Source organism: Octopus sinensis, linkage group LG5 (genome assembly GCF_006345805.1).
Source record: "Octopus sinensis linkage group LG5, ASM634580v1, whole genome shotgun sequence".
NCBI lineage: Eukaryota > Metazoa > Mollusca > Cephalopoda > Octopoda > Octopodidae > Octopus > Octopus sinensis.
Window position 1 is genome coordinate 19,604,765 of NC_043001.1, and position 72,089 is coordinate 19,676,853.

Below are 72,089 nucleotides of genomic sequence, written 5' to 3' on the forward strand. Positions count from 1 at the left end.
CTAAACACAGAGGGAACAAACAAGGACAGACAAACGGATTAAGTCGATTATATCGACCCCAGTGCGTAACTGGTACTTAATTTATCGACCCCGAAAGGATGAAAGGCAAAATCGACCTCGGCGGAATTTGAACTCATAACGTAACGGCAGACGAACCCGGCGTGCTAACATTTCTGCGAGCTCGCCGCCTTTGAAAGCAATATTATAATAATATTTTCTGTTACAGGCACCAGGCCAGAAATATAAGCGAGGGGACAGTCGATTATATCGACCTCAGCTCTCGACTGGTACTTTATTTTTATCTTGTAAGGATGAAGGGCAAAGTTGACCATGGCGGAATTTGAACTCAACGTAAAGAGCCGGAAGAAATGCTGTTCAATATTTTGTTCGACACACTAACGATTCTTCCATCTCACCGCCTTTACTGATGTTATAATAATTCTTTCTCCAAGCACAAGCCTTGAAATTTTGGAGGTGTTAGGATCTGGAAAACAGGAAGGAGAGGAATGAATCGAGCGAGTTTGGTAGGAGATAATTAGGCAATTCAGATAAGAGCCAATATAATAATAATTTCAAATTTTAGCACAAGGCCAACAATTTTAGGGGAAAGGATTACATCGCCTCCAATGCTCAACTGGTACTTATTTTATCGACCCCGAAAGAAGGAAAGGTAAAGTCGGCCTCGGCAGAATTTTTACTCAAAACGTAAAGACAAACGAAATGCCGCTAAGCATTTTGCCCAGCGTGCTACGATTCTGCCAGTTCAACGCCTTATGGACCAATATGAAAATGGTAAAAGAAACAGCGTGGAGGCGCAATGGTCCAATGGTTAGGGCAGCAGACTTGCGGTCGGAGGATCGCGGTTTCGATTCCCAGACCGGGCGTTGTGTGTGTTTATTGAGCGAAAACACCTAAAAGCTCCATGAGGTTCCGGCAGGGGTTGGTGGTGACCCCTGTTGTACTCTTTCGTCACATCTTTCTCTCTCTCTCTCTTCCTGTTCCTTGGGTAACGCTGCGATGGGCTGGCGTCCCGTCCAGCTGAGGGGAGCACATACGCCACAGAAACCGGGAAACCGGGCCCATGAGCCTGGCTAGGCTTGAAAAGGGCAACGCTTATCGTTTATCGTAAAAGAAGCAGCATGTTTGTAAATCAGAAATGCTTGATACCGACAAGCATGTTTATGTGTGCAGCAAATCACTACTCTAACGCACTTGAGCTTTGTTGAAGATCCGTAACTGATAAAGCTTTTAAAATTTTACTGGTACTAAAGAAGCCTAATGCTTCTATCGTGGCTTTGACAATGTTTTATATGCATGGCCATAACTAGTATTTCAACCGTGGGATTCTCAATTTTTTAAATGGATCTGCCATAACAGTAGTGTAGATGATGGGGCGAACGAGGGTACAATTCACCCCGGACACTTTTAGGTTTACTGTATAAGTCTGTATAGACTTGGGGGCCCGGTGGGGGACGACTAAATCAAAAGCTGCCCCAGGCGTTACATGCTAGTTATGCTACTACACTATTAGCTATCTCATACGAGCTTGTACACACTTGTATGCGTATATTATACAGACGACCCTAGCTGGCTGGGGGCTCGTCTGAACCTGTCGATATCCACCTTTTAGCTACGTATGTTATGCCACGTTACCTTAAAATACAAAGTCTTCAAAGTTACTAGAAATGCTTGGTATAAAATTTAATCCCTGTTGTTCATGCACACAGAGTATATACAATACAAGCTGTATTATATGTACTCTTTGTGTTTTATTGACGTTCAAGAAGGCTACGAGGGACGGCTGAAAATTTCATAGGCTGTCCAAGATACTCTCGTGGAATGAGATCTATTTTTCAACATAGTCCCCTTTGTGGTCCACATACTTCTATCGGTGTTTCAATGCTTGGATCCCTTTATTGAAGAAGCTTTCGTCCTCTTGGTCAAAAAAAAAAAAAAAAAGAAGCCATCAACAGCAAATATGATGCCATAGGGCGGCGAGCTGGCAGAATCGTTAGCACGCTGGGCGAAATGCTTAGGTGGTATTAGGGCGAAATGCTTAGGTTACGTTCTGAGTTCAAATGCCACCGAGGTCGACTTTGCCTTTCATCCTTTCGGGGTCGATTAAATAAGTACCAGTTACGGACTGAAGTCGATGTAATCGACTTACCCTATGTTTAGCTCCCTGTGGGCAATAAAGAAATAAATATGATGCCATCATCACTGCGACACTACTTCCCAGCCATGCGCTTTTTCATGTTGGGGAACAGATGAGAGTTAGATGGGGCTAAATCCGAAGGCTGGTCAACCAGTTTAAAGCCACAGTCATGCACAGCAGCCATTGAAACGAGGACTTGTTGGACCATTGCCCTGATGAAACAAGACCCCTTTCGTCAGTTTGCTTGGGTATATAGTCATGGTAGCCTTCCGTAACTGTTTCAACAGGTTGGCATAGGCCACTCCATTGACGGCGTGGCCTTCTTGAAGATAATCAATAAACACAATGCATTTTGCATCCCAAAAAACTGAGGCAACCACCTACCCTGCGGAAGAAACGACCATGGCCTTCTTTGGAGCGTCATGCCAAGTTCATTGGGTAGAATATTCTCCACTCTCTCACAGGATATGCTTATAGCATTGGCTATTTAATTTATAATCAATCGCCTATCATCTGTCACCATGTGGTGTACACAATGTTTTCTTTGGTGATGGCAGTTACAGGACGTCCAGACGTTGGTTCATTTTCAAAACTCTTCCTTCCCCTCCTAAATTCAGCTGCCCACACTCAGGGGGGAGCCCTTGTAGCGGCACAAGCAGCCAGCGCCATATTGGATGAGATCTCGCGGCAGCCATTGCCATCTCCAAGACTGGAGCGAGACCTCACCTGCATCCATTTGCCATGCGCAAGATCACAGCGAAACTCACGATGGAAACTATATAAAGGGAAAACCCGATTCAACTCTCTTTTTGGCATCACTACACCAGCAGCGCTTGCTGAACACACCACTGGCTGGAGGCAATTTGCACCCGCACTATCGGAGCTTAAAATGGTTGCTGAGAACAGGATACTTCACCTTTCCTGTAAATAGCGTTTATACTTGAAGTCTCTTCTCTTCGCCTGCCGAAAGCCTGAACTACATAAAGAACAAGAAAAACTGATGGAAGGAGACGATATTCCTCCGATATTGTAAACCTTGCCTTCCATTATTAAAATATATATATGACAAGGTAGAAAATGCTAAAATAATTTTATCATGAACATTTTAGTACCGGTTTCAGCCTTTGCAACTTTTTCAATTTGGAATAAAGCATAAAAAACAGTTGAATTGTGGAAAAATTAAATGAAATATTTTTTTTAATATTTCCATAGTTTTCAAATACAAGGGACATTTTCCTTTCTCTCTCTCACCCTCTCTCTCTCTTTCTTTCTTTCTTTCTCTCTCTCTCTTTTACTCTTGTGAAAGCTTGGTAGTAGGTAGTAGCAGTTCTAAAAGATGTGTGTGTGTCTGTGTCTGTGTGTGTAACGACATAATTGGGATGAGACGTCGAAAGTATTGATGCAGCGGAGAAATGAATTAAGAACAATTAATTATGAAGATGGCCATTTATCTAGTTGATTATAATGTCGTTACAAATATAAAATAAACAACGTCATCGCGTCGTTTGTTTGTATATGGAACACATTACCAGTTTTTAGCAGTAAAATACTATCTGGTTCCAATGATTCTTTGCATGTGGGATCTAGCTTCATTGTCCGCTGCTAGAGAAGGAGAAAGGGTGAGATTTATATTGTCACAAGAGAGTATCTTTTCTGTTTGGTTGCTACTTGTCTGTTTCTTCAATTTTCTACTTGATTTCATATTTGGTGAGTTGTAGTTTTTTTGTACGGTAATCATTGACATGAAATTCGTTTTCGCCATAAATCAATAAATAAAGAGTTAATAGGCGTAGGAGTGGCTGTTTGTGGTAAGTAGCTTACTTACGAACCACATAGTTCCGGGTTCAGTCCCACTACGTGGCACCTTGGGCAAGTTTTTTCTACTATAGCCTCGAGCCGACCAAAGCCTTGTGAGTGGATTTGGTAGACGGAAACTGAAAGAAGCCCGTCGTATATATGTATATATGTATGTGTGTTTGTGTATATGTTTGTGTGTGTGTGTGTTTGTTTGTCTCCCCAACATCGCTTGTCAACCGATGGTGGTGTGTTTATGTCCCCGTCACCTAGCAGTTCAGCAAAAGAGACCGATAGAATAAGTACAAGGCTTTCAAAGAATGAGTCCTGGGGTCGATTTGCTCGACTAAAGGCGGTGCTCCAGCATGGTCACATTCAGATGCCTGAAGCAAGTAAAAGAGTAAAAAAAGCTTTTAAAGTTTGCAAATTGGGGATAATTTTAGCCAATCGAAAGTCACAGACATATCGGTGTCTATTTCCATAGTAACAAGCCAAGCTGTTATCAAGCTGCTGACGCACGTGGTCATGTTTCGCTTACTGAATGCTTAAAACACCTGCGGTATGAGGTGGTCATGAGATATGCTAAAAATAATAACTAAATAGGCCTTAACTCACGCACCTTTTTTGCTTCTTGCATAATTGTATGGATTCCTAAGTATAGAATACAAATTCGCAAAAATTTTCTGAGAATTCCCAAAAAATAAAAAGTTAGGAGGGTTATATGGCGTGCGGAAAGCATAATTCCGCCAACATTTCGTTTGTTTATAATTGGATACTTTGGGGTTATCTCACCCCCATTAAAATATTGGGTTATCTCCCCCACGTTTTATGAGAAACAGCGGTACTTTTGGTTATCTCCATCTACTAAAAAAATTGTTTAACCCTTAATAGAACATAATATAAAAAGTGAATCGATGAAACCTCGTATTGAATCTGATAATATTTTTATAACAAAGCATACATAACTGAAAAGATTAATAAACATGGAAACTGAAAAAATTAACAAACACGAAAACTGAAATAATTAAACATCTTAATGAATCTGAAAACATTTTTATAACAAATCATACAATGCTTATTGGGGAGGCCAAACGTCAACAATGTGTTGAAGTATTGAATCAAAAGGATCTAACCCTTTTAATCCAATCTCTTGTCGCCACATAAACTCAATTTTTTAGTGGGGAGATAACCCAGTTTTTTAATGGCAAATTTTTAATTGGGGTGAGTTAAACAAAAAGTACCTACAATTAACACGTGCAATCACGCACAAGATGACAGCTTCCAAATCCTGTTTCCAAACTGGGTAAAATTTATCAAACTTTTTTTCATTTTAATTTTCTGGAAAAAGTAAACTTGTCCCTGAGATTCAGCGTGGAAAATTACATCAGCCAACCAAATTTTTTCAATTTTCAGTAAACTTTGAAATGTCCACTGGTGTAGCTGAACAGAAAAGATCCGCAGTGTGTTGTCCGTCTCTTCTCCATTCGGTACCAGAAAGCTTATTGATCAAAGTTATTGACCCAAAAGACTGACCAAGCCCTCGCTGGATATTTATAAAGTTTGGCAACTAAAGTAGGTCAACCTAAAACAACGGATTGACTTTTCCATGACCTGAGAAGGTCCCAGGGGTCAACTCATCCTCATTAATCACCAAGTGCAAAGAGGAGAAAACAAAGGCCGGAAATTCATCTAACAATGAATTAAAATGTGAATTTGGTTTCGAACTAATATACAGACAAAAATCAGTGTCTATAAAGCGTGTGTATTGAGTACACTTCTTTACTCAAATGAGACGTGGACCACTTACAAACGTCATATAAAAATGCTGGAGAGATTTCGTCAAAGGTGCCTCAGATGTATTTTAGGAGTCAAGCGGGAATGTTTCGTACCAGATACAGAAGTTTTGTGCATGATACGTTGTAGCTCAATTGAACAACATGTTATCTTGGCTCAAATAATATGGACTGGACACGCTATTAGAATGAAAGACGACCGATTGCCAAAGCGTTTTTTTTTTTTTTACGGTGAGCTCAACTCTGGTAAGCGATCACAACATAAGCCGTGGAGAAGTACAAAGACTGTGTGAAGGAAACCCTGAAGAAACTAGATATGAACAAAGGTAATTGGGAAAATGATGTTATAGATCGGAACAAGTGGAGAGATGCTGTTAGGACTGCTTGCAATGCCTAGGAGGAAAAGATGATTCGGCACTTTGAGCTTAAAAGGGTCTGTCTCAAAGGAACGATTGGAATTGTAACCAACAGTGAACATTGGATATGTATCATATGTGATTGTGTTCTGTTGTCAAAATATTCTTCTTGACCACCTGAATGGGCGACTCGTAAATGGTGTCCTATGTGAATCTCAATGTGGCTTCCAATCTGGTAGAGGAACAATGGATATGATTTTCACAGCAAGACAGATACAGAAGTGCTATGAACAGAATATGGAACTTGTCCAAGGTATTCATTGATTTAACCAACATATTTGATACTGTGAATAGGGCCTTGCTATGGAAAGTACTTGGCAAACTTGGATGTCCGGATCACTTTGTATCTATAACTAAATCATTTCATGATGAGACGGAGGCTTGTGTCAATGTTGGTAGTGGCTCGGCGGGACCCATTCCTATAGAGAATAGTGTCAAGCAGGGTGACATTCTTGCCCCAACTCTCTTTCCATTTTACTTTGCTGCTGCTTTTACTCATGCTTTTGCTAAGGTTAGCTCTCTGGGAATATATGTCAGGTATCGATCTTCTGGCCGCTTCTTTTATTTGCGCTGATTTGCTGCCAATTCAAAAGTTTTCCAGTCTCTTATTCGTGACCTCATTTATGCAGATGACTGTGGCTTAGTCACTCATACAGTGGATGACACGCAACTACTTATAAATCGTATTTCTGCTTCTTGCAAAGCTTGTGGACTCAGCATTAACCTGTGCAAGACTGTCGTAATATTCCAGCCTGCACCAGGATATCCATATGTGGAACCAGCTGAAGGAACAATACTAAAAGTGGTAGACAAGTTTGTCTACCTAGGCAGCACACTCAGCCGTTCTTGCTCCCTGGATGATGAAATATCTTTCAGGTTGCAGAGAGCAACTGATTCCTTCCAATCTCTTCAGTCTTGTGTCTGGTCCCAGCATGGCATCACAAGGCAAACAAAAATATACCGTGCATGTGTACTGACATCGCTCCGTCACTCATGTGAGACATGGACCTTTTACAACTGTCATGTAACGCTTTCATCAGTGATGTCTGAGACACGTTTTGAATGTTGGCTGAACCTTAAAAAGACCAGACACACAGATCCTGAGGAAAGCTGATATCTTCAGTATTACAGCGATAGTGCACAAGCTCCGGTTACGATTGACTGGACACTTTATTAGATTAAAGGATAGCAGGATCCCTAAACAGATGCTATATAGAGAGAGCTTGTTAGTGGAAAGAGACTCCTGCAAAAACCAAGGCTGCGATTTAAGGGCTGTGTCAAGTCCTCATTAAAGGCCTGTGATATGCAGGAGACGGACTGGGAGAGCAATGCCTGTCATCGCCACAGATGGAGGAAACAGGTTACAAAGGTGGTCGACACTTTTGCGAGAGTACGTATTCTGCATAAAGACTTTAAGCGTGCTGCATGAAAGCGTACCGCTTGTGTAGTGAATGGGGAAAGCTTGGTTTGCAATGTTTGCAGTCGTGTATGCTTGTCAAGAGCAGGGCTCATTAACCACCAACGGAGCCGCAAATACAAAATATAAGTTAGTCTCTATGTAGTCATTGAATGAGCTCGAAATAGAAGCCAAATATCCCTCAACTCACACTCTACAGTCTTCATTATAACATGCACTGTAGATGAATAAGCAGCTGCCTTGTACAGCGAATTCTCTGTTTATGTCCACAAAGAAGTCTCTGTGTATTCGTTCTACATACTAAAAATAGAAGACAAATTTCCCTCGGTTCTCTCTTTACTGTCTTCATCCAGCGAAGGACATATTGGATAACGTAGTCCATTGCCTGAAAAAGATGGGATGGTCATGAGTGGAATGCTGTTGATTACATTTCAGCTCCATCAAGGTCGATGTGGGGTTAAACCACAACACGAGTTTATCTCTCGTTTCGTAATATACAGTAAATATTTACATTAAGCACTCAATTGAAGATGTATATTTATTTTATCCTTTTGCTAATTTCAGTCATTAGATTAGGACTATATTAGGACATTGATTTCAGCCTTTCAGTCAATTGAAATGAACCAAGAAGTTAATCATGTACTCATTGTCTAGATTTCAATTAACTAAGTACACAGAGTTACCTCCCGTCTAAAAGAGTTGCCTCCCATGACAAACTTCCTCCCTACCGAAAATTTATAACCACATTTAAGAACAAAGGATCTTTATCTAGCAACCTATTTTTTATAGGAGGCGGGAAAAAAAGGTCTAAGCATAAAAGGTTATATTTTAGAGAAAAAAAAAAGAATTACTTCAACAAGGAAGCAAAGTAAAAGAAAAGGTGAGAAGGTTGAGCAACAAAAGATAGAGAGGGTTAACAGGTTGTACATCCCAACCCAACCCAAATGGTGTATGCAGCCGCTAATCTCGGACATAATTGCAAAGGCGTTGCCGCGAAGAATGACCAACTCGCGAGGTTCATTTCTCAGACAAGCCGCTGTTATCCCGGGTTCGTGTGCGTTGACGTCAGGGTGGGTGAAGGCCGACGAAAAAGTCCGGACTTTTTCGTCGGCCTTCACCCACCCTGACGTCAACGCACATTGAGAGACAGTTTTGTGCCTTACCATGGGTTCCTAGGGAGCGTTTTGATCGAATAGCTTGCTGCGCATTTGTTTGGAGATTTAAATTCCTGGTTTTTCCTGAAGAGAAAGCTGCAAAACGGTCTCCTTATTCAATCCGAATTTGGAAATTTGCAGCCTTTGAAACATGTGTAGAAAATAATATAAAGGAATTTTGTAGAATCTTCGTTCAGCTCCATTTCTTCCCTTCACTAAATATATAAAACTTCAATTATCCGCGCTAAGGCACGGTTGCGACACCCCATGGTCGTAACCTCAACCGTGTTTTTTCTGTTGTGATTTTTGCTACCCAGGTATCGGTTAAATTTTGAATAATCCGTAACAAGATAATTCATTTATCCATTTCAATAAATATATATATATATATATATATATATATATATATATATATATATATATATATATATATATATATATATATATATATATATATATATATATATACATATATATATATACATATATATATACATATATATATACACATACATATATATATATGGCCTAGTGGTTAGGGCAGCGGACTCGCGGTTGCAGGATCGCGGTTTCGATTCCCAGACCGGGCGTTGTGAGTGTTTATTGAGCGAAAACACCTAAAGGTCCACGAGGTTCCGGCAGAGAGTGGTGTACTCTTTCACCACAACTTTCTCCCACTCTTTCTTCTGTTGGCCTGCTCGCTTAGCCAGCGGGGTGGCGTCATTCAAAGGCTAAAACAATGCGAACGCATTGTGACCAGCGATGTGTAACAACATCTGATGGTCTGGTCGGTCACGTGGTCACGTGATATATATATATATATATATATAAACATATATATATATATATGATAAATCTCAAGATGTATTCAGAAAATCTTCCTAGAAAAATATGACAAACCACTTCATCAAAATCTCAAGGGCTGGGACTTTGATACGTGCCATATAATTTTGTAACTTCTACATATATATATATAATATATATATATATATATATATATATATATATATATATATAATATATATATATATATATATATCTATATATATATATATACATATATATATATACATATATATATATACAATATATATATATATAAACATATATATATATATGATAAATCTCAAGATGTATTCAGAAAATCTTCCTAACAACTAAACAACTTTAGAAAAATATGACAAACCACTTCATCAAAATCTCAAGGGCTGGGACTTTGATACGTGCCATATATTTTTGTAACCTCTACTGATTAAAAATGAAAAATACACACACTCGTGTATTTAGAGCAGTTTATCTTGTTTGTTCAACCAAACTTGTGTGTTTCAGAGCTTTGGGTGTGTTTGCGTTTATGGATGTTTTTTCATATGTATTCAATTTATAATTTGTTTTTTAATGATTCAACGTACGTCCTTGTCGTTTAGCTTCTTGACTGTAACTGGAGAAATGTTAAAGCAAATAGAGCCGTGTCCTGGAAATAAACAGAGCTTATTGCTTTGTCAAAACGTAAACTGAGAAATTCGAGAAATACTTTGTATTGACATATATAAGTGACCTCTAAAATTGCAACAACAATTTTAAATTGCCCTGGTTTGATATAGCATAGCTTCGCTAATACTCATATATCAGCTCCCCGCACATCGATGACCTTTACAAATGCAAGTTAAACAATTATTGGTACACTTTTCAAATATTCTGAGATAGTGAAAGAGAGGGTGCAAGGAACAAATATCTTATTGAAGCATACAAATAATAAATCCAAAGATTTCGTTTACGTATTTAATTTGCAAGATTCGTGATGTAAACTTTTCTGTTATATTTTGTTATATTTCAGGAGGGTCATTTTGTCAATAATAGACACACGCACTCGTTGTTTTTCACCTCGTTCGTGTTAATTTAACCATTTAATTCATCTAATTTTTCGTCCACTCAATCCGCTGAGTTCATCAAAGTCCTTTAATCGCCATTAGTGATCTCTTCAATGATATGACCTTTCTACTCAAGGTTTGCAAAGCATGCCATTGACGAGGTCGCGATTGGCAACAAAAGGACTTTAATGAACCCAGCTGATTGACTGACTGAACGATTAATCAAATAATAGATAAGTTAATTGTGTAAATGCTTAACCAATTGATAACTAAAGATATGAAATAGAACCAGTGCGTATGTTTAATATTATGGCATAATGATGCTCTCGAGATACAACAACATTCCAAAGATAAAAAGAGGAAAACAGAAACTTTCTCGGCCAAAACTTCAAAATAGTTTATAGATCATAATATAAGTTGAACACGATTACAAATACTAAACGCTATGGAGAGATCGGTCTACCCATTGTAATTAGCAATCAAAATCTCCCTCAAATCACATCTTGACTTCTTAAGGAAGAAATGAAACATTACATAGTGAAGACCGAGATATATTATCTCTCTACATATATAAATGGCAAAATGTTTGCCTGTGTGTGTGTGTATCCTTTATACAAATCCAGTTAGAAGGCTTGCACTTTCTATGGTCATTCAAAACCATCCAAGGGTGGTTGTGCACATCTTTTACATTTCCCCAGTCACCCCGCAAAGCCATTAAAAAATCAATAGAAGTGACTTTTTTGTGAATTTTCTATCCCAAATCCAATCAAAATGCCCGAAAGTTGATACACCAATTGAATGCCAGCTAGCTGTATGTGATTGGTCGGAGATTTGGACAGTACTCGCGTGTATGTGCGCACGCACGCAGCTGTATATGCATGCACTAGCACTATGACCCGGCATCGCCGGGTCATAGTGCTAGTATATGATAAATCTCAAGATGTATTCAGGAAAGGACTGGTCGTGGCTGGAAAGTCTTTGGTCATAAGTGTGCTCGATCGTGATAAGTTGGGACTTGCGATATCAAAAGTTGGGCTTAGTTGTTAAAGTGAATATTGTTACTGATAACGCTCAAATTAAGTCACCGTGGATGTAATCTCGATTGAACAAATTCGCCTTCACTGAATCTCACAGTTTCAGTAGATATATATTAAATATATCACCTGGACCAGCCAGACTGCTTGGTGCCGATTCGCCTTCACTGAATCTCACAGTTTCAGTAGATATATATTAAATATATCACCTGGACCAGCCAGACTGCTTGGTGCCGATTCGCCTTCACTGAATCTCACAGTTTCAGTAGATATATATTAAATATATCACCTGGACCAGCCAGACTGCTTGGTGCCGAGTCGGCTCCAATGGTCACAGCATTTGCTCCATTCCCCTCGGGCTCCCGTCATTTTCCTACGAGTTATTCCGAACATCTTTCTTGAATCATTTTCCCACCAGATTGGAGGTCTTCCGAGTCTCTTCCGTTCGTGCGGGTACCACTCGACAACTTCATGGGTCAACTGATTGTCTGTGAACCTTGCGACATGACTGGCCCATACATACATACATGCATGCATGCATGCATACATACATACATACATACATACATACATACATACATACATACATACATACATACATTTCTTTATTGGCCACACAGGGCTGAACACACGGGGGACAAAATACAAAGTAGAGCTTTTCTTTCTGGAAAGAGAAGGAAAAGAAAAAAAGGAAAGGCGGGGGTAGAAATTCGATCAAAAAGGATCGTTAAAAAAAAAAGAAACTGATCAATAGGGATCGTGTATCACAGAAATGTCATAGTGTAAAAAGGGGAAATAGATTAGGTTTATCCGTGGAAAGAAATGCCTACGGAAAAGACCACGATAACCTCGGGCAATAATGCCATGCAAAAAAACGCATTACAGTAAATGACTCTCTTTTTTCCTTTTTTTTTTTTTTTGGTTCATAGGATTATGCTCAAGGTGGTTTCGTCAATCACACGCGCCATCCTTGCTACATTCACCCATCTGTTTTTTGAAACATTCACTAGAGAGGAAAGTGTTTGTCCCAAGACCTTTCAGACGCGTCCAGCATACACATTCTTTAGCCATTGCCACAAGTACGATGAAAATGGCTCTTCCTTCCCGTTTCAAGGAAGGAGGCACGACAATATTCACGATAGACTCGGTTGATAAACTGAATCGTCCCACACACGATAGCAGTCGTTCGACATAGGCCCACAGGTCGGAAATGGTTGGACACTGTACGAGTGCGTGCAGAACGGTTTCGTCGCTCTGACCGCATCTCGGGCAGATCGGCCCCGTGTTTCTCGAGCCATGCCTGTAGAGCTTATCCCGAACGGGTAGCGCTTCTCTACAACACTGCCAGGCCAGGGATCTCTAGAAGTTGTCCATAGGTCCCAGCCCGAAGTCGTCTTGAACAGGCGGGTCAGGTATTCCTCGTCGACGCCCAGGTTCGCCTCGAGATCGTCGTCGTATCTCCCCTCCACTAATCCCCTATAGAATGCTTTGGTTGTGTTGATAGATAGATAGATAGATAGATAGATAGATAGATAGATAGATAGATAGATAGATAGATAGATAGATAGATCCTATTTACGGAGATGTACTTGCATAGCAACTGACTTGATCTGAGATCGTGTGCTGAAACGAAAGCAATTGGCGCGTGGAAGATGTTTATAAGCCATTTAAGAACACACAAAAAACCCGTTAGATTCACTTCAACATTTAAATTTAATTTAAATATTGAAGTGAATCTAACGGGTTTTTTTTTTTTTTTTTTTTGTTCTTTATGTTTTTGTGCATTCTTAAATTGGTTATAAACACCTTCCACGCTGCAACCGTTTATATGTATATATATAAGTAAAACCTTCAGTCGTGGCTTTGGTTAAGAATTTGCTTAACAACCACATGGTTTTAAGTTCAATCTCAGTGCATGGCAAGTGTCATCTGCAATAACAGTCCTGACTAGTGCCCTGAAAGTGAATTTGGTTGACGAAAACTCTGCGGAAGTTCGTCAAATGAGTGTGGAGGCATCTTTGTGTTTATTTCTTACCGGATGACATCCGGTGTTGGTTTGCTTTCGCCCCTGTGAGTCTTGATCGACTAAACTCTTCGGTGTGATGCCCCAGCATGGCAACATTCCAGCGACTAAAACAACAAAGACAATAAAATCTGTAAATGTTGACCGAACAGAATGTAGTGTCTCAAGGTAAAACTAATTATTTATTCTCTTACCCGAGACGAAACAGGTAAATGGGTGAGGAGGAAAAAACGCGATGGCAGATAAATGTTCTCAATAGAATGACGCCAGTCAAAACTTTAATGACATACGTGTCGGGTCATATAGGGTTTTAACTACTGTTTGTTCATATGACCACTTACATTCAGAAATCTCAAATGCAGGTTAAAACTGCCTTTGAAATTACTTATCACCTTAAGTATACCTAATCACATGTAAATACTCGAAAAATATGCACAAATATTTACAATTCAATGACATATTTATTATATATGGTATTCACAATATTCAACATTCAAATATTTAATATTCATAAGGCGGCGAGCTGGCAGAAACGTTAGCACGCCAGGCGAAATGCTGAACAGTATTTCGTCTGCCGTTACGTTCTGAGTTCAAATTCCGCCGAGGTCGACTTAGCCTTTCATCTTTTCGGGGTCGATTAAATAAGTACCAGTTACGAACTGGGAGTCGATATAATCGACTAAATCCCTTTGTCTGTCCTTGTTTGTCCCCTCTATGTTTAGCCCCTTGTGGGCAATAAAGAAATAAGAAACGTTAGCACGCCGGGCGAAATGCTTAGCGGTATTTCGTCTGCCGCTACGTTCTAAGTTCAAATTCCGCCGAGGTCGACTTTGCCTTTCATCCTTTCGGGGTCGATAAATTAAGTACCAGTTACGCACTGGAGTCGACTTAATCCCTTTGCCTGTCCTTGTCTGTCCTCTACGTTTAGCCCCTTGTGGTCAATGGATGGAAGCACTCCGTTGGTTACGACGATGAGGGTTCCGGTTGATCCGAATCAACGGAACAGCCTGCTCGTGAAATAAACGTGTAAGTGGCTGAGCACTCCACAAACACGTGCACCTTTAACGTAGTTCTCGGGGATATTCAGCGTGACACAGAGAGTGACAAGGCCGGCCCCTTGAAATACAGGAAGTAAGAGTGAGAGAAAGTTGTGGTGAAAGAGTACAGCAGGGATCACCACCATCCCCTGCCGGAGCCTCGTGGAGCTTTTTAGGTGTTTTCGCTCAATAAACACTCACAACGCCCGGTCTGGGAATCGAAACCACGATCCTATGACCGCGAGTCCGCTGCCCTAACCACTGGGCCATTGCGCCTCCACCCTTGTGGGCAATAAAGAAATGATAAATATTAAATATTCATAGTATCAGATTATACCTTCCTAAACCACCAACATTTTCACATCTTTCTGAAATGTAAGGTCTTTATACACTGGTAGACCGAAAACACTTCCTAAAAATCCCTTCACTACAAGATTGATGTTACTGTTTCGTTTATTATTCCACATCATCATCATGAGTGTCAATCAATACTACAAGTAGGTGAAGGCTCAATGGCCCAGTGGTTAGGGCAGCGGACTCGCGGTCGTAGGATCGCGGCTTCGATTCCCAGACAGGGCGTTGTGAGTGTTTATTGAGCGGAAACACCTAAAAGCTCCACGAGGCTCCGGCAGGGGATGGTGGTGATCCCTGCTGTACTCTTTCACCACAACTTTCTCTCACTCTTTCTTCCTGTTTCTGTTGTACCTGTATTTTCAAAGGGCCGACCTTGTCACTCTCTGTGTCACGCTGAATATCCATGAGAACTACGTTAAGGGTACACGTGTCTGTGGAGTGCTCAGCCACTTAGACGTTAATTTCACGAGCAGGCTGTTCCGTTGATCGGATCAACCGAACCCTCGTCGTCGTAACCGACGGAGTGCTTCCATATATATACTACAAGTAGGTACCACTGCCAAAATTGAGTAGTCTTTACTCTCATCGTTATTCTTACTTGGTTCAAGTGAAACGTTTCAAATTTAAGCCTGATTTGGTCTGCATGAGCCAAAGTTCAAAACCCCTTCCTAGTAATGATGACAATATTGTTTCTAGCTAACATCAACAAGTTGCCACTTTTAGTGTTGAATTATTCCTGTTATACTACATCAGGTGATTTATGGCTTAGAACATTGTCAAGAATGTACGGACCTGGCACCTCATCCAGGCAGAAGTACTTTCGGATCTTTTCGGTTTGACCGGCAGTTTTTTCTAGCGGTGTCATATGAAATTGTCACCCATAATTATGACCCTAGTATCGATCTATTGCATTTCAATCTGTTTTAGGGTTAGGGTTAGTTAGGGTTAGGGTTAGTTAGGGTTAGGGGTGGGGGGAAGGGTATCTTTTTTCTTCGGAAATGTAAATAAACCCAATCTGTTTCTTAAACGATGGGACATATTCATACGGCACAGAATGTTTTCACCTCAATAGACGTCATTGATTGGTTGAAATTGCAGAAATTGAAGAAGAAAAAAAACAACAAATATCTTACAAACTATAGAATTTTCTCAATAAAGCTAAGAGAAAAAGATGTTTTATAAACACATTCTACCAGTATACGAAGTTGAAAAGTGTTTAGTTACATGGAAATTATTTTTAAAAAAACTGCCGGTCAAACCGAAAAGATCCGTACTTTCTAATCTATCCACAATGACAAATCGTAAAATAATTAAGCAACAGAAAGAAGTAAAAACAATCCAAACTTCTCTCTCTGAGGAAAGGATTCTTCAATTGCATTTTAATTACCTAAATCATTTCTCCTTCAATCTCATTTGATTTTACATGATATGGCAGTGTTTTGTACAGAATGCTGCCAATTTTCTATAACCACGAACACAGATATCCGTCAGGATATTCGGAAAAATTATCCAACGCTAAAACTTATGGTACATCATTACGAGAGAAAATTACTCACTCATAACAGGGTAGTTTGTTCTCTTCCCATCTGGAAAGGAATCCACAATGACAAGCATTAATCCGATACTATTAACACAAGCATAATCCATATCTTCAGGGATCTAATTCTATGAGACTTAAATGAAACCTCTTCTTTCGAACATTCTTTATTATTACTCATTCAAATTCCGCTGAGGTCGACTTTGCCTTTCATCCTTTCGAGGTTAATTAAATAAGTACCAGTTACGCACAGGGGTCGATATAATCGACTTAATCCGTTTGTCTGTCCTTGTTTGTCTTCTCTGTGTTTAGCCCCTTGTGGGTAGTTAAGAAATAGGTATTTCGTCCGCCGCTACGTTCTGAGTTCAAATTCCGCCGAGGTCTACTTTGCCTTTCATCCTTTCGGGGTCGATTAAATAAGTACCAGTTACGCACTGGAGTCGATATAATCGTCTTAATCCGTTTGTCTGTTCTTGTTTGTCCTCTCTGTGTTTAGCCCCTTGTGGGTAGTAAAGAAATAGGTATTTCGTCTGCCGTTACGCTCTGAGTTCAAATTCCGCTGAGTTCGACTCATAACAGGGTAGTTTGTTCTCTTCCCATCTGGAAAGGAATCCACAATGACAAGCATCAATCCGATACGATTAACACAAGCATAATCCATATCTTCAGGGATCTAATTCTATGAGACTTAAATGAAACCTCTTCATTCGAACATTCTTTATCATTTCTCATTCAGAATAAAGAGCCAGGTGGACATATTGGAATTTCTTTATCTCTGCATATTCATCTATGGTCTTCAACATCGCATGAAAAGCCAGGCCAACATCTTTCAAGCTTCAGGCAATTGCGCGTCGCATTGATTCCACAATATGTCATAATGAACACTTTTTTTTCTTTTTTGCTTCTTGCATAACCATAACATCGCCGTTTCAAAGGATGATGCTTTCACGCTTAACCTATATTTAACATCTTGCTAGAGTTTTTCGACGTTGGAGCAGGTATTCCAGACATACATTTTTATTCTGATATCCTCACTGTTTGAGAGACATATTAGGAATAATCTCGTTTGAGATTACAACCATCTTTGGCTAGTTTGACCCTGTTGTGTCCATTGCTCTGATTGGTTGGCATTTGGCGCAGCTTGTCTTTGGACTTATTTCGCGCCAGTGTGTAGGCCAACCAATCACAGCCTTTGGATAAGGTCTCGTGACACTGTTTTTCTGATCCTTCATTTGAGTCACCTAAACACTATAAAAAGCCCAGCATTCGTTATTCCAAGTCTTTGGCTCTAGACTTTCTATGGTCTAGTCACTGACCACAGTTCTACTCAGTCATGTTTCAGTTCCAACGACAGACGACCAGCCATGACGTCACTAACTTACACCAGCGACAAACAGGACGTTCTCCATCTCCGCCGCCGTCGTCTCCGTCGACTTCAACATCATGTACACATCAACATCGTCCAGGTCTAAACTCCACGCTGTTTGTGAATATTTCACCGAGGTAAAACAGTTACAGTCTACCTGAAAGAACTTTCTGTATCAAGAGACTCGGTACGACATTGAAGCCACAACCGCTGCACGACATGTGCCCAACCGGCCTCTGCCTCGTGACCTCCAACATCTTGTTCAGATCATATTATAGTCAACTTTGCTTTTTATCTTTTTATTTTTCTTGGTAGTAGTGGATCAATGAAAAAAGTACCAATCCAGGGTAATGGATTAGAAGAATTATTTAAGGGTCAAGCAAGATGCCTTGGGGTATCTGTTCTGGTTCTTTGTATTTTGATAACAATTCTTGCAATAACACTAATGCCAAGCTATGTTGGTCCAAATCAGCAACCTTCTTTTAGATAAATATTAATGGTACGTAAAGGGGAGATGCACATGCATGGGAATCTGCCAGTCTTCTTTAAAAAACTTTTGCCCAGGCCTGCACATACATCATTTGACTGATAGAATACTTATGTATATGAGTGTGTTAGGGACAGTGTGTGTGTGTATGTGTATTCATACGTATATATGTATGTGTATATTCATACGTGTATATGTATGTGTATATTTATACGTGTGTGTGTATATATATATATATATATATATAATCAGAACAACATGAAATGAAGTGCTTTGCTCAAGAACACAATGCAACACCTAGTCTGGGAATCGAACCCACGATCTCGCAATCCTGAGTGCAACACCCTGACCACTAAGCATTGTGCCTTCACACACACTGGCCGGTGGCACATAGCATCATCCGTTTGTGGCCGTTGCTAGCCTCACCTGGCCCCCGTGCCGGTGGCACATAAAAGCACCATCCGTTCGTGGCCGTTTGCCAGCTCCGTCTGGCACCTGTGTGGGTGGCACGTAAAAAGCACCCACTACACTCACGGAGTGGTTGGCGTTAGGAAGGGCATCCAGCCGTAGAAACACTGCCAGATCAGACTGGGCCTGATGCAGCCTTCTGGCTTCACAGACCCCAGTTGAACCGTCCAACCCATGCTAGCATGGAAAGCGGACGCTAAATGATGATGATGATATATATATATATATATACACACACACACACACACACACACACATACACACACAGGGTGGTTGGTATTAGGAAGGGTATCCAGCCATAAAAACCGTGCCAAAACAGACAGGCTTTTGCCTGGCCAGTTCCTGTCAAACCATCCAACCCATTGAAGGAGGACATTAAATGATGACAATGATCACACACACACACATAAACACATTTTTAATCATCATCATTTACTATCCATGTTCCATGCTGACATGGATTATATGATTCAACAGGATCTGATTACCTTGAGAGTTGTGTTGGTTTCCAGTGTCTGCTTTGACAAAATTTCTACAGCTGGATGCTTTTCCAAACAGCAACCACTTTAAAGAGCATGGTAGGTGCTTTTTTTCATGGCACCAGCACTAGTGGGGTTGCCAAGTAACTTGCAAGATGATATCCCTTCACAGGGTTGGGGTGTAGTACTTTTGTTGTTGTTGGTAAGCAACAAGATGGGTAAGGGTGATTAGGTGATGGTCTAGGGCTTAGGTGGGAAGACCCCAGACCTTGGAAAAAAAAAATTTTTGGTTGTCTTGTTGTAGTCGAGGGCTCTTTGTTGACGCCCGACACCACTGGGAGGTGGCCCTCGAAGTTGCTGGAAATGGAGATCTCCAGGTCCAAATTCTTGAACGGCAGGGTGTAGTAATGAGGAAGGTGGCTTTGTGTCAGAAGCAGAAAGGCTAAAGTATAAAAAAGGGACATAAAAAAGGGATGTCTTGCTGTAGAGGAAATACATGGGTATCCTAACAAGAAAGAGGGAAAGGCTGATAGACACACACACAGTCTAAAATTATTAGGATTTGGGCCAATAAAGTTAAGGGAAAACCATGGGTACTAAGTAGTGTAAAATTAAAAACAAAAGTATTAGCTTTTGCTAGAAACCAACGCTAAGACAATTACAGTTTAAAGTACTTTAATGAAACCATAACAATTACAAACTACAGTTGGAACTTCAAATGATAAACAAATTTAAAATCAATAGAAAAGATGTACACTTATGATTATTGTGCCAATTGGACTGATACACAAAGGCTTTATTTTCTGTTTTTTTTGTTCATGAGGCAGCACTTCAACATATTTAATTCATCATCATTCTCATCTTTATCACCATGATTGTTCTGTATTATGAAAACCTGTAGCTGCTTTTGGGTTTCTTTATAACATAGATAAAGAATGCTTACTTCTTCTGAGTAAGCACAAGGCCAATTTTTCCCGAACAGTTGAATCTCTGATTAAAATCACTACCTGCATATTATTCTTATATATTTTATCTAGCCCTGAGGAATAATAAACATATAAAGTGTATACAAGAGCACATAGGGACAAAAGCAAATACTAAAATGGATTTATTTTGGTGATCTATGATTTCTGACATCACTCTAGTTTTAATATACGTAATAATTGATGTGCATTGATGTTTTTTTTATTTTCTTTTTTTAAATTACCCAAATTACATGAAACATGGAGTTGATGCCAACTCATAAAATATGGATTTATTTAAAGTGGAATAGATAGTTTGGAAAATAAATAAATCATAATTTTCCAGCTTCCAAGAATAAAAGATATATAAATTTATATAAATATAGATAAAATTTAGATTTAATCAGCTTTGAAGCGGTTTCCTATTTGAGGACTAGTTTCAGAAGGCCTTGAATATCAGAACTGTTTCGTCAGATGTTGAAGATCCTTGTTTATTCTTGTAAACAAAGACTGGATGAAGAACAGTTTAACAGCAGCGTGTTGGATACAAAGAAAATATCAGTTATATACATGAGTTTCATAAAATCTCAGTGAAGAGTAAAGACCAGCCGCAGCAGCTTAGCACCAATTTTGATGTGGATCAGTAAACTGTAAGCTTACGTCAACAGTTGATTACAAACACCGTATTTAAGTACAATTCACATTTATAATGTTCCTGTAATTATGGCAATGAAAATTCATCTCTCATGTATGATACAGAGTTTTTCTTTAGCATCATTTCAGGCTATCAGATATGGAGGCTGTAACGGCAGGATGGCACAATGTATGTAAAAAAAGGTGTGTTTAATCAGCAATATTATAATTGCTGAATGAAATCCTATTTGTATCAATACCAACTAAAACTATTACAATGGAAAACTTCATCCTAAATGAAATGAAAAGCAAATTCAAAAGCGACTTACTAGTTTTGTCAGTGTAGACCATAAAAATGACTTTATTGTAAAATCAGCATTGAGGAAATCACACTATTGATTGATTGATTGATTCTAGTTTCAGCTCATGAGCTGTGGCCATGCTGGGGCACCGCCATTTGGTGTTGCTAGGTGCATGAGAGAGTTCGATGCAGCTGCCCTCTATGTCGGTTTTTCAGTTTTTATTTTTCTAGAAAATTCATTTGGTTTTCATAATTGTGGTGTACTTAACCACAGAGTTAAACCTTGCAGAAAATTTGCATCCCTAATCTTTAGATTTTTAAATGACTATTTCTTTATTATTTATTATTCACGCCAAAATGATCTGTTTATAAGATAAATGCGACTTTCAAAAATATCCATTTAAGCTATTCTTTCAGCTTCATCCTAAAGTTTAACAGGTACCAAGCAATATTAATTACAAGAACATATTTTATTGGGTTTTTTTTTTTTTACAAACAAAAAGTTACATTTTATACCCCACTCAGAATACCAGACACATAAAACTTTTGATAGAAGTAAAATGTAACATCTCCAAGTGAAAGCAAAAAATATAACTAAGTAAATAATATTTTTAATCAAGTCTGAAGAGGTTAGATTTCAAATGTTAAGTAGTCTAACTAAAAAAACGATTTTAAAAAGCAAATTACTATTCTACTTTTAGAATTCATCAAAATTAGAGTGAAATTTGTTTAAATAACACTATTTAAGATGAGAAACATCAGAATACAAAAAAAAAAAAATGCAAGAAAGAGAAATGAAAATGGTTTAAGAAATTAGTGTTGCATGAGTTGAGTTGTTAAGCTTAAGATTTTTAACCTAGAAGAAAACAGATTATTATTTAATCAAATGGAACAAGCGAAAAAAATTATGTAAATAACAAACTTTATAAAAAAAAAAAAGGGAGGGAGTCATTAGCAAGAAATTTATGTAAAAAATAGAGTTTGTAATGTGAATAATGCTAAAGATCATAGCTTAGGTACTGTCCAATGATGGCAATAAATACAAGGAAAACTGTACTGTACAGGCTTGATCCACTATTGCATTTATCTTTGTCTGTGCAGTAACAATAAAACATTTTTATATCATCAGTGCCAACTTTATAGTCGCATTTGCCGACTACACCATCTTCTGCACACTGTCTGATGTATCGTGTTTCCCATTCCTCCTTGACTTTGACTGAAAAATACAAAGAATAATTTGATAAGATTAATCTAAAGTTTCATGAACAAAATCCTCATCATCATTTAACATCCACTTTTCCATGCTCACATGGGTTGAACATACTTTGCTTCAGTAGATTCTCCTATAGCTAGATCCCCTTTGGCTATCTATCTGCAGCTTTATATAGCTATGGTGCGACCTCACCTGGAATTTGCATCACCAGTCTGGAACCCCTATCTTGCCCACGATATTAATCATCTGGAAGCCGTTCAGCGACGTGCAACCAAGAGAATACCCTCCATCAGGCATTTGCCATATTCTGAACGCCATACTTCCCTGGGCATGGATACTTTGAAACTCCAACTTCTGGCAGCTGACTTAGAAGACACCCATAAAATTATCAACCATCTTACAAACAATAACTCTGAGCACCTTTTCAAACTCCACCCATCTAACACCCGTGGACATGTTTACAAAGTCAGAAAACAGCACAGCTCCCTTGACTTTCGGAAACATTTTTTCACGCTAAGAGTTGATGAAGCATGGAACAAACTGCCGACATCAGTTTTTAGTTATCGGAGCACTGCATCCTTCAAAACTTCCATGCTTCCTGAGATTCGCCAACACCTGATTTTCCCCCCTCCATACACACACAAGCATGTATCTGACTCATACACTGTTCACTTTCCAGACATTTGTACATTACTGTATATGCTTTATACACACTTTTGACAAGTTGTGGTGCACCTGAGCACTGTATACAATAATTTCATTATTATTATATTATCACCAGCCCATGACCATTTCCCATATGACCAGACATGTTTTCATGGGAGATTGGAAATGAAGGACATATGATGCTGGACACTGGTTTTCAACTATCACATGGAACCAAGGCAAGAAGATACTAACAAACATGCACACACAATAGGCGCAGGAGTGGCTGTGTAGGAAGTAGCTTGCTTACCAAACAATTGGTTCCGGGTTCAGTCCCACTGCGGGGCACCTTGGGCAAGAGTCTTCTACTATAGCCTCAGGCCGACCAAAGCCTTGTGAGTGGATTTGGCAGACAGAAACTGAAAGAAGCCTGTCGTATATATATATGTATATATATATATATGTGTGTCTGTGTTTGTCCCCTCGCCTCAGCATCGCTTGACAACCGATGTTGGTGTGTTTAGGTCCCCGTAACTTAGCAGTTCAGCAAAAGTGACTGATAGAATAAGTACTAGGTTTATAAAGAATAAGTCCTGTGTGTGTGTGTATGCATTATAGCTTCCCATCCAGAGAGGGAGAGAGAGACACCAGAGAAACCAGATAACTGTCCTTATGCTCCTTATGGAGTAATGTGGATTAACCAATAATGGATTCTAATGAGGTATTTCTCTGTGATGGTCCACATTAAAATAAACACAAAATTTCTGATGTATCTCAGTAACAGAGTCACTACTTTTTTTTTTTAAATGCCTTGGTCACAAAAGCTCAATGTCCACTGCATCATAGCTACTGAAATAGCATTTTGTGCTGCTCAACACCACCAAGCATGTGAGCCTTCCTGTCAACAACTGTCAACTGGCGCTTTACAACACCAACAGATTTCCCTAGATGTTTTGTGTTTGAGTTCATGTTCAAATTTACGCTAGTCTACAAAGCCGGACTTGATTATATTGTATCTTTGTAGGTCCTATAATTTAACGGAACATATAATATAATTAGTGGAGGCGCAATGGCCCAGAGGTTAGGGCAGTGGACTCGTGGTCAGAGGATCGCAGTTTCGATTCCCAGACCGAGCATTGTGTGTGTTTATTGAGCAAAAATAACCTAAAGTTCCACGAGGCTCCAACAGGGGGTGATGGTGGCCCCTGTTGTACTCTTTCACTACAAATTTCTCTCACTCTCTCTTCCTGTTTCTTGAGTAACGCTGTGATGGACTGGCATCCCGTCCAGCTGGGGGGAACACATACGCCACAGAAACCAGGAAACCGGGCCCATGAGCCTGGCTAGGCTCAAAAAGGGTGCATAAATAAAAATATAATATAATATAATTAAAGGGTGAGTTAAAAGTTTTGGAGCATATAACATAATCTACTTTATTAGAATACATATTTTTAATGAGATGTAGAACAATTTTGTGGAACATATATTGTGACATGTAACATAATTTAACAGACATAACAATTTATAATCTAATGAAGTATATAACAATATAATAGGACATATAACAATTTAATGGGACATGTAACATAATTTAATGGGACATGTAACAATTTATAATCTAATGAAGTATATAACAATATAATAGGACATATAACAATTTAATGGGACATGTAACATAATTTAATGGTAATGTATAACAGTTTAATAGGACATATCATTTAATTTAATGGAACATACATAGTTATCACCAAAATAAATACTATACTGAAATTAGTTAGGGGATCAATATGAGCAACGAAATTCTTTAATGTGTTGCACCAACATGGCCAGAGTCAATGACAGAAATCAGTAAAAGAATAATAATAAATCATTGGATATTGGTTGGTAATTATAAAAATAAGATACTTACTTTTCTGCACAACTTTTCTACATCCCTTGTCCGTATCAGAGCAATTCGTCACAAATTCAGAAGAATTACTTAATGATAGCCCACAGCCTTCATTATAAAACGAGTTGCAGTTATGACATTGAAGTCCATATCCTTTAAAAATTACAAAAAAAAACAAAACATTTCTTAATTTATAACAAAACATTGATATGTAAGTTTGTCTGCATGTATGTATGTCATTGTTCACTTTTATTTCAAGATTTCTTGCCAATAGAGAAAGAGCTGGTTTCTAACCTAGATCCAAGGCACCTTCATTGGAATTTCAACATCAACAACAGGGTATGTTTGATTGTATGTATATATGCATGTATATTTAAGTAGTTGAATGAATTATCCTAGTATGGATAATTCGGTTAACCGATACTCGGGTGGCAAATTCACGTCAGAAAACACGGTTGAAGCTACATGCCAAGGGCAGAGATCACGTACTTTCGTGTGGAAATTTGTGTGTTTTTTTTAACTATAAATAAATGAAAGAATGGAGTCGAACGACGATTTAACAAAATTCCCTTATTCTCGACATATGTTTCGAAGACTGCATATTCCTAATTTCGAAGGAATAAGGGGTGCATTATGCCGCCTTCTCATCAGGAAAGACAAGGAACTTATGTCAGCATCATGACGAACAAAAACTTTTAGATGACTGCCCACACGGAGTCCATAGTGATAATGCATGTTATAGTATAGTATAGTATATATGCATGTATGTATATGTGCAGATTTGTATATTTTGCTTTATGTATGTATTCTCATGCATACAGTTGTATATCGAGACATGTTCATATATATATATATAAATGTTGTGTGTGTATGTATGTATGTATGTATGCTGTGTGAGCAACTGGTTGTTTTAACGGTGGAACAAATAGGGGATTTCCATTAGAAAAGTTTTAATCGATTTTCTCAGTAACTATGGGGTCTAGGGGAAAAATACAAACTGCATTCCAATCTATGCACCCGTTTCCACATGTGTGCCATTTTTCACGTGAATCCACCCAGCCGTTTGGCTGTGAACCTCAAGACAAGAAAGAATACAATGATCACCCATGTCCAATTCATATTATAGATATATATCATCAACGTCATCATCGTTTAACATGTTTTCCATGCTAGCATGAGTTGGACGGTTCCACCGGGGTCTGGGAAGCCAGGAAGCTGCACCAGGCTCCAATCTGATCTGAATGCTTCTACAGCTGGATGCCCTTCCTAACACCAACCACTCCGTGAGTGTACTGGGTGCTTTTTACGTGCCACCAGCACAGATATCACAACTACAATTTCCATTTGATTTTTATTTTGATGTTGATGTACTTGACTCACTAGATATCCTCAAGCACAGCAGGTCGCCCTACAATCCAAAATAAGCACAGCAGGCCATCCTGCGATCTAAGGTACTTTGGATGGGTTGGGGCTGCTATGTGAAGCTGGTGCAGGAAACAGCCATGAGGTGAAGGAATCATCATCATCATCGTTTAACATCCGTTTTCCATACTAGCATGGGTTGGACGGTTCTGGGAAGCCAGGAGGCTGCACCAGACTCCAGTCTGATCTGGCAGTGTTTCTACAGCTGGATGCCCTTCCTAACACCAACAACTTCCTGGGTGTAGCTATACACACATAATGTTTATATATATATATATATATATATATATTTATATATATATTTATATATATATATTTATATATAAATATATAAATATATATATTTATATATATATATATATTTATATTTATACAGTAATCCTTGCCATATCACAGTTCATCTATCACAAACTCAGTAGATCGCGGATTTTTTGGGCTAATATTTGTAAATTCATATCGTGGACTCCTCAGTATATCGTGGGTTTCTGTGGCCAATAAGTATTTCTACTTTTTTAGATTTTAATTGTTTGCCTGGACTTGTGCCTCACAGGAGAACTTTCAAGGTGCAGATCCATGATCATTGATGACCAAGGGAGGTCTTTATCCTTTTATAATTAGTCATACAAATGAAGCAAGCAAAAAGTAAATCATTCATTCATTGAAAGAAGAATTTTCTATTACAATCCTACTCAAAGGTTTGTGCTTCTTCAAATTGATTGGAGTGAATTCATTTATCAGGCTTTACGTTGGTCTCAGTGAACATATTTAAAAACATAGAAATTTAAAAAAACACCTAAAATCATACACAGAAATGGAAAATCAAATTACATACAAGTGGAAACATGTACAAACCATTTATGAGCTAATAAATTTTTTAAATGCTTTTTCATGTTACGTTGCAATGTCTTGAAACCAATTACGAACATTAAGTTTAACTCTTTAGCATTTAAATCGACCAATATGCAGGAGTGGCTGTGTGGTAAGTAGCTTGTTTACCAACCACATGGTTCCGGGTTCAGTCCCACTGTGTGGCACCTTGGGCAAGTGTCTTCTACTATAGCCTCGGGCCGACCAAAGCCTCGTGAGTGCATTTGGTAGATGGAAACTGAAAGAAGCCCGTCGTATATATGTATATATAAATATATGCGTGTGTGTGTTTGTGTGTCTGTGTTTGTCCCCCAGCATTGCTTGACAACCGATACTGGTGTGTTTATGTCCCCGTTACTTAGCGGTTCGGCAAAAAGAGACCGATAGAGTAAGTACTGAGCTTACAAAAGAATAAGTCCCGGGGTCGAGTTGCTCGACTAAAGGCGGTGCTCCAGCATGGCCGCAGTCAAATGACTGAAACAAGTAAAAGGGTAAAGAGTATATCCAACCCAAATATTCTACGTGTTTTATGTTCAAACAGGCCAGGTCTGGCATCTCATACCTACTCTTCAATGTCATTCTAAAAATATTGAAGGACATCTTTGAAATTTCAGCAGTATGAGGTAAGGCATGATTAATTCAAAACAATGTGGATAAAATATGGATTATATTTGACAGAATAATTTGAATGCTTAAAGGGTTAAGTATAACTGTATTAGATCTACAAAGTTTCATTCACCTGTTGTATGTACTCTCTGTTGGCCAGTATCTGATCTAATGTAAAATTTGGTAGAAATTACTGTTATAGCTTATGTTACTAACAGTGTCTTTTACAGCAGCAGCCAGTTATCATAGCACAGTGATACACATAGGATAGAATATCAGTTACAAGTTCGTGTGTGTGTGTGTAGTATGGCAGTGATTGCTGCTATAGTTAGATGTTTGCCAAGGAAAGCTTTGGTAGCTACTGAACAAATTGGTTGCACTTATATAAGAAAACACACATACACACACGCAAATATATACCGTATGTTTTGCTTGTATGCACCTGTATATACTTACACCACACACACACACACACACACACACATATATATTCTGAGATCCCCTTCAGTCTAGACACAAACCATGGGATTGCACCTAGAAAGTCACCCTCCTAGGCACAAGCCTGGGCAAGGTTGTTTATTGAAGACCAGCAGTCACCCATGCATACCGGCCTCCCCTCTCTACACCACCAGTGTTATCCAAGGGAAAGGCAAAGGGGCCGATACAGCTTGGCACCTGTGATGTCGCAACTCATTTCTACAGCTGAGTGAACTGGAGCAATGTGAAGTAAAGTGTCTTGCTCAAGAACACAACACGCAGCCCTGTCTGGGATTCAAGCTCACAACCTCACAATCGTAAGCTCGATGCTCTAACCACTGAGCCATATATAATTATATATATAATTATATATATATATATGTCCCCCTAGCATTGCTTGACAACCGATGCTGGTGTGTTTGTGTCCCCAATACTTAGCGGTTCGGCAAAAGAGACCGATAGAATAAGTACTGGGCTTACAAAAAGAATAAGTCCCGGGGTCAAGTTGCTCGATTAAAGGCGGTGCTCCAGCATGGCCGCAGTCAAATGACTGAAACAAGTAAAAGAGTAAAAGAGTATATATATATATATATATATATATATATATATATATATATATATATATATATATATATATAAATTTATAAATGAGGGTGAAAAATCGATATTAATTTAATAATACCATTAATTAACACCGAGTGGCTTAGCACAAAACACTACGGAGAAAATACAAATTTATACATAAATTATTAGAGAGTTAACCACTATGTGGATAACTCTAGTGCTAAAAATAGCTCCGAAGTAACCACAGAAGATTTGTTTCCAACTAGAATCAACATACATTTAACGGAAGGAAAGTGAAATACAACGAATAAATGTATGTTAATTCTAGTTGGAAACAAATCTTCTGTGGTTGCTTCGGAGCTATTTTTAGCACTAGAGTTATCCACATAGTGGTTAACTCTCTAATAATTTATATATATACATATATATATATACATATATATATAAATATACATACACATATATTCACACACACATACACATATACAGATACATACAGCAGGATGCTCTTCCTAACACCAACCACTTTACAGAGTGTACTGGGTACTTTTACACAGCACTGGCATGGGTCCTTATATGTGGAACTAGCACAGATGCTTTTTACATGGCCCCAGCACCCACAAGCCTGTAAGATTAGGATCACTCAGCTGAAGGGGGATGCAAGGGACAGGCCAGTATGCAAGGACAACCACATGTTTTTAGGCAATCATTGTTGGTGGGTGTTTTCCAAGGTCAGAGTGCAAATCTTGCCTCAACTCCTTTTAGCTGCCTTTTTAAAACATGCAGAATAAACTTTGGGTCTATTCTTTGAAATGCCAGCCCCTACACAAAGACATCATCACAAATGAAATCAAAACAAAATTCATAATGCTGTTAATGTTACTTTTTTGTCTTTTTTTCTTTTTGGAAAGCCAATTAAATGAAATAAACTTGTTATGTAAAATAACTTTTATGACATGAACAAGTAAGGCGCAGGAGTGGCTGTGTGTAAGTAGCTTGTTTACCAACCACATAGTTCCGGGTTCAGTCCACTGCGTGGCACCTTGGGCAAGTGTCTTCTACTATAGCCTCGGGCCGACCAAAGCCTTGTGAGTGGATTTGGTGGACGGAAACTGAAAGAAGCCCGTCGTATATATGCATATATATATATATATATATATTATATATATATATATATATATATATGCGTTTTTGCGTGTTGTGTGTCTGTGTTTGTCCCCCTAGCATTGCTTGACAACCGATGCTTGTGGTGTTTATGTCCCCGTTACTTAGCGGTTCGGCAAAAGAGACTGATAGAATAACTACTGGGCTTACAAAAAAAGAATAAGTCCCGGGCTCGAGTTGCTCGATTAAAGGCGGTGCTCCAGCATGGCGCAGTCAAATGACTGAAACAAGTAAAAGAGTAAAGTAAATTAACATCAGAAAAATTAATTTCGGAAAAAAGTTCCTTGGAAAAGGTAGTAACCCAATGTTAACAGCAAGAGTCAAAACTAAACATCTGCACTTGCTGACAACACAAAATAATCATATAAACACACACACATTTATGAACAACTGTATGTATAATGTATATAGTGGTTGTGACTTCAGCGACAGCTGACAGGTGTTTTTCAGTGCATGTTTTAGATTTAATTTTTAAAAAAGACTAACTAAATTCAGATATGTGTGTATGTTGTGTGTCATCATCATCATCGTTTAACGTCCGCTTTCCTTGCTAGCATGGGTTGGATGATTTGACTGAGGGCTGGCGAACCAGATGGCTGCACCAGACTCCAATCTGATCTGGCAGAGTTTCTACAGCTGGATGCCCTTCCTAACGCCAACCACTCCGAGAGTGTAGTGGGTGCATTTACGTGCCATCTGCATGAGGGCCAGTCAAGCAGTACTGGCAACGGCCACACTCAAATGGTGCTTTTTATGTGCCACCTGCACAGGAGCCAGTCTAGCAGAACTGGCAACGACCTCGCTTGAATGTGTGTGTGGTGTGTGTGTATATATATAGGTGTGTATATATATATACATGCGCAAACACACATTAAAAAATAGGCGAAACACAGATGTGCGACTGAGTTGGAGGCAGATTTACTTCTGCCTTTATAACATGTCAAGAAAACGTTGCTGAAATGTATGCAGCACGTGTACTGTAACAGTACTATGCATAGTTTGGATCTTTTCATTTTGACCGGCAGTTTTTTCTAGCGGTGTCTTATGAAATTGTCAGCCATAATTATGACCCTACTATCGATCTATTGCATTTCAATCTGTTTTAGGGTTAGGGTTAGTTACGGTCAGGGGTGGGGGAAAGGTATCTTTTTTTTTCTTCAAAAATATAAATAAACCCAATCTGTCTCTTAAACGATGGGACATATTCATACGGCACAGAATGTTTTCACCTCAATAGACGTCATTGATTGGTTGAAATTGCAGAAATTGAAGAACAACAAATATCTTACAAACTATAGAATTTTCTCAATAAAGCCAAGAGAAAAAGATGTTTTATAAACATATTCTACCAGTATACGAAGTTTAAAAGTGTTTAGTTACGTGGAAATTATTTTTAAAATCTGCCGTTCAAACTGAAAAGATCCCATAGTATTAATACTTAGATTGAAAAGCAGGGCTGAATTATGTCTATCTAAACAACAAAAAAGTAAAATATTTTGCCTTTTATGCATACACTGTTCACTTTCCTGACTTTTGTACATAATTCCATGTACTGTACATGCACCTTGATGAGTTGTAGTGCACCTGAGCACTATACACAACAGGTTTATTATTATTATCCTCACTTTAACTACAGGCTTGCATGGTACCCTTATGCACACACATTGTGACAAGCATATAATAACACCCCTGCTCTTCCCAATATCTCCTACTTACATCACTTCTATTTCACCTAACAGGTCTGTCCAGTATGATGCACAAAAGTCTCATACAGACACAGCATAAAGTAAACATGCATACATATACACATGCACTAACTCATGCAGTATACAGGCACACTAACTTCATGCACCAACATACACGCGCACACACACGTAGGCCAGCCTCATGGTTGTCTCCCTTACTACGCATGCCCAAAACAATTCCTATTTCTTTACTGCCCACAAGGGGCTAAACACAGAGGGGACAAACAAGGACAGACAAACGGACTAAGTTGATTATATCGACCCCAGTGCGTAACTGGTACTTAATTTATCGACCCCGAAAGGATCAAAGGTAAAGTCGACCTCAGCGGAATTTGAACTCAGAACGCAGCGCCAGACGAAATACCGCTAAGCATATCGCCCGCATGCTAACGTTTCTGCCAGCTTGCTACCTTAAACAATTCCTTCAGGGAAATAAGGGTGCGTTGAAGTGTGTTGCTTTGTTATTTATAAAGGAGAGTTGACTGAATGAAGCTGGCTTATATTCAAAGCCTTTTATATAAAGAAACAGGTTTATATAATGATTAAACTAGGTTATGCATTGTCTGTGTGAGATTACATTTCGACAAATCTTTTATATTTAATACTGTTTTATAGAAGTGCACCTGTATAACGAGAGACTGAGGTGAAAATAGGGAAGTTGTTCATCTACTCCTTTATCACTTCTTGTCATTTATACATGGCTACTCTTTCTTTCAGAAGAACAGTGTACACCTAAAACATAAATGACTTTCCCTTCTATTTTTCCCTGTTTCTTTAACCCTTTCGTTACTGTATATTTTGAGATGCTCTGTGTTTCTTTCAATTACTTTAAACATGACAAAGAATTTAGTAGAACAACTTAGTTATCATTAAGATAGTGTTAGGAACATAAATTGTGACTAAGGTTTGGTGGCAGATTTTATTTCAGAACTTATGAAAACAAGACATTTGTACTACAGAGCCAGAGGTGGTTTCAGTCGGGTTGATAATGAAAGAGTTTATGTAAATTTAATGAACAGTTTTCTACCTTATCTTGTGATATATTTTTGTCACCATATATGTGTGTGGTGTGGTGTGTGTGTGTGTGTGTGTGTGTTGCATCAACTGTAAGGTATATATGCTACAATGTGTAACCATTAAACATCATTTCTTAATTTTTAACATTTATTTACAATTCAGTTTGCTAAAGAAATGATGGTTACTTATAGTACAAATGTATTTTAAATCCATTACTGAAACATCTGTATTTCAATAAATACTTTTAAACACATACACATACATAAAGATGTGTAATGGATATCTGGGATGTTTTGCCCAAAGCAGAGACTGCAGAAAATACTTAGAGGTAATACAAGTTCTTCTTTTGATGGGTGACTAGATTTTCAGCAGGTATCACAGGATGACGAGTATTTCTCCATCACCTAGCCTGAACATTTTGCCTGAACCAAGCAAGGCAGAATGAATTAACCTTCTCCTACAGTGAGTGAGAGAGAGGGAGAGAGTGTGTATGTGCACGTGTGTGTGGATGGATAGATACATACATACATACACATACTCACACACACACACATATATATGCACACACACATGCACACATTAAAAACCTATGTCCAAGTTTGATCTTTCTCATATTTATGGTGGTTTGGAACAATAACATTCCTAAATCTAGTGATGATGATGAATATATATATATATATATATATATATATATAATACAAAATGAGAAAATGGAGAAATATAATTAAATCAATCATCAACCATCAGATAATACCCAATCAGTACTTTAGAGGGTTGAATTTACAACCCCTATCTAATTTTATATATATATATATATATATATGATGATTGTTGCCCCCTCGTGATGGAGTATGGCCATTGCACGAAGCTTAACTGTTATTGGTGCTGTGATCGAATGTGACTTTTTAGCCCAGCTAAAGATCTACAATGTCTTGTACAGAATTGGCAGCTGGTAATAGCCGGCTGTAGTTGTAACTGGGTTTCATGTACCATGTGCCCAATGCCCTAACCACTGGGCCATTGCACCTCCACACAATATATATATCATCATCGTTTAGCATCCGTTTTCCATATATATATATATATATATATATCTTTATATATAAAAGTCAAGTTGTGTGTCTGTCTCCTACGATTTAGATTCCTAACTACTCCCACATTTTGCGGTGCAGTTTAACCATATCGAGCCCTTCTGGGTATTAGCGCACGTCTACGATGAGTCTACGATTTAAAAAATAATTTACCATCATTTTTTTCCATTTTAATGCATTTTTTCGCTATTATATAAGGGAAGTAACTCTCTAAAAATGTCTACGATGAGTCAACTATTTTTTAAAAATTTACCATAATTCTTTTCCATTTTTAATGCATTTTTTGCTATTTTTTGGCTATAACTCTCTAAAAATGTTTATATAGTTATTTCCCTTACAAACCCGAGCAACGCCGGGTGATACTGCTAGTATATATATATATATATATATATATATAAAATTCAACTTGCATTGAAAGTCAACAAACAAAGTTTGCTTTAGAAGCATTGAGATGTATTGAAGGATTCACATAAAGAAATAATTTTATTCTCAAACGCAGGACAATGTTAATAATATACCATGAACAGGGTAAACTATCCATATTTTTCAGAAAAATCTGTCAGTGGCCAGCCATGAGATTCAAACATGGATTTTGTGCAAAATATGGATAGTTTATCCTGTCCATGCTATATTATTAGCATTATCCTGCGTTTGAGAATAAAATTATTTCCTTATCTTTCAATCCATCTCAACGCTTCTAAAGCAAACTTTGTGTCAACTTTCAAAGTAAGTTGAAGTTAACGTATGATAGCATCTTATAAAGCTAGATTTATATATCCTAAATTTGCAGAAGAATTTGTTGTTGAGGCAGTTTAGCTTAATGGTAAAGCCCTTGATGCATAATCACAGGAATGTGAGTTCGAGTCTCATGGCAAGCTGCCAACAGATTTTTCTGCAAAATACTCATGCTATATCATTAGCATTATCCAGCATTTGAGAATAAGATTATTTCCTTATGTGTGTGTATATATGTATACATATTCAAATACATATACACATACACACATACTGGTTTCAGATTCTGGCTCAAGACCAATAATTTCAGGGGAAGGGCCAGCTAAACTGGTACTTATTTTATTAATCCCCAAAAGGATGAAAATCAAAGTTGGCCTCATTGGAGTTTGAACACAGAATGTAAAGACTAATGAAATACTGCTAAGCAATTTGCCCAGCATGCTAATAACAATTCCGCCAGCTCACTGCCTTGTATATTTATATATTGAGTTTATTTATATATGCAAGCAGTTTTCTATGCCAGTGAGATGATGATAATGATGCAAACACACACACACACACACACACACACACACACACACATGAAGCATCTGTTGCCAATAGATAACTCCCTATACTTCTATTCCTTCCTTACTCTAGCCATCATTATTTCTCTTTAAACACTGTTAACACTAATTATGTCATAACACACTGAAATAATATTGAAATAATATATCATTACTAACATACCATCTCAACTGCTTTTTGACTTCAGTTCACGAGTATGCCTTCTGTTAATTTCTATAATAACCTTGGCAGTACATGAAAACTTTCGACCTAGAGGCAAACAACACCAATGTCAGCTTCCCAGTTACCTAGCATTTTGTATATAATGAACAGTTATTAAAGTACCTATTTCTTTACTACCCACAAGGGGCTAAACACAGAGAGGACAAACAAGGACAGACAAATGGATTAAGTCGATTATATCAACCCCAGTACGTAACTGGTACTCAATTTATCGACCCCGAAAAGATGAAAAGCAAATTTGACCTCAGTGAAATTTGAACTCAGAACATAAGACAGACGAAATACCTATTTCTTTACTACCCACAAGGGGCTAAACACAGACAGGACAAACAAGGACAGACAAACGGATTAAGTCGATTATATCGACCCCAGTACATAACTGGTACTTAATTTATCAACTCCAAAAGGATGAAAGGCAAAGTCGACCTCGGCAGAATTTGAACTCAAAACGTAATGGCAGATGAAATATGGCTACGCATTTCGCCCGGTGTGCTAATGTTTCTGCCAGCTCACCGCCCAATAAAGACTGAAAAATACGTATATATATTTCTTTACTACCCACAAGGGGCTAAACACAGAGAGGACAAACAAGGCCAAACGGATTAAGTCGATTATATCAACCCCTGTATGTAACTGGTACTCAATTTATCGACCTCGAAAGGATGAAAGGCAAAGTCAACCTCGGCGGAATTTGAACTCAGAACGTAACGGCAGACAAAATACGGCTACGCATTTCGCCCAGCATGCTAACATTTCTGCCAGCTCGCAGTTATTAAAGTACCAGCATCGCCTTACTGGCACCTGTGCCGGTGGCATGTGTAAAAAGATTCGAGTGAGGTCGTTGCCAGTACCGCCTGACTGGCCCCCGTGCCGGTGGCACGCAAAAGCACCCACTACCCTCTTGGAGTGGTTGGCGTTAGGAAGGGCATCCAGCTGTAAAAACTCTGCCAGATCAAGATTGGGGCCCGGTGCAGCCATCTGGTTCACCAGCCCTCAGTCACATCGTCCAACCCATGCTAGCATGGAAAGCGGACGTTAAACGATGATGATGATGGGTAAAAGCATGGCCATGTAGTTAAGAAGTTCCTTATGCATATTACACAATTAGTCTTTATCATCACCCAAGGTTGACGAGTACTTTAGTAGCAGAATTTGCAAGACAGATACCATCATGTAATAATAATTTCAGTCCATAATAAATTACTTCACATGTCTTCACCAATATGCATGCTATGCATTATAGACTGAAATCAATATTACATGATGAAGGCTGCGAAATGGTCGTAATGCTATGGTTATCACAAGGTTAAATTAGCATATTAAACTCTCATAATCACATAACACACACACTTACATACATATACATATATATATATATATATATATATATATAGGAATGGCCAAGGTGCAGGAGTGGCTGTGTGGTAAGTAGCTTGCTTACCAACCACATGGTTCCGGGTTCATTCCCACTGCGTGGCACCTTGGGCAAGTGTCTTCTACTATAGCCTCGGGCCAACCAAAGCCTTGTGAGTGGATTTGGTAGACAGAAACTGAAATGATGGGCTTCTTTCAGTTTCTGTCTACCAAATCCAAAGGTGGCGAGCTGGTAGAAACGTTAGCACGCCGGGCGAAATGCATAGCCGTATTTCGTCTGCCGTTACATTGTGAGTTCAAATTCCGTCGAGGTTGACAAATTAAGTACCAGTTACGCACTGGGGTCGATGTAATCGACTTAACCCCTTTATCTGTCCTTGTTTGTCCCCTCTATGTTTAGCCCCTTGTGGGCAATAAAGATATATATATATATATATATATATATATACATGTATGTATGTATATATATATATATATATGTATGTATGTATGTATGTATGTATGTATGTATGTATGTATGTGTGTATATGTGTGTGTGTGTGTTTGTCCTCCCAACAACAGATGCTGATGTGTTTACGTCCCTGTAACCTAGCAGTTCGGCACAAGAGACCAATAGAATAAGTACTAGGCTTACAAAGAATAAGTCCTGGGGTCGATTTGCTCAACTAAATGCGGTTCTCTAGCATAGCCGCAGTCAAATGACTGAAACAAGTAAAAGAATAAAAGAATATATATCTGTGTGTGTGTGTGTGTGTGTGGTGTGTGTGTATTATGTGAATATTATAGATGTATTGATCAAAAATGTGGTAGGAACGATGGTGCATTGGAGTGTGTTGTTTTATAAAGGAGTGACGACTGAATGAAGTTGGCTTATATTCGAAGTGTTTTATGTAACAAAACTGGTTTATATAACGATTAAACTAGGTTATGCATTTATTAAACTAGGTTTTGCATTGTCTGTGTGAGATTACATTTTCACAGATCTTGTTTATTTAATACTGCTGTATAGAAGTATGTATGTCTATGAGAGACTGAGGTGAAAATAGGCAAGTTGTTCATCTACAATATCCATATGAAGGGCACACAAGGTATGTGTGTGAGGGACGCACACTGTCAGTTATTGTTAAGCTTCAGGTCAACCCTGATTAAGTAAAAAAAAACTGATCTGAGACTTTTCAACTGTGACTATCAGCCATTTTGTAAAGGGTACATAGGATTATATTACTCTTTTACTCTTTTACTTGTTTCAGTCATTTGACTGCGGCCATGCTGGAGCACCGCCTTTAGTCAAGCAACTCGACCCCGGGACTTATTCTTTTGTAAGCCCAGTACTTATTCTATCGGTCTCTTTTGCCGAACCGCTAAGTAACGGGGACATAAACACACCAGCATCGGTTGTCAAGCAATGCTAGGGAGACAAACACACACACGCATATATATATATATATACGACGGGCTTCTTTCAGTTTCCGTCTACCAAATCCACTCACAAGGCTTTGGTCGGCCCGAGGCTATAGTAGAAGACACTTGCCCAAGATGCCACGTATATGTATATATGTCTGTATAAGGAAAATAAGGCAAGGTAGAAAATGCTAAAATAATTTTATCATGGAGAACATTCTAGTACCGGTTTCAGTCTTTGTGACTTTTTCAACTTGGAGTAAAGCATGAAAAGCAATTAAATTGGGGAAAAATTAAATGAAATGTCTTTTTAAAATATTGTCCACAGTTTTCAAATGTAAGGGACATTTTCCTTTTTTCTGTCTGTCTATGTCTCTCTTTTTTAATCATGTGAGTTCTAGGTAGTGGGGCAGCACATATATGTATGTGTGTGTGCATGTATGTATATATATATATATATATATCATATATATCATATATATATATATATATATATATATATATATATCATATATAATATATACATATATATATATATATATGTAAATATATATATGTGTACAATTATTCGGTAGCTAAGATTAACAACTCTGAGTTTTGGATGCCGAGGTAGAAATCCACACCACCTCTCTTTGGTTATCTGGCCATCTGAAAAACCAAAGAGATACCACCTCGGTATCCAAAACTCAGAGTTTTATCTTAGCTACCAAATTATTGTCACATATTATATTTACAGATAAATTCCTCTATTTGCATAATATTGAGGTCTCTTTCTTTCTTTTGTTATCTTATCTTTTTTACCAATATATATATATACATAAAATTTAATCATGTACAATGTGTATATACAGGGTGCAGATGGTATTTGTTCACAATTTTCACTCACTTTTTTTTTTTTTACTTTTGTTGTTGGTCTTTTTCTTCTTAAAAACAATAATCATTTTTATTTTATCTTTTTGCAGAATAATTGACTATGGAAAATTTTAAACCCCACAATTTGTGGAAGAGGTGTGGATTCCAAGGAGGATGCCACACCAGAAGGACAAAGTGATTTCAGACTTTTTCAACATCTTCAGAAGGATGGTAGAAGTGGTCAGAAAAGAGCTGGACGATTCAGGATTCAACTACAAGTTCACAGCAAAGAGGAAAACCCATGATTGACAATCTGACACCACCAGAACACCAGAATTCATTGCTGAAATCCAGGGGATCATCGACAATGATCTCAGCAAGTTGATGCATGCCATTGCACAGGAGAATGGTGTGGATAAAAAGTCCATCAGGCTGGTGGTGCATGAGAACATTTGCAATTTTTCATACAAGATGAGGAAGGGTCAATTTCTGTCCAAACTAATGCAAGAAAAACAATTCAAGCACATCAAGAAACTGATCAACAAGTTGAAACACTCGGTAGAGCCAGTCATGCTGTGATTCTTCTCCAATGAGAAGAATTTCTGCCAAGACCAGAAAATCAACTCCCAGAACAACAGGTGGCTTGCTGCCTCACCCAAGGATGGACCTAGAGTCAAGCAGACAAAATTTCCAGGGACAATCATGGTCTTCAGTATCGTCAGCAGTAAAGGTGACATCTCCGAGAGCCTCAGGCTGAACACCAATGGCTTCATCCATGTCATGTGTGAGGTAGTGAAGCCCTGGATCAACTAGGTAACTGCAAAGAGGCCATACACGTGGTAGCAAGACACTGTGCCGTGCCACACCAGTTGGAAAACCCAGGCCTGGCTGTCAGAAAATTTCTTTGATCACACAACATGTGACATTTGGCCTCCCAACTCGCCTGGCTTCAATCCCTTCAACTTCTTTGTGTGGGACGTAGTGGAATGAAAGACCAACAAATCCAGCTGCAAAGGATGAGCTGAGGGTTAGGATTACCAGGGCCTTCAGGGGCCTAAAACAGAAGATAGTGACAAAGGCCTGTGGCTGGTTCCAAGGTCACCTGGAGACTGTCATTGAAGGCAAGGCTGGCTCATTGAGCAAAACAAAATACGTCATGAAAACAAACTGACCCAATTTTGACAAATATATCTCAAAAAATATAAACACTATTTCATTTTTTCCAGAGACAGTCATCATGCAAACAAATACAGTCTGCACTCTCTCTCTGTCTGATTTAGCAATGTTTCTATAGCTGGATGCCCTTCCTAATACCAACCACTCCAGGCGTGTAATGTGTGGGCGTCTATATATATATATATATATATATATATATATCAATAGTAATGGTAGACAACAAAAGAATGAAAGAGACCTCGATATTATGTAAATAGAGGAATTTATCTGTAATATAATATGTGACAATTATTCGGTTACTATAATGAAACTCCGAGTTTCAGACGCCGGGGTGGAAACTTGCACCTGCATCTCTTCAGTTATCAAAGCAATCAAAATATGGTATGAAAACTGAAGAGATGCCGGTGCAGGTTTCTGCCCCGACATCCGAAACTCAGAGTTTTATTATGGCAACCGAATAATTGTCACATATTATATTACATATATATATATATATATATATATATGCACACACACTATATTATTACTTTGACATGCAGTGTAGATGTGAAATGCAATGGACCTGAAACAGTAATAAACTCCTTAAAATGTATGCAGTAGTTAAAAGGTCAATTTTTGTATGACACCAATATTGCAGGATATACGCAACTGCTTAAAGAAGTCTTGAAGTTTCAATAGGTTTGACACTAATATCTAGTCACAACTGATGTCACTTTTACATAACGCTCCCACATTCTTGGCAGTTTTGTGGTTTCCATTTTCAGTTCAAAGTACTTGACAGTTGTTTCAACCTCTTTCCTAACAATACTCTTGTCATACGGTATGGCTATGTCAATGATCTAACACTGTATGTCTTTATCTTTCTTTATTATTATTACTTGTGTGTGTGTGTGAAGGCACAATGCCTAGGGTAGAGTGCTTACAATCGCTAGATCAGTGCCATTCATTTACGACTATCAGGCAATGTTGAGACAAGGAGACACAAATATACACCAACATAAACACAAACCCAAATGCATACAAACACATACATGTGTGTGTGTATGTATTACTCTTTTACTCTTTTATTTGTTTCAGTCATTTGACTGCGGCCATGCTGGAGCACCGCCTTTAGTCGAGCAAATCGACCCCGGGACTTATTCTTTGTAAGCCCAGTACTTATTCTATCGGTCTCTTTTTTGCCGAACCACTAAGTAACAGGGACGTAAACACACCAGCATCGGTTGTCAAGCAATGCTAGGGGGACAAACACAGACACACAAACACACACATATACATATATACGGCAGGCTTCTTTCAGTTTCCGTCTACCAAATCCACTCACAAGGCATTGGTCGGCCCGGGGCTATAGCGGAAGACACTCGCCCAAGGTGCCACGCAGTGGGACTGAACCTGGAACCATGTGGTTGGTTAGCAAGCTACTTACCACACAGCCACGTGAGATATATATATCTCACATATATATATATATTTTTTATTTTTATAATTTGTATATATTTATTCTATTATAAATGCAAAACAACACGGAGGAATCGATGTAAGCTTAAATAATAAACAGCTATAGATGAACCGTGATAGGTGAACTGCAATATGGTGAAGGATTATTGTGTGTGTATATATACATATATATATATATATATGTATCATCATCATCATCGTTTAACGTCCGTTCTCCATGCTAGCATGGGTTGGACGGTTCGACCAGGGTTCTGGGAAGCCAGAAGGCTGCACCAGGCTCCAGTCTAATCTGGCAATGTTTCTACAGCTGGATGCCCTTCCTAACGCCAACCACTCCGTGAGTGTAGTGGGTGCTTTTTACGTGCCACCTGCACAGGTGCCAGGCGGGGCTGGCAACGGCCACGGTCAGATTGGTGTATTTTATGTGCCACCGGCACGGAAGCCAGTCAAGGCGGTGCTGGCATCGGCCACGAGTCGGATAGTGCTTTTTACGTACCACCAGACCAGGGATCCTGGCTGGTTCAATTCGATTTCGATTTCGCTTGCCCCAACATGTCTTCACAAGCAAAGGGGGGTTGGCATGGGTGCCTGTCGTACGGTCGCATTGGAGTATTTTACATGCCACGGCACGAGTCGGATAGTGCTTTTTACGTACCACCACCAGGCCAGGGATCCTGGCTGGTTCAATTCGGTTTCGATTTCGATTGCCCCAACATGTCTTCGCAAGCATGGGGGGTTGGCATGGGTGTCTGTCGTCGGGTGAGGTTCTATATCGACTTCGCTTGCCTCAACCGGTCTTTGCGTCCAAGGGAGGAAAGGCATTCATAAGTGGGCTGGGCTCACTTGTCCTGCCTGGTCTTCTCACGTACAGAATATTTCCAAAGGTCTCGGTCGCTGGTCATTTCCTCAGTGAGGCCTAAAGTTCGATAGAGAGAGAGAGATAGAGAGAGAGAGATAGAGAGAGATGCAGCATGAAATTTTGTCAGTGAACAGGTCACGGTCTAAAAGCATGAAAATATTTTGACAAATTAATTTTAAATGTTGAAGTGAATCTAACGGTTTTTGTGTGTTTCTTAAATGGCTTATAAACACCTTCCACACTGCAATTGTTTTCGTTCCAGAACACGATCTCAGATCAGGTCACTTACTAGGCAAGTACATCTCCATAATATATATATATATATATATATATATATTATATATATATACACACACACACACACACACACATATATCATATTGTAATTTATTTGTGTCAATTTTGGTACAAGGCCAGCAATTTGAGGGGAGGGGCAAGTCAATTACATAAACTTCAGTTCCTATTTTATCAACCCCAAAAGGATGATAGGCAAAAATCAACCTCGGCAGAATTTGAACCCAAAACAAAAGATGAATGAAATGCAGCTAAACATTTTGTCTAGCATACTGGTAATTCTGTCAGCTCCCCAATACATTTTTTTTTTTCCCTAGTTTCAGCTCAGAGGTGCAGCCATGCTGATGCACCGCCATTTTGTGCTACAGTTATTGCGATGAACCTCATCTAATATGTGGCACTTGGTGAAGAATGGAGTTTGATGTAGCTACTCTCATTTGCACCTCTTGCCGTGAGGTAGGTTCATCTGGGACTCTTGACAGGAAGATGTCCAGCTTTGATTTAAAGACCCCTACATCTACTTTGTGCAAGTTCCTCAGACTCTTTGGGAGAATATTAAAAAGCTGTGGGCCCTTGAAACCCAGGCTGTTGCAGAAGCTGGTCCTGAAGCGTGATGGCATTGCTGGGATCTTTGGCACTATGCAGTGTCGTCCCGTTCTAGCATTGGTGTAGCTTACAATGCCAAAATTTGGCACAATTCCTTCCAGGATCTTCCAGATATATATTACTGCATACCTCTCCCGTCTTCTCTCCAGGGAGTAGAGTCTTAGCTGTTACAACCTTTCCCAGTAGCTGAGCTGTTGCAAAGAGACGATCTTCTTTGTGAATCTTCTCTGGATTGCTTCAAGGTCCGCTGTTAATTTTACACTGGTGGGTGACCATAGCTGTGAGCAGTAATCCAGGCGACTGAGGACGAATGTCCGCCAGAGGACCATCATGGTTTCCTTATCTCTGGTTCTGAATGTTCTTAGGATCCACCCAGCCAGTCGTCTGCACTTTGTCGCCATCCTGGTAATGTGCACTTGGAAAGAGGTATCATCACTCATGTCGATTGTATATATTAAAAGGTCTAAATGTAAACCCACCAAAGACTGACTCTATTGAAGTGTTCACATTTTAATTAAAATCTCATTGCACGAAATATCACTTTTTCGGCCCAAAGCATTAAATAAACTAATAAAACAATGTTGCAAAAGTTTTTTTTTTCTAAATCACTCTAAAATCTTGCTTAATTAAAAAAAAAAAAAAAAAAAAAACACTCTAAAAAAATCATTTCTGAATTTTCAATGATATTTTGTAATATGAAAGAAAGCATATATTCGTAACAAAAGAACTAAGTCCTGATATAATTAGTTAGCTTTACATAAGAGACTTGGCATTTATAAATACATGAGTTTCAATTTACTACATACGGTGGGATAAATGGTGCTGGAGGTACTCAAACTAATTGAATAACCATTAGCTTGTTTTTGTGTATGTGTAAGTGTGTGAGCATGTGTATGAGTGTGTATGTGTTCGAATGTTCCCATCATTAAAATTACTGTAGAAGCCAAGGGAAGCTATTAACCTCTATGCATTTGTTTGACATGCTAGAAATAACAGCCACATTTCCCTCAAATGACATGCTAGAAATAACAGCCACATTTCCCTCAAATACAACTTACCATTTTGAAAAGGAAAATATAAAGGATAATGTTATCATATATAGATATATATATATATGTGTCTTTATGTTTGTGTTTCTCCCCCTCCCCCCCCCCCGATCACCACTTGACAACCAGTGTTGTAAATTAGCAGTTGAACAAAAAAAAAAATAAAAAGGCAGATAAAGTATTAGCCTTAAAAAAAAAAAGTACCGGAGTCAATTTGTTTGCCTAAACCCTTGAAGGCAATGCCACAGCATGGCAGCAGAAACAAGTAAAAGATAAGAGACAAATATTTATTTTTGGATAAGCAGTATGGTGTGTACTTTAATATTACTTTACACTAAGGTGGCAAGCTGGCACAATCATTAGCACACTGGGCAAAATGCTTAGCAGTATTTCATCTGTCATTATGTTCTGAGTTCAAGTTCCACTAAGGTTGACTTTGCCTTTCATCCTTTTCGGAGTTGGTGAAATAGGTAGCCATTGAACACTGGACTTGATGTAATCAACTTAACCAGTTAACTGAAATTTCTGGCTTTGTGCCAAAATTTGAACTAATATTACTTTACACTGTCGAGGCGCAATGGCCCAGTGGTTAGGGCAGCGGACTCGCGGTCAGAGGATCACAGTTTCGATTCCAGACCGGGCGTTGTGTGTGTTTATTGAGTGAAAACACCTAAAGTTCCGGCAGGGGGTGGTGGCGACCCCTGTTGTATTCTTTCGCCCCAACTTTCTCTCTCACTCTTTCTTCCTGTTCCTTGAGTAACGCTGTGATGGACTGGCGTCCCGTCCAGCTGGGGGGAACACATAGGTCACAAAAACCGGGGAAACCGGGCTCATGAGCCTGGCTAGGCTTGAAAAGGGCGCATAAAAAAGAAATAATAAATTACTTTACACTAGACTAGTCTCTCAAAATTTTTTGACCCATGAAACACTGAATAATGTGCTAAAAGTATTAAGACATAATAAAAAGCAATTTGAAATTAGAGTCAAAATAAAACAGAAATGTCATTCAAAAGTTCACTTCAGAACAATGTAGGTCAGTGTTCCATTCCACTGTATGGCACATTGAGCAAGTGTCTTCTTCTGTGTTCTCATATTGACCAATAACCGGATGTGGTTTAGCAGACAGAAACCCATTGTATATGTGTGTATACATTAACAATGAAATTATTGTGTATAGTGCTCAGGTGCATTACAACTCATCAAAGGTGCATGTATAACACATTATGTACAAAAGTCAGGAAAGTGATCAGTGTATGAGTCATGATATACATGTGTGCATGTGTATGGAAGGGGTGGATATCAGGTGTAGTGTTGGTGAATTTCAGGGCGCATAGAGGTTAATTTGTTTGTATGTGTATGTTTATGTTTTTACATTGGCTTAAAACCGGGGTTTTTTTTTTTTTGTTTATGTTGTGTGTCTTGTAACTTAGCAGTTCAGCAAACAGGTTTAAATATAACAAGTATAAGGGTTGATATCACTGGCTAAATCCCTTAAATGTGATGCCCAAGCAAGGCTGCAGTCCAATGACTGAAACCAGTATTAGAAAAATAAAAGCACAAAAATATGGCAAAGCATTTTGTCGACCACTTTCTCAATGTCTGCAATCCATTTTTATGTTAGAACATCAGAATATCTTGCAGCATTTACTTTGGCTCTTCCTGTTCTAAGTTCAAATCCCATCAGAACAACTTAGTCTTCCATTTTTTTTTCAGGGTCAATAAAATAAAGTACCAGTCAAGTACTGAGATAGATGTAATCGACTTATCCTTCCCATTAAAATTGCTGGCTTTTGTCTAAATTATAAACAGCAGTATCCTACTGGAATTATAGGCGACATCATCTACCAGCAAAATACTGTTTTATAAGTACTCGAGTTATTAACACAACATTCTAGCCAAGAAATTAGTTTTTAAGTGGTCATCTCACATACTAATAGTAGTAGTCAAATTTCCTTCAAATCACACACCATCACACACCATAAAATAAAATTGGTAAGATACATTAAATAAACAACTACAGCATGGAAGATACATATTCGCCATTCCAAAAATACACAAAGACTTAACTTCACTTAAACATTTATTATTTGGTGTCAAAATTTTCATCACACCAACTATAACTTCGTCATTGACACAGTTCTATGACAGTGAAGATCATGGTACACACACACAAAAAAAAATAATAATAAATGCTTAAATTATGTTTTTTGTGTGTTTTTGAATGGCTGATATATTTTCAGTGCAGTAACTACTGCAACATTCGATCTCAGATCAAGACACTTGCTAAGCAAGTACATCTCCACATTAAATAATCTATGATATCTGACAAAGACAGAATCGTTACAGCTGGGATGACAAGACCAGTGTTGATTTGGAGATTAAATAACAAATTAACACATTTTTGTAAAAAAACACCATTTTTGAATTTTTCGATGACATTTTGTAATGATACAAAATAAATCATATATTAGCCACAAAGGTCGAAACTCTTGACATTATCTGTTTGGTTTATAAGAGACTTGGCATTTATAAATACATGCACTTTAATTCCTTATATATAATGAAATAAATGAAAGTCGTTAACTCTGGAAATACTCAAGCCGATTAAATAAATGCTATCTTATCGTGAGTGTGTGTGGTTGCACGCATGTGTGGAGATAATATTGTCTTGTTTGTGAAGAAAGCCAACTGCACAATATTTGAAAATGTTAATGATGGTATAATTGTATGTAGAAAGAGTTGTAATGCTTGCAACTATATGTTAACAAGGATGGGTAATCTCACTTAAAATGTCTCCACAGAGCAAGAAAATTACTGGCTTGTCCGGTGACTCACAAAGGACATTACATCAGATTATATTCTCCTCACAAAAATTACCACAGGAGACAAAGGTGGAAGCCAGTCTCTGTGTAGTAGTTTGATATGCTAGAAATAGTAGCTACGTCTCTCTCTCTCTCTCTCTCAAGTGCATCCACCCATTTTGAAGAGGAAGGACACTTTAACTAATGCAGTTTTGAATACACAAATACTTGAGACAATGAGTGGATGATAATGGTTGGAACACCATCCGTCATGGTGTTAATTGGATCAAGGCTAACATGAGCTAAATAAGAGCAACCGACTGTCCTTCAGCACTCTCCAACCTTGAAAGAGAGACACGCACACTGGTTAATGTAGTCCGCGATACACTACGCCAGAAAACAAAACAGGACGTGAAACAAGATACCCTCTATGAAGTCACAACCTTCTTTCGAAAAATAGCCAAACCTAACTTAAATCATAACCTACCAGCTTAAACTCAGAAAATACACATAAGCGCAGGCATAGTTGTGTGGTAAGAAGCTTGCTTGGATCTTTTCGGTTTGAACGGCAGTTTTTTAAAATAATTTCCACGTAACTAAACACTTTTAAACTTCGTATACTGGTAGAATGTGTTTATAAAACATCTTTTTCTCTTGGCTTTATTGAGAAAATTCTATAGTTTGTAAGATATTTGTTGTTTTTTCTTCAATTTCTGTAATTTCAACCAATCAATGACGTCTATTCAGGTGAAAACATTCTGTGCCGTATGAATATGTCCTTCGTTTAAGAAACAGATTGGGTTGTAAATATTACATTTCTGAAGAAGAAAAATACCCTTCCCCCACCCCTAACCCTAAAACATTGAAATGCAATAGATCGATACTAGGGTCATAATTATGGGTGACAATTTCGTATGACACCGCTAGAAAAAACTGCCGTTCAAACCGAAAAGATCCGCTTGCTTTTCAACCATATGGTTCTTGTCTCATTGCATGGCTCTTTGGACAAGTGTCTTCTACTATGCTCTATAGCTGATCAAAGCCTTATCGGTGGATTTGATAGACAGAAATTGAAAGAAACAAGTCATGACTCCTTCTTCTTCATCTTCTTCTTTTACATATCCTTCCTCTTAATTCCTCCTCCCCACATAATATCTGCCCTACTGGCTTCCTCTCGGTATAAGCACAAAAACAAAGTCTGGATGGCGCACAATGCGACAGCACACTTTTGAGGCAAGTCTGATGAAGTGCCTCTCTCGTGTCTAAAACTACAAACATTACGTAAATTTTCACATCGAATTTTTGAAAGTAAATTGGTACAGAAAGTATAATTGACATAGAAACAATTGTAACGAATCATTAAAGATATGTTAAAGAATGTTCTTTGTTTTCTAATTATTTTGATATACGTGTGTGTGTGTGTGTGTCCACCCTACAACTTGCCAACCAGTGTTGATATGTTTACGTCCCCGTAATTTAGCAGCTCCACAATAGAGACCGGTAGAATAAGTACCAGGCCTTAAAAAAAAATTAAGTACCGGGGTCGATTCATTCGACTAAAAATTCTTCAATGCCGTGCCCCAGCATGGCCGGAGTCTAATGAGTGAAACAATATAAAATATAAATTACATAATATAGTATTAGGTACCTAAAAAAGGAAATGGCCGTCATGGTCGGAACGCCTTTGGCCAGCCATATCATGGCTGACCTTGGGTCAAGTAAGAACAAAAACAATAAATAAGTCCATGGATTGAACGCCTTTCATTTATAGGTCTACCAGATCAAAGCTGATCTGGGGCAAAACAAGGCAGGACGGTTACAGTTGGACTTCCTTTGCATTGTACTTCTACAGGATTAGGACTGACCTAGGGCTAAAAACTAGTAAATCTAGTGAAGTGCATGTAATAACTGGAATAAGAAATTACTATCCTGTCACCACGCATATTTCTTGTTTATGTAATAATGTCACCAGAGATAATAAACAAGATAAACTTAAATACAACAGTAAAGTTCAATGATAACTTCAATTTCGGCTATTAACCAGTTTTAACTGTCAAGCAGAGATTTGCTGAATAAAGATTAACAAAAAAAAACTATCTGTCAAAAAGAGAGAATGCAGCTTTTCTTAGCGGCAGCATATGCGTGTATGTGCATAATATAATAATAATAATAATTGTGTACAGTGCTCAGGTGCACTACAACTCATCTAAAGTGTTTATATAATCAGGTGTAGTTTCGGCGGATTTCGGAAAGCATGAGGGCCTTAAAGGATGCAGTGTCATGGCAGTCAACATCTGACGCAGGCAGTTTATTCCATGCTTCAGCAACTCTGAGCGTGAAAAAATGTTTCCGAAAGTCATGGGAGCTGTGTTGTTTTCTGACTTTGTAGGCATGTGTGTGTGAATATGTACGTATGTAACGCATATAGACTACATATAGTCATACATTCAGATATAACTGATATTTATCAGGAGCAATAGAGTGAGTCAAGGATTGAGAGTTTCACGCTTTTGTACATATATCAAACATTTGATAAATGCTAATAACCTAAACTTTCGGCCTTTGAGTCCAATCTATTGCTTCGGATCTTTTCCTTTTGAACGGCACATATCAACACAATTTCTAGTTAATTAAACACTTTTAAACTTCGTATACTGGTAGAATGTGTTTATAAAACATTATTTTTTCTTGGCTTTATTGAGAAAATTCTATATGTTGTAACATATTTCGACTTTAATTTCGAGCATTTCGGCAATTTTAACCAATCGCTGACCTCCATTGACGTAAACAACATTCCGTGCTGTATGAATATGTCCCTCGTTTAAGAAATAAATTAGGTTTATTTACATTTGCGAAGAAAAAAAGATACCGGATCTTTTTAGGTAACTAAAAAATTTTAAACTTCGTATACTGGTAGAATGTGTTTATAAAACATCTTTTTTCTCTTGGCTTTATTGAGAAAATTCTATAGTTTGTAAGATATTTGTTGTTTTTTTTTCTTCAATTTCTGCAATTTCAACCAATCAGTGACGTCTATAGAGTTAAAAAGCATTCTGTGCCGTATGAATATGTCCCTCGTTTAAGAAACAGATTGGGTTTATTTACATTTCTGAAGAAAAAAAGATACCCTTCCCCCACCCCTAACCCTAAAAGATATTGAAATGCAATAGATCGATTCTGGGGTCAAAATTATGGGTGACAATTTCATATAACACCGCTAGAAAAAAACTGCCGTTCAAACCGAAAAGATCCTCAACGACTTCAAAGGTTGCAAGACGCAACAAGAATTTTAGAAAAAATAAATAACTAAATGAGTGGAAATTGAACCGGTGAGTGTGTTAAATAATAAGGCACTAAAAGAGAATGACTCTCCCCAGACAATAAAATATGTTTCAACACATGAATTCAGATAAAGAATCTTGCAAACCAAGTAAAAACGAAAAATATATATGTGTGTGTGTGTGTGTGTACACATATAATAATAATAATAATAATAATATAATAATAATAATAATAATAATAGGGGGTATAACTCCAAACTTACAGGGAAAAATTCAATTTAGTATTAAATCGAATTTCACAATATAAATATATAAAATATAAATTAGTGATAAAACCACTATTATGCAATTCAAACAATGATAGACATAAACCAAAACATTAATAACAAATAAAATATATTTTATAAAACATAACTAGATCACAAAAATATAAAAAGTATATTTGTAATCTAGTTATATGTTTTATAAAAAATATTTTTTATTTGTTATGTTTTGGTCTATGTCCGTCATTGTTTGAATTGCATAATAGTGGTTTTATCTCTAATTTATATTTTATATATTTATATTTAATGATTCACAATCAAGGTGCAGAAATGGCGTTATTCCAAATGAACAAGTTAATGTAATACGATAGTAGAAAGAATTCCGCGAATTAGGTACTCCAAAGTCAGTTGGAAGGCCGGGGGTCCGTGTGAGCGTGCGGTAAATAGTTAATCCAAAAAAAAAAAAAGAACAAGCACAAGAAAAAAAAAAACAACAACGCGAGGACGTGGTACATGCAAAATGTAACCACGTGGATCGTTAGCGATTTTTTCCACTCCGTCATCCTTTTCTCCTGGACAGTCCTCCGTCTCTTTTTCTGACGAAGAGCTTTGCCCGAAACGTAAAGCCACCTTTCTTTCCTTCCCTGAGCATCTACTATTATTTTGCATGTACCACGCCCTCGCGCTGTTGATTTTTCTTTGTGTTTGTTCTTAGTTTTTTTTTTATATACTAGCAGTATCGTCCGGCGTTGCTCGGGTTTGTAAGGGAAATAACTATAAAAGCATTTTTAGAGATGTAAAGTATAAAAGCCATCTCAATATGGCTAACCACAAAGGGGGGTGTTACTGTAGTTTTTTTACGTTCTGAGATTTAATAATACTTCCCTTATATAATAGCAAAAAAATGCATTAAAAATGGGAAAAAACGATGGTAAATTTTTTTTTAAATCGTAGACTCATCGTAGACGCGCACTAATACCCAGAAGGGCTCTATATGAATCACGACTATAAGATACCCGGTTTTGGTTACACTGCACCACAAAATGTGGGAGTAGTTAGGAATCTAAATTGTAGGAGACAGACACACAACTTCACTTTTATATATAAAACCCCTTTTGAGCCTTGTAATTATTCTATCGATCTCATTTACCAAAGCGTTAAGTTACAGGGACGTACACCGGTTGTTAAGCAGTAGTGCAAATTCCGCCGAGGTCGACTTTGCCTTTCATCCTTTCGGGGTCGATAAATTAAGTACCAGTTACGCACTAGGGTCGATGTAATCGACTTAATCCCTTTGTCTGTCCTTGTTTGTCCCCTCTGTGTTTAGCCCCTTATGGGTAGTGATTTATCTCTCTCTCTCTCTCTGAATACACACACACACACACACACACACACATATATATATATGTATATATATATATAATATATATATATATATATATATATATATATATATATAGAGAGAGAGAGAGAGAGAGAGAGAGAGGAGAGAGAGAGGGGGGGCAGAGGCACGTAGACAACAGACAGGTACATCCTCAGAGAGAGAGGGGGGGCAGAGGCACGTTGACAACAGACAGGTGCATCCTCATACAAAGGTATAGACCTGAGGATAATATTACAGTAATTAAACTACGTACGACAGAGAAATATGTTTCATAAGCAAAGAAATAAAATTTAGTGTCGTTTAAAACTGACAGCGGTACGACGAAACTGCTAATTTGGGGGTCATTCATTACAAAAGAAACCACGATAAACCTTTTACTACGAAAACTAAAAAAAATTTTCATACTTCTTACCTTTTTATATAGACAAATACACCCCTTCTTTTGCCCCACTGTCAGCTTGTGGCCCTTTTCTATTGCCTGTCAGTCTTCTGTCAGTTTGTTGCTGGGAGGTTTTTTTTCACCCATTTTCGGTAAACGAGAAGGGGAGAAATAGTTAATAGCCCTCTCTTTATCTACTATTCTGTTTTTCATTTACTCTATCACTGACTTTCTTTTACTCTCTATCAATATCTTTCTTTTCTACTACTTATTTTTTTCTTTTAAGTACTTTATCTTGTACAATTTAATTTTTTTCTTTTTTGCAAATTAACATACTCACATAAAAATTTAAGCACAATTAAAAGAAACTGCTTAATCACCCCACCCCCCTCCGGATCTTTTATCTGACACATTCTACAAGTATACGAAGTTTGAAAGTATTTAGTTACAAAAAAAGATTTTTTAAAATCTGTCGGGCAAAAGGTAAAGATCCCCTCCCCCTTTTCCCTTTTTCTTTGTTTCCTTGAAATTAAATTGTTACAATCTTTATATGAATCAAATTCTTTCTTGTGATTTATAATCACCTTCCCCCAGGGGGAGTTTTATTAACTTATTTTTAAGGTAATGTTGGTGGATCAAAATTTTTCCACGTGAGATTTTCCCCATGCTTATGCTCAAAGTTGACTGGAAAATAACCTACTGACTTACGGAATATTTGTTCCAATCCAAACTTATTTCTTATCTACTTACACAGCTCTGTCAGCATGGTTTCTCGTTTCTAAACTATATACAATCCCTACAGTAATTATACACACACACACACACACACACAGATATACATATGCATGTACACACACGTGCACGCACACAGATACATGTGTGAAAAAAAATCACTGTATTCATATGTAATGAACCGTTTTCGTTGACAAACTAGAAGTGTAGGAGAGAGAGAGAGAGAAAGTGTGTGTGTGTGTGTGTGTATATATATATATATATATATATATATATATATGTATGTATGTATGTATATATATACACTGAATTATTTTGCAGGCTGAGTGGAAAGCAACAATAGGTATAACGCGATAGAGATTCGCGCTTTTTGTTATATATAGTAGGTTGAAAAAACTTTGATCTCGCAAGGTTATGAAGAAAAAAATGAAGTGACAAAAACTCTCTCCAGGGCGTGTTTAAAATCTAAAACCCACAACTAGTTAGTAAAATTTTTTTTTTAGTTTATCTTAGAAAGTTATTTACAGTGAATGTTTACCAAACAATAAATCTTTTTTCTTTGAAATTTTTTCTTTGAAAGTTATCAATTCTTTTTATACACTTTCCTGTAAGTCAGACCGTCTCGTGGTCCCGGCAGACAAAATGGAAAGGGCGCTGTCCCGGAGGATAGCTAGGGAGATGTGCTGGAACAGCCACTATGACTCACCGGACTTGCATTTGCGGACAAGACTAGTAAAACAGAGATCGATCTACATATGGTGAGAGATAGAGCTCTCTCTCTCTCTCTCGTGTCTGTGTAACCGACAGTTTATGAAGCTATTTATTGCTTTAATAAATTCACTGCTGTCATGGTCTGCTCATTGTAATATGTTGATACACTGCGTTCAGGTATCTGTTTTATGACCAGTGACACTTGAGATCCTTTATATTCTATCTTTGTCAAAGTCTTCATTGTTCATATACCCATGGATAGATTTAATAAACCGTAACTTTTCACATAAAGCTGGCCTCCAAATACCTGCAGCATTAGCACATACCCTGCTAGCTCTAGTTATTATTGATGGGTAGATGCAGGTCAGCTCTTAATGACAAGAGATATGAATGAATCATAGGTAGCCAAGCGAATGAAAATGAGCGACCGTTATATCTACTGTTCTAGATATACCTTTCTTACGTCAAAAGTTCATTTAAGAACCATACTGTACACTGATATGCAATTGTTAACCCTATGGAGGTGTTGTGTTACAATGTGGATAATACATTGTAGTGTTCTGGGTTAAATTGTTTTGCTTTAAGTGTTAATGAAGTTTTCATGGCTGGAAGCTTTTCTTGATTATTATCAACTAACCAGCACTAAAGATGTTCTCTTGTTAAGGGATGGGGGTTCATGTCACTTTCAGTTTTCTTGAATAAATTAAAGTGAAGGAGACCCAGTGTGTTTATCATGGATGCGGATACTAGAGCAGTTTACTCTCATATTCGAACAATCCTTCCTCGTTGTATCAAGCCTTATTGAGCAAAACTAAAATAGGGTCGGGTGCAGCTAACTCGGACACCAAAACAGGCACTCCTTCCAGATATATTTGATGGTTCTTGTATCGGTCTAACAAGTATTGCAGTTGTCTGATCAATTGAACTATATCCTGAAATTTGGGGGAAGGGGGCCAGTCGATTAGATCGACCCCAGTACGTAACTAGTACTTAACTTATCGACTCTGAAAGGATAAAAGGCAAAGTCGACCTCGGCGGAATCTGAACTCAGAACGTAGCAGCAGATGACATACCTATTTCTATTTCTTTACTACCCACAAGGGGTTAAACACAGAAAGGACAAACAAGGACAGACAAACGGAATAAGCCAATTACATCGACCTCCAGTGCGGAACTGGTACTTAAGTTAACGATCCCGAAAGGATGAAAGGCAAAGTCGACCTGGGCGGAATTTGAACTCAGACCGTAACGGCAGACAAAATACCTATTTATTTACTACCCACAAGGGGCTAAACACAGAGGGGACAAACAAGGACAGACAAAGGGATTAAGTCGATTACATCGACCCCCCCCCCCAGTGCGTAACTGGTACTTAGGTTATCGACCCCGAAAGGATGAAAGGCAAAGTCGACCTCGGCGGAATTTGCACTCAGAACGTAGTGGCAGACGAAATACCGCTTAGCATTTCGCCCGGCGTGCTAACAATTCTGCTAGCGCGCCGCTTTTCCTCATTAAATAATAATGTAAGTGGATTGATATTCTACAGACCACTGACGTCATTCTCAGGCAGAATCGGTATGAACACAGGGTGTGATAAGAATAACTTATTGAATTATTTACAAGCCAGTGCATCGGACCGGCCTCCATATAGTTTCTGCCCCTATTCCTAGACGTGATGCTATTGCTGAAGATACTCGCCCCAAGATGCCTCACAGTGGAATCACACCAAGGACCAAGGATCTCATGGTTGCCAAGCAAATTTTTCACCATTCGGCTATATCTATGTCGTTTCTGTAAATAAATTTAGCATAATACATAGATATTTTATATTATACATATATATATACATATATATATATATTATATATATATACATATATATATACATACATATATATACAATATCCTTTTGTCAGAAAAATAAGAACTTTACGGTATCTTCTCTCATTGCAGAGGGGGAAATAGTCAAGTAGATATGGCACTGGATTTACAGTTCAGGTCTTACATTCCAGTACATCCAGCTGTTTTATCGGAGACTAATTCTATGTTAAACCAAGTAGTTGTTTAGCTCTGATCAAAGGCATTCCAATCATCATCATCCTGTCTCTTTCCTAAGTACAATGCACCAAGAATCACAATCTCCAATGTTTTATCATTTTCTATGATGCTAGAATATCATTTAAGAGAGATTTAACTGCTGCTTGTAAAGGATCAACTGGTCATGTAAAGGCTCTCTCATTAAGTTCTGTGTTGAAGTACCAAATAAGTTATAGAGAGCACCACTTGATCACCAAATCAACTGGGAATGTAATATTATTAGAAAACTGACATTCTATCCGAAGAGAGACTTATCTCTTATCCACTTCATACCAAGAAACCAGAGCTAAATTTACAATTTAAGGTTCATCTGGTGTCTTTGAAAATAAATAGAATGAATGTACACGTTTTGTAACCTTGTTACAAGGTCATGAATATAATCTCTGGGAAAAGTTACAAATTTTTTACTGTTGCACTCAGCAAATACTTTACTAAAATAAATTTCGTTTATACACCTTAAGTTCAGTATTTAAGAAAAACAAGCGATATATGTGCTGTTAGTTTTATCTAATATTTTCATACGTTAATAATGCCATGTACTTTGGTTTGTTAATGATCCAAAGCATTAGTTGTCAAAGCTTTCTGCTCCAGATGTGTGACATAATTTTGACAAAAGGAGTAAGTTCTAATAATTCACAATTTTTTTTAAAAAAACTAACTCTAATGAATGCATTAAAAGAATTAAACTTAATTGTTTCATAATATTTATAAATAGAGCCCATTCTCTTTTAACATTTTTTTTTAACCAAGAGCATAAGTGTGATATTTACTTATATAATTATTGTAAGAAAAACGTAGGGAAAATTATAGATATACCTTAAATTTTTAATAAAATAATTAAATTGCATATCCATTTTGACAACAATCATTAAAAATTTTGATATTTTTCCAAAAGTAGAAGTGAAGTACTTTGTACTTTATTGTGGCTGGTAAATAACTTAGCATACTTCTGGAAAAAGGTATATGCAGTCTTTTTTCTATTTTTTTTCCTTCCACGCTTATGTTACCTCAAGGTAACTTTGAGAATATTTCTGAATACTTTCCAATTGAAAGGTATTAGTACACATGGAACGAGTAAAAGAAAATCAAATGAACTATGATAGTTACAAACTTTCATACTCTTTCATTTCAAACTTTAACAACTTCAAAATTTTTTTTAGTTTGTGCATAAACACAATTGCACATTAAGATATGTGCGCAAAGTTTTCAGCATACTCAGGTGCGTTTTTTATTAGGTTAACACAGACAGCGTGTCTTTATCTTATGCTGTGTACCTATTATTATCCAACCTAGAAAAATGGGTAAACGGTGAGGCAGACAAGATAACTCATTTGCTCAGAATTGTCCAGCTAAGATGGATGGCATAATTGGTCCCAATGGGATTTTAAACTGTTGCTGAAAATCTGGTCTAATTTCAGGAATTATAATATATATAATTCTTGAAGTTAGACCTGTGTGTTTGTGTATGTGTGTATATATATATATATAATATATATATATATATATATATAGATGTGTGTGTGTGTATATATATAGATACGTGTGTGTGTATATATATATAGATACGTGTGTGTGTGTATATATATATATAGATACGTGTGTGTGTGTATATATATATATATATATAGAGAGAGAGAGAGAGAGATGTGTGTGTGTGCATATATATATATATATATGTATATATATAGCCCGGTCACTTCGTATACTCAAAGATGAGTTTGAGAGCCATGGGCCGAAACAATATATATTGTCGAACTAACGACCATAGATTAGATAATTTGTGTGTGTATGTGTGTGCGTGCGTGTGAGTGTGTGTGCGCGCGTGTGTGTAAATGTGTATAGACAAAGTAGTTCGGTATTTATTGGTAGTGTGTTAAATTTGCCGTTTAAATATTCATTTAATCACATGATATTTTTTAGTCAAATACTTGGTTTAATGCATTCTTCAAACCAGATTATTTACCAAGCAAATAAATGCGACTAAGTTTAAAATTTACTGAGAAAGTACCTTGCCGCAGTTAAATTTCAGTTGGGTGGAAAGAGTGTTAAATAGGGAAAAAATACATAAAATTCTTTCGAAATTTAATTACGTGTTTTTCCATAAAGTTTCCGTACTGCAAACCTGTAAAAGAAGTTAATCAAAATTGTAAATAGGCACTTACCTAATTGTATCCATAATGTCAGCAAAAATATAAAGACGGGGATAATCAGAAAAGACTTCATGTTGAAAGGACTACAAGTCAAACGAAAATAAACTCGTTTTAACGAAAAGAGATATTAGCGCTCCGAAGTGTAAAAAAAAAATATTACTAACACTAACAAATCTAAGAAAGGCTGAGAGGCAAGGAGGGAGTGAGAGAAAGAAAGAGAAAAATTAAGCAAGAGTGAGAGAAAGTGGGGGGATAAAAATATAATTTACTAACGTCACAATTATATATGTAGCGGTAGGGGGATACGGGTTTGCCTTTTTGGAACAGATAACTCAAGAACTTGAGAGCTTGGTGTTAGGAGTATATTAGCTTAGTAGTCCAACCCGTGTTCAAAACATCAAGCTTCGAGCACTGCTGTATGCAATAAGCTCGTTATTATTCTTATTATTAATACGAACATAGCGAGATGATTGCTGCTTTTAATATTTATGCTTGTCCACTCCTACACCAACAAGAAACCGTTCAATTTCTATAGACATTCACACTAGTGTAGACTTAACTAATTCCTGTTGCACTGCGTATAGCACAAAAAACAAATTAAGGGGAAAGAAATACAGTTTAAAAGAAATTGTTGATTCCAAGTATTAAAAACAAAACGGAATTGTTTGAAGAAAAATTATAAAACAGCCTCGAGGGCAAATTAAATTAGAAATAACTAAAATAGCCACGATAGTATTGCATGTGTAGAGTATAAAATACGCGTTGATAATATATAATATATAAAATAATGTAACAGATTTTCAAAATTATAAAATGTCCCATTGCAGGGTGCATCGACAAACATGTTTGAAACAATTTTCGTAATAGCAGTAGTAGTAATTGTTACTTAAACTTGAGATCAGCCCTCATCCAACAGACCTTTTATATAAAGATGTTTTGTCCGAATCTCCCAGACCCATTTTTCATTTATTTTTATTTTTTCTGGAATAGTGTATTTGATTTATCCCTTTTAAAACAGTATGCTTTGACTGACATTTGGCTGTTATTTCTAACGAGTGCGTTGAGGCTGCATTGAAGAATAATGCTAACAAAGCTAACCTTTTAAAGGCTATGAATGTCTAATAAATTTCAACTCCTAATCTCTTCTTGTGATAAATTACATTACATACTCAAAAGTTGTAGACTTGAGAGATAATAATTACGGGAGCTGATTATTGGAGGAGTTTGAGAGTCTCGCTTAATCGACATTTTTCAACACATGTTACTTCTATGAGCTTCGTAAGTGTATTTAGCATGCAGACCGCTTTCTTGATGTACTTTTACTTCGGTTATATTTACTGATACAATCAGTCTCCCTGCAATCCTTGTGGCTGTGTGGTAAGTAGCTTGCTTACCAGCCACATGGTTCCGGGGTTCATTCCCACTGCGTGGCACTTTGGCCAAGTATCTTCTGCTATAGCCTCGGGCCGACCAAAGCCTTGTGAGTGGATTTGGTAGACGGAAACTGAAAAAAGCCCGTCGTATATATATATATATATATATATATATATATATATAATATATATATATATATATATATATATATATATATAAATGGATGTGTGTTTGTCCCCCCAACCTTGCTTGACAACCGATGCTGGTGTGTTTACGTCCCCGTAACCTAGCGGTTCGGCGAAAGAGACCGATAGAATAAGTAGTAGGCTTACAAAGAATAAGTCCTGGAGTCGATTTGCGCGACTAAAGGCGGTGCTCCAGCATGGTCGCAGTCAAATGACTGAAACAAGTAAAAGAGAAAGAAAGAGAATATATATATATATATATATATATATATACAGCGAACTGGCCAGGTTGCCAGCTTGCCCGATGGGGAGAGGGGCATGTTAGTATCTAAGGGGCCCACCCCCCTCAAGTGTGAGAGGTTTTTATTCACTCCTAGAAGAATGCTTTATTTCAGCCTACTTTTAACAAAAAATAAATAAATAAATAATAAATTGTAGTTGTGGGTGGGTCTCCTTGTAGTTGAGGGTAGGCCTCCTTAGTCTCCAGGCAACCAATATTTTTAGACCCAGTCCGCTACTGTATATATATATATATAATATATATATATATATATATATATATATATATATATATATGTATTGATAAAACGGTAAGGTAACAAAAGAAAGAAAGAGACCTCAATATTATGTAAATAGAGGAAATTTATCTATACAATAATATGTTACATTACTCGGTAGTCAAGATATAACTCAGATGCCGAAGTGGAAATCCACAACACCATCTCTTCGGTTATCTGGCTATTTTTGGCCTTTTGGGATTATCGCCTAACATCGGTTGAGGACTCTCACACACAGAAGAATTTAATATGGATGCATATCACATAGATTATTCTATGAAGAGAAATAGCCAGATAACCGAAGAGATGGTGTTGTGGATTTCCACTTCGGCATCTGAAACTCAGAGTTTTATCTTGACTACCGAGTAATGTAACATATTATTGTATATATATATATATATATATATATATATTATATATATATATATATATATATATACAAAATTAGAAAATGGAGAAACATACTTAAATCAATCAAACATCAACCATCAGATGATACCCAATCAATACTTTATTACACCATTACATAACAGCAAAGGCATTATACAAAATATATATATATATATATGTGTGTGTGTGTGGTGTGTGTGTGTGTGTATGTATGTATGTATATATATATATATATATATATATATATATAATATATATATATATATATATATATATATATATATATATATATGTATGTATATATATCTCTCTCTATATAAACGGCAGTTTGTCTGTGCGTTTTCTGTGTGTCTGTTTTCTTGTACCCTCACTCTGACCACGGCTTTCAACCGATTCTGATGAAACTTGACACACACATAGCCCAATGTCATAATTCAAAACTAACGCAGCGAAAATTTTGAAAAGTTCCCCCATTTCTGAAAAAAATCGATAAATTCGACATGGGGTCGAGAATCAGAAACCCAAACCACAGACCGTCTAGGGGACGCAACTCCACCTTTTTTAACTCAAAAATAATTTACCTCCATTTTTTTGCTATAACTCTCTAAAAATGCTTTATAGTTATTTCCCTTACAAACCTGAGCAACGCCGGGCGATACTGCTAGTATATATATATATACATACTGATATCTTCTTAGTCTTGTTAGCTAAGTAGAATATACTTCGCTGAAAAGATTCAATAAAACTGAAATATGCCTGTTGCGTTCACCAATTGACATTAAAGACGAGATCCAATCCAATCTACATCCTCCTTCATTTTCCAAAAGTTTAAATAAGCTGATCTTATTATTATCCCCTTTTTTTCTTTTTTTTTGAGACTTTTAATCCCTCGAGAGAATTTTTCCTTGCAAATTGCGTAACTATTTTAATTGATTGAAGTTTTTCTGTTCACTATATTACATATATAAAACTATTTTATTTAAGAAAACCAGTCTACTCCAAAAGTACTCGTTTGACACTAACGTTCAATATCTGCAACCCTTTGAGTTATTGTTCAGCTTTTTAACTTTTTTTTATTTTTTAAACACGAAACTATTATCAAACATTTTTGCTTTGCTCTGTTGGAGATTTTTTTACCATTTGAAACTACGCGGATTTTTTCTCTCTTTTTTTTAAAGCAGACCCGTCTATGTAAAGAAGTGGAAAGTTACTTCTTGTTTCATTTTCCCAATTTTGTCTTTTTCCATCCTTTTATCAACAATAAACCGAAAAAATGTTACTTATTAGAACTTGATCTCGAAGCATATATAAAACGCAAAGCAACAGTGTGTGAATATTGGGTAGACAAAACCTTTTTGGACAGAAAAGGTCGGCAGCTGCCCGTGGGACACGAACCCATATCTCCTATAGACATGACAGGCGTTTGCATTACACCAATACAAACCTTCGAATGTTTTTATCTCGCTTGTAAGAATAAAATTTCTAAAATGAATAAATTCGAAGGATTGCTTTGGTCCAATGGTAAGACGCCTGTCATGTTTACAGAAGATGAGGATTCGAGTCCTACGGATAGCTCTCGACTATCCAAAAGGGTTTCTTAACTCAATATTTACACGCTATTGTTAATAGCTTTATGAGTGAGCTTCGAGTTATACTATTCAAAAAAGGGATTATTTCACGTTCTCTCGAAAGTTTATTAATTCTCGTGGCATCAAAAAAGAAAAAGTTACTTTGAAAAACTTTTAAAAACATTTAATGATAACAAAAACTATGCACATCTCCAGACGAAAGAACGAGTGAGAAAATTGAAGTGAGTGATAAAGAAGATAATTCCATTCCTTCTTCTACTAAAGCAACCTCCAATAAGCAAACTTTGGATATGAATTCCAAAACAGAGAGAAGTATACTTTGCCGAGCTATGTTGCAAAAGAAGATATACCCTACCTCAGACCCTTATCAAAGGACGAAGGAATAAAAACATAACGTAGTTTCTGTACGTCAAAAGCCAAGGAGCCTTTTTATGTCCTTGAAAATGCAATTTCAGATACCGGTGTACGGTACAATATATTTTCCATCGGCTGGAATAGAGGCCATGGAATTGTATGAACAATATTCATAGAGGTCTAGGCGAAAAAGGCAAGTCGTACTGATGCGTGACACATCTGCCTAGAGTAGAGACTCGTATTCTAGTACTTGGGGCAGCGTAACATATAGATCACCGTAAAGGTTATTGGCGATGACGTTGATCTTTGACTTGTCGTCACTTTTGAGGCACAGTACGGGCAAGTGGTGAGTACCGAGGTAAGCGAGGAAGGATGAATGGTCAGGTGGGATCTGCATCGACATGCATGTCTAAACGATGGCCAATTATCACAGAACCATCCCCGATTTGTGCTCCGTCGTGAATGCAGACTGAAAAGTGATGAAACTGATGATGCAGGGCAGAAACGGATGATACAGTGTTGCTATGCGTGTGATGGAAAGGGCTTTATGGGGGTTATTTTCCTAGGGGAAGTCGAAATACAAATGAAGAAAAAATAGAGACCTCAACAACAGGTCGCAGAAGTTGCTGTCGCAAGGCATCAGCGGTCGCAAGTGGAGGCGCAATGGCCCAGTTGTTAGGGCAGCGGACTCGCGGTCGGAGGATCGCGGTTTCGATTCCCAGACCGGGCGTTGTATGTGTTTATTGAGCGAAAACACCAAAAGCTCCACGAGGCTCCGGCAGAGGGTGGTGGCGACCCCTGTTGTACTCTTTCGCCCCAACTTTCTCTCACTCTTTCTTTCTCGCTCCTGCTTTCTTTCCGTTGCCGTCTCTACGTCTTCTGCCTCGTCTCCTCTCACAGCTGTTTCTTGTCCCCGACTTCCTACGCAACCGCTGAGCCTGGATGCGCATTCATCCATCCGTCGATGCTCTCGGTGTCGGGGGTTGACTTGCTTTCTCTTCTGCGGGTCTTACGAATAGCAAAAGATCATGTTTCGGACTTCTCCCATCTTGCGAGCTCTGAGACGATGATCGTTCGCTCAACAGCAACAGCAGCATCAGCGGTCGCAGCTCTGGAAATGGTGCAAGAGACCACCAAGTAATCACTCCTAAGAGCCGATGAACTGGAAGCCCTTCATGATGCCAGCGACCAGGGAGTCGAGGACTAAGAAATCAAAACCTTCCATCCAATCATTTTTTGACAATAGGGATGAACTAGACTGAAGACAAGTGACCAGCTGTCAGGGATGGCTAGAGAAAAAAAACACTTACGAAAAAAGTCAAGAAGACCAATAAGGCGTGCACGATATAAGAAAAGGGATCATTTAACTTGACACTAACTTGAAAGGAAAACGCCGACCTATATAATTTAGTGTTAAACCTTGAGAAAACAATTTAGTTAATGTTTATTGAACACGAGATAGGTGACCAAATACCACGAGAAGACAGCCTTTCAGTAACGACCACATTGATGGTCTCTCTGCATTTGAGCGAATATGCCCCAGAGGGTGTAAGTTCCTTCACGGCACGGCTTATCCAAAGAATGCTCAATAGTACTTTTGGATGTGCCACAAGGGGTGAAAGAAGGTCAGAGCAGCGGGTGCTCTGATCATACAGGAGTGGCAGCTTCTCACCCATGTAGGGATGGTCTGCTGTTTTCATGTTGCTGTAAATCATTCCTCTTTTTAATTATATCAGTGTTTTATATAATCATCTAATTATTACGTCATTATTTGTGTAATTAATATTTTTTTACATGACATTATATATATATATATATATATTATATATATATATATATATATATATATATATATATAATATATATTGTGCAATGTCTTTGACTCTCCCTCGTTGATATAAAATCTTGTACATGCCAACACATGTTTTGTATCCATTTTGTAAAATGTCTGTTATGTGTAAGAATGGCCCCCGAGAGCAAAATATAAACTATTATCATAATTATTATTCATGGTGTGCATGAATGCCATACATTCGGAATCAATGTCCTTGATGCCGGGTCACAACCACTTTCCTTAGATTTCGGGAACCCTTCTTACAATCCTTGCTATTTCAAATAGAGCAGATTTCCAAAATCAACGCAACTCTTGTAGTTATATCAATCTCAATAAGGCAGTTGTTAAGTCTGTTGCTGACGGTACCTAAAGGCACCTACAGCAACTGATGATTACTTTTGTAGAAACCCTCCACTGTCGCAAGAGTGGCTGTGTGGTAAGTAGCTTGCTTACCAACCACATGGTTCCGGGTTCAGTCCCACTGCGTGGCACCTTGGGCAAGTGTCTTCTACTATAGCCCCGGGCCGACTAAAGCCTTGTGAGTGGATTTGGTAGACAGAAACTGAAAAAAGCCTGTCGTATATATGTATATATATATATGTGTGTGTGTGTGTGTATGTGTGTGTATGTTTGTGTGTCTGTGTTTGTCCCCCTCGACATCGTTTGACAACCGATGCAGGTGTGTTTACGTCCCCGTAACTTAGAGGTTCGGCAAAAAGAGACCGATAGAATAAGTAGTAGGCTTACAACGAATAAGTCCTGGGGTCGATTTGCTCGACTAAAGGCGGTGCTCCAGCATGGCCGCAGTCAAATATGACTGAAACAAGTAAAAGAGTTATCATATTTCCTTAAGCCAAATTCTGGTATTTTTCTATTTTTTCTTGTTCTTTGATGATAGATTCATGTCTGTAGATATAGGCATATTTATGATGGTGCATTCTTTTCACCCTTGCCATGAACCATAATATCTGGTCCTCTGGCATTTATTTCGCGATCATACTGTGCATTAATACCCAACAAAGGACTACAGAAACTTATTATATGCATGACAGATCCCTGTTTCTCGTTACATACTCTGCACTTTGCACTTTCCGCGGATTTGTCTATTATGGCCTTAATGATATTCGTCCACAACGACTGCCTTTGAGCGGCCATTATAATCTGTATGCTTCTTACGGTCTCCCTTCTTCAGCCATAGCCAAGACTCCTTTGCTGCGACGTCCTGTGTCTGTCTAGCATGCTGGCCGTGTTGTTCTTTTCCCCAGATGTTTCTTTCTCGCTCCTGCTTTCTTTCCGTGTATTCCGTTGCCATCTCCATGTCTTCTGCCTCCTCTCCTCTCACAGCTGAAATCGGTCTTTCTTGATTGCTTCATACATACTCTTCTATGTTTTGTTTTGCCATCTCTACACAGTTTTCCATTGATATCAGACCTCTCCCACCTACTTCTGTGATAGACATAATCTATCGACCCTGCCTATGAGTTATAACGACCGGTATATGGACTGTGCCTACCTGGTTTTACAATCTGTTTCTTGATTCTTCTGTAGCGGGAGAAATTGATTTGTAAACAATATTATGAAATGTCGGAGTCAACAGTTGTAACGATAAAAATTTGTTGCTATAACGGCAAGTTGTAAGATGTGGAAGATGGACAATACATGAAGTTTTAAGGAAATATTTTTTTACCGTTACGTTACAATACCTTGCCTCGACGGGCAGGTTATGATAAATCCAAAAGCATGCGAAGTAAAGTTTGTGTTTGGGTCCTCTTCATTGTTTAGTAGTAATTACAGAGAGAGATAGAATGTTGTAAGAGAACAAAATTAGAGCTAGTGAGAGTTGTAGGGTGTGGGACGTTGTCTCATAGTTGCTGACAGTAAACTTCATTTCTCCCTCTGACCAAGGTTCTAGCTGGTCAGCCAGACTTCGTTGTCACCGAAGTGATTAACTGGTTGAGTCGTCACCATGTGGCTGAACTCGTTGAGTAGTCACCGACTGATTTTTGCTTGGGGTGTTCTTGCTTTTATGATATCATTGAGAACAATAGATTTAGTTGGTGATCTTGTTATCTCTATTCTAGCTTTTGGTGAAGTAGAAGAGGTTAGAAAGGGTCAAGTGGTGAAGACATTATTTCGGCCTAGCTAGAGGCATCTGGAAAATGCAAAACTGCTGTCACAGAAAAACCATTGATCCACCGTGGGAAAAGTTCTGTTGCTGTGTTAATCTAAATTTGGCTATGGTGGATCGAATCCACTTCATACTTGCAAGATCCACTACACTTCTTTAGTCCAGTTCAGGAAATTATCAGAATATCTTATTAGAGAGACCAACCATGCGTTTACTGCAGAGATGTTTTTCCTTCTAATTAATTTTGAGCTTAGCACTCTTTTCACTCTCCTGAGATATTCGGTTACCACCTCTTTCATTTCTTGGCAGAGAGTGTTATCTGCCTCCAATACACCTAAGTACTTGTAACGGTCACCCTCATTCCCTTTAATCCTTTCTGACTTGGAATATATTTCCTCTCTCTTTATCGCTAGCATCGCACAATTATCTGTTCCAAACTCCATACTAATATCACCATTCACAGCTCGAACAGTCTGTAGCAGTGAATCTAAAGCTTTCTCACTTTTGGCAAATAATTTCAGGTCGTCCATAAACAAGAGGTGGTTTATTTTCTCCTCACTGCTAAATTCGTAGCATGATTTAACCTTGCTCAGGGTCAATGTAAGAAGGATAAGGGCAAACACGAATAGCAGTGGTGAGAGTTTATCACCTTGGAATATTCCCCTACTTACGTTGACTCTACCGAGCTTATCTTGGCCTGATGTTAGTACAGCTCTCCATTTTGGCACACTATCATCATCATCATCATCATCATCATCATCATTAAGGCAGCGAGCTGGCAGAATCGTTAAGATGCCGGGCAAAACGCTTAGCAGTATTTCGTCTGTCTTAACGTTCTGAGTTCAAATTCTGCCGAGGTCGACTTTGTCTTTCGTCCTTTCAGAGTCGATAAATTAAGTACCAGTTGTGTACTGGGGTCGATCTAATCGACTGGTCCCCTCCCCCAAAATTTCAGGCCTTGTGCCTATAATGGAAAGGATTATTATTATCATTAAGGCGGCGAGCTGGCAGAAACGTCAGCACGCCGGGGAAAATGCTTAGCAGAATTTTGCCCGTCTTTACGTTCTGAGTTCAAATTCCGCCGAGGCCGACTCAGCCTTTCATCCTTTCGGGGTCGATAAATAAAGTACCAGTTACGCATTGGCGTCGATGTAATCGATTTAATCCCCTTGTCTGTCCTTGTTTGTCCCCTCTACGTTTAGCCCCTTGTGGGCAATAAAGAAATAAGAAGGCGGCGAACTGGCAGAAACGTTAGCACGCCGAGCGAAGTGCGTAGCCGTATTTCGTCTGCCGTTTCGTTCTGAGTTCAAATTCCGCCGAGGTCGACTTTGCCTTTCATCCTTTCGGGGTCGATAAATTAAGTGCCAGTTATGCAATGGTGTTGATGTAATCGACATGATCCCTTTATCTGTCCTTGTTTGTCCCTCTATTTTTAGCCCCTTGTGGGCAATAAAGAAATAAGAAGTTGCCTTCCCAACCACATGGTTCCGGGTTGTAGTGGGCAAGCGTTCTTTGCTATAGCCTCGAGTCGAGCAAAGCCTTGTGAATGGATTTGGTAGACGGAAATGGAAAGAAACCCGTCGTATACACATATATATATATATAAGTATTTGTGTGTCTGTGCTTGTCCTCTCACCATCGCTTGACAACCGATGTCGGTGTGTTTACGTCTCCGTGACTTAGCGGTTCGGCAAAAGAGACCGATAGAATAAGTACCAGGCTTACAAAGGATATATATATAAACGGCAAAATGTTTGTCTGTCTGTGTGTGTATCCTTTATACAAATCCACAATTTTTCAATTAGAGGGCTCGCACTTTCTATGGTCATTCAAAACCGTCCAAGGGTGGTTGTGCACATCTTTACATTTCCCTAGTCACCCCGCAAAGCCATTAAAAAAATCAATAGAAGTGACTTTTTTGTGGATTTTATATCCAAAACCCAATCAAAATGTCCGAAACATGATACGCCAATTGAATGCCAGCTAGCTGTATGTGATTGGTCAGAGATTTGGACAGTACTTGCGTGTATGTGCGCACGCACGCAGCTGTATATGCATGCACTAGCATTATGACCCGGCGTTGCTGGGTCATAGTGCTAGTTGTCATATAAATAAATACACGTTCATACAAACACAAAGTTTATCACACAAAAAGGAAACAGGACAGAACTATGAATCCATGCACAATAAAATTACATTTTAAATGTATCATGCTTGCATAATTTCATTTCCCAGCTTTCACGCGTTGTCTGCAGCAAATAGCCACGTCATTTAACCTCAATGTCTCCCGGAGACAGAATCGCTGCAGAATTAATAGCGCTCTGAACTTTTCCACCTGTTCTTTCTCTTGCTATTGTTTTCGGTGGGACCTTCACAGCTAATTAAATCACTTAGACGGATCTTTAGTTACAAAAAATTATTTTTTTAAATCTGTACGTCAACAGGTAAAGATCCTATTTAGACATCAGAAGTTATCAATTGCTTTCTGAAGAACCTTCCACACGTTCGGAAATTTTTTTCCATGTATTTGAGAAAGTCTGTTTCCCAAGTTCTTACAATTTGTTGCTTCTAGTCTTCTTGTACACGAGCAGTTGTAGAAACTATTGTGATTTTCCAGTTTTAAATACGGGATTACCCGTTGTAAACGTTGAGTATGTAGGTCACCGAAAGTAAACGTTATTGAACAAGGTGTCTCCAATATAGACGACTGTGAAGGTGGATGAAGTCGTCAATGTGAACAATTGTATCGATTAAATTGAAGGAAAATTAAAAAAAAAGTTGTATTTCATTATACATAAAAATGTTTATTTACAAACGTTTATAAAATTTCATAATTAAGTCAAGTGATCCAAATCTGTATACGTATTTAACAGCATATATAAAAAATGCTTGATTGCTAAAAAGCATTTGTAAGCTTCTGTGACCGCGTTGAAATGGCTAGTGAAAAAATATTTGTGCGTGTGACAAATTGCGGGCCTGGTGGTGGTGGTGGTAGTAGTAGTAGTAGTGGTGGTGGTGGTGGTGGTGGTAGTAGTAGTGGTGGTGGTGGTGGTGGTGGTGGTGGTGGTAGTAGTAGTAGTAGTAGTAGTAGTAGTAATAGCCGCAGCAGCAGCAGCAGCAGCAGTAGTAGTAGTAGTAGTAGTAGTAGTGGCAGCAGCAGTAGTAGTAGTAGTAGTGGCAACAGCAGCAGCAGTAGTAGTAGTAGTAGTAGTAGTAGTAGTGGCAGCAGCAGCAGCAGTAGTAGTAGTAGTGGCAGCAGCAGCAGCAGCAGCAGCAGCAGCAGTAGTAGTAGTAGTGGCAGCAGTAGTAGTAGTTGTAGTAGTAGTAGTAGTAGTGGCAGCAGCAGCAGCAGCAGTAGTAGTAGTAGTAGTAGTAGTAGTAGTAGTAGTAGTAGCGGCAGCAGCAGCAGCAGCAGTAGTAGTAGTAGTAGTAGCAGCAGCAGTAGTAGTAGTTGCTGTTTTGGTGGTGCTGAAGTGAGACGATGGTTGGTACTCTCGCATTGTAAAGGTGATGGTGGTGAGGAATTTAGCCCCCACTAAACTGTGATCTTCTCTGTTGCTGTACCAGTTGAGAAGTAGGACGCAGCTGCCTAGACAAACCTTTTCCTGTCCTGATTGTTAAGTGGTCGAGTTATGAGACAGAGGTCGTGAAAGGTCGAACTGAACTGTTTCAACTTGTTGGAAGGTACACACAAGATAATTCATTTCCTTGCTCCTAATGTAGATAAATGTAATTAAAACAAACATCAACGGCGAAACCAACCAAGGGTCTACTAAACAATTCGAAGCATTAGTATATCAGATCTTGGCTAGGTTTCTTGATACAAAGTCCTTTTATGCGCCCCTATTTTACGTTGGATATACTGTATGAAATTTCCGTCAGCTTCTTCGCTGTATGTTGAGCAAAGTTACTTCGTTTGTGTTAGTAGAGTTCAGACTTTATTGCCCACAAGGGGCTAAACACAAAGGGGACAAACAAGAACAGACAGACGGATTAAATCGATTATACCGACTCCAGTGCGTAACTGGTACTTAATTTATCGACCCCGAAAGGATGAAAGGCAAAGTCTACCTCGGCGGAATTTGAACTCAGAATGTAGCGGCAGACGAAATACCTATTTCTTTACTACCCACAAAGGGATAAACACAGGGAGGACAAACAAGGACAGACAAACGGATTAAGTCGATTATATCGACCTCAGTGCGGAACTGGTACTTAATTTAGCGACCCCGAAAGGATGAAAGGCAAAGTCGACCTCGGCGGAATTTGAACTCAGAACGTAGTGGCAGACGAAATACCTATTTCTTTACTACCCACAAGGGGCTAAACACAGAGGAGACAAACAAGGACAGAAAGACGGATTAAGTCGATTATATCGACTCCAGTGCGTAACTGGTACTTAATTTATCGACCCAGAAAGGATGAAAGGCAAAGTCTACCTCGGTGGAAATTGAACTCAGAACGTAACGGCAGACAAAATACCGCTCGGCATTTCGCCCGACGTGCTAACGTTTCTGCCAGCTCGCCGCTTTTTCAGTTCAGACTTTTTCCCTGTTAATCAAAACTTTTGTTATTGCTAAATTTACTTTGAGATCACTAGATTCTAAGTTATGTTCATACATTTAGAATTTTTTTTTCGATAGTCAAAAGATTTAGATAGAAAAACATAAGTTCCCAGGTACTGTTTGTTTCGAACTCCACTGATATTGGGAACCTAGACAGACACCTATCTTTACGCTAAATTCCACTCTGAAAGAATTACTTGCTCCGACTTTGTTGATGACATCTCTAAACATGGCTTGGGTGATTCTCACAAGCCATTCAACTAAACCCATTTTTTCTTGGCGTGGTACCTGTCAAAGACCTACAAACCGAACTACCATAGTTTTTTGCTTTTTTTTCCATGGAAATTAAGATTTGATTTTAATAATTCAAGTTGTTTTACTAGGATGAGAATATCGGGCACTGCATCTCACCTAAGCAAATTATTTGTGCTATAATTCTTTCTGCAACTTTCTTTAATTAATTCACCAATTTGATTCTTCTTTAGTTGCAACCTTCTAAAATATATCCTCTGTTCTTGTAACATGTGATGATAATACTGCTGTGATAGTCATCTTTATATATAAAAGTGAAGTTGTGTGTCTGTCTCCTACGATTTAGATTCCTAACTTCTCCCACATTTTGCGGTGCAGTGTAACCAAAAGCGGGTATCTTATAGTCGTGATTCATATCGAGCCCTTCTGGGTATTAGCGCGCGTCTACGATTTAAAAAAAAATTTACCATCATTTTTTCGGATTGTGAATGCATTT

The 72,089-nt window shown here is 38.1% G+C and overlaps 1 protein-coding gene across 1 annotated transcript; it reads right to left on the bottom strand.

Annotated features, from left to right (window-relative positions):
* Positions 1-21,502: 21,502 nt before the first annotated feature.
* LOC115211811 lies at positions 21,503-58,791 on the bottom strand. The gene is made up of 3 exons (XM_029780517.2): positions 58,378-58,791; positions 25,046-25,177; positions 21,503-22,494 (listed from the first exon to the last, which is right to left on the bottom strand). Exons 1-3 carry the CDS (start codon positions 58,436-58,438, stop codon positions 22,277-22,279), a joined length of 411 nt encoding a protein of 136 aa, XP_029636377.1. The 5' UTR covers positions 58,439-58,791; the 3' UTR covers positions 21,503-22,276.
* Between the last annotated feature and the right edge of the window lie 13,298 nt (positions 58,792-72,089).

Bases quoted from the DNA above. Each gene is read 5' to 3' on its own strand.
- LOC115211811 (XM_029780517.2), bottom strand. From the start codon at position 58,438: ATGAAGTCTTTTCTGATTATCCCCGTCTTTATATTTTTGCTGACATTA. The intron at 25,178-58,377 runs GTAAGTGCCTAT...TAATTTTTAAAG, and splicing joins GACATTATGGATACAATTAG to GATATGGACTTCAATGTCAT. The intron at 22,495-25,045 runs GTAAGTATCTTA...TGTATTTTTCAG, and splicing joins TAGAAAAGTTGTGCAGAAAA to TCAAAGTCAAGGAGGAATGG.